At 42.7% G+C, this 72,089-nt stretch overlaps 1 protein-coding gene and 2 non-coding genes across 3 annotated transcripts; 2 read left to right on the top strand and 1 right to left on the bottom strand.

Moving 5' to 3' along the window:
• Nucleotides 1-11,452: 11,452 nt before the first annotated feature.
• Nucleotides 11,453-69,376, top strand: LOC124743676 (ankyrin-3-like). Its single transcript, XM_047248853.1, has 6 exons — nt 11,453-11,539; nt 23,516-23,650; nt 23,773-23,820; nt 42,630-43,191; nt 47,562-47,711; nt 68,714-69,376. Exons 2-6 carry the CDS (start codon nt 23,563-23,565, stop codon nt 69,219-69,221), a joined length of 1,356 nt encoding a protein of 451 aa, XP_047104809.1. The 5' UTR covers nt 11,453-11,539; nt 23,516-23,562; the 3' UTR covers nt 69,222-69,376.
• On the bottom strand, nt 32,998-33,072 carry Trnas-cga. Its single transcript has one exon. It is a non-coding gene; the product is annotated as a tRNA-Ser (tRNA).
• Nucleotides 33,407-33,481, top strand: Trnas-uga. Its single transcript has one exon. It is a non-coding gene; the product is annotated as a tRNA-Ser (tRNA).
• Nucleotides 69,377-72,089: the final 2,713 nt, after the last annotated feature.

Below are 72,089 nucleotides of genomic sequence, written 5' to 3'. Positions count from 1 at the left end.
CCTTGGCGCACCTGACAAGTGAAAATCATTAAAAAAAATTATTTTTTCTAGCTCGTGCAGTGTAACTACTTTAAATTTACGATGGCTGATGAGCAACCAAGGCAACTTAGACCGCGCGCGGGTGTAAACAAACCTGAATCTCGTAGTGAGGGAACAACACAGGACGAAGCGACACGTGAGCTGTCGGCGCCACAGACCGCGTCGCAGTCACGTGAATGCTCGCTGTCCGATATACTAAAATTGTTTGCTGATATGAAAACCAGTTTTGAAGCAAACATGGGTAATCTTGGAACGCAAATCAGTCAGTTAACAAACCAAAGTGATAATCTTGGAACGCAAATCAGTCAGTTAACAAACCAAAGTGACAATCTTGGAACGCAAATCAGTCAGTTAACAAACCAAAGTGACAATCTTGGAACGCAAATCAGTCAGTTAGCAAATCAAAGTGACAGCAGGTTCAGCAGTTTAGAATCAAGGATAGAGGACATCCAAGCACAAATCAAAAATTCGAATGACACCATGGAGGAAAAAATTAAAGCCATTACCACTGCTTACGCAAGCGAGCTAAACGCAAGCGTACACGCAAAAATTGATAGTGTTCTTTCGATGGTGGAATCCGCCGAGACCAATATTGGTAGCAAGTTCATAGATATGCAGGCCCAAATAGATGTGTGTAAATCAACTGCGAGTGACTCTTTGAAACATTACAGTGATGTTTCAAAGAGAGTAAGCCAACTGACAGACAGTGTCAACCACGTTGGCGAGCGAGTCGAAGACCTTGCTCAGCAAATATCCGATGTCAATATTGACAAAAAGATCGCAGATGTCAACACCGGTATAAGCAATACACTTAATAGGGAATTTGAAGAGTGGATGCAATCCAAAGAACAGTACATTGTCAGCAAGGTACACGCTGAACTAAAGGATACGGTTAAATCTGCTACAGCCGAAATCTTAACCGCTTCCGGTACTTCTGGTGACACTTTAACCAGTGAATTAGGTGAAATCAGACGAGCATTTAGCCACGATCTTCCGGAATGGAAACGTCAGCTAAGCAATGATATAGATCAACTAAAACGACAAGTTACGGAATTGCAAGGTGACAATCAAAGTGAGTATTCGCTACCGCCAGAACACGATAGTCGTCAATATCCCGCGTGTCAGGTACAATTCTCACCAACAGTAAATAATACGCGTGACGAAACTTCTACGTCACGTAGTCATGCCGATCAACTAACACTCGTTGAACTAATGCGAGACGAGAGTGTGCTAAAACACAGAGTTTTTCAGCCTTTTATACCTGAAAAACGAAATATACATCCAATGGTATTTCTAAAATCATTCACAGGCGCTTTTCCAGAATCATGGAACGACAGGCAGCGGATACAGTTCATCTTAGGCTATGTACACGGTGAAGGATCAATTTGGGGTACAGAAATAATAAACAAATGTCACACCTATGCAGATTTTGAAAAGCATTTTTTGAATAAATTCTGGAGTTCAGGTATACAACAAAGACTCCGAAAAGAGGTTTACAACGCCGAACCTTTCAACACCAAAGGAGGAGGTTTGAGACGTTATTTTGAAAAATATCTACGTAAAATTCAGTATTGGGACACGCCCATTTCAACCAAAGATGTAATCATGATCTTAAAGTCAAAACTTCCTGTGTCAATAAGAGAAAAATTAGTTAATGTGAGTGAAGAAGACCTAAAAGCCTTTCTTTCTGTTCTTGACAATTTGGATATGATCTGTGAGGATGTGCGTGCGAGCGCGCGGAATAATTATAATAACGGACCGCCCGCTCCGCAGCAGCACATAACAAATTGCGTCAATGGAATGTCGTACCAACATAACACGGGACAACCAAACGCTCAGCCTTACGGCAATCATAACAGTTTCAACCGCCGTAATGGAAAACAATATAACAAACATCCACACCAGAATAGATACAATCCGATTTATCAAAACACACAGCAACAATACGGTAATTCACCGATAAATCATAACGGTAATTACCAGTACCAGAACAACAAGACGAATAATGGAAATCGTCACAAGGGAAAGAAATGGAACAATTATAACAATCCACCACAGTACAGTCAGCCGAGTCACTTCACTCCCTCTCAGCAAATAAATTTTTCACAGCCGAAAAATGCGACATTTTCTCACCAACCCAACCAACAGTTCAGGAACAATAGTCAGGACAATTCGTCGGATGCTTTTCCTGACACCGCCGGTTATAATAGCCAAGGAAATCCGACTATTTTTTACACACAGGCGAACCAACCACCAAACGCGTTGTCAAATAACACACAATCAAGTGATGCACAGTTCGTATGGGATACGAACGCAAGTTTTCGGCCTAACATGACACAAAATATTAGTCAAGTAAAAATAACTGACATTTCAGCTCCATCCCAGTCGGAAAACTATTGGTAGCTTCTTTGTGCCTCCACGGGGAAGCTGCGGACCGAAATTACAACACCCTGAAGTAACATTAGACGACAAGTTAAGACAAGCTCTCATATCTTTAACAACTCATGCCAACCTAAGAAAAAAGGCGCATGACAAACACATTAGCAAAGTCTTATCGTATCGTATAAATGAACGAGTGCTATTAAAGACCCACTTCAAACCATCTTTGATTCATCATAAGAATCGCAAGTGGCAGCACTTGTATGAAGGACCATATATTATCTTAAGAAAGCCGCACATTGGTTGCTATCTATTAGCTGACCCTGTATCTGGACGAATAAAAGGATTGTTTCATCACGCAGACTTGAAGAAATACCGAGTCAACCATTGAAAATATATGTTAAGTTAAGCTGCTAAAATAAAACATACACACACACTATAAGTTGTCATACTATGTGTGAAGTACCAACGTATGTAAGAGTAGTGGACAAGACTAACACCCTGTCGACCTGCCACAACAAGATAAGTAATTTATATGAGCACCTTAAGTAAAACACATTTATTGTAGGAGAGCAAGATTTGCCTTAGATGTAAGTTAGTTTTAAGTTAATTGAGCCATGAACGGCCACAGCCGAAAGAGCTGACAAATAAATATTATAGTAGGGACGTGCTAAGTGCCACCTGCTACCACTAGTTTTAAGTATAGCAAAGCTCTCTCCTCTTGAATGAAATAAATTAAAATGATCATTCAGACCAGAATGATTGCTCGTAGGTAAAAAAAAAAAAATTAAAAAAAAATGAAAAAAAAATTATCAAGGTCGCTTACTCTAATGAGGTAAATGTTATGTTATGCATAAGGAGTGTGTGACAACAAATTTTATGAGACCACATATGAAACACTGCAGGCAAAAAGCAGCAGCTAAGCATATAAGAATCAAGTAAGTCAATAACGATCCAGGTAGCAGGAAAGAAGTGCGCAACTCAATTATTTTATTATAATACGGAGAAAACCGTATACGCTCATAACAATTTTACGGCACAGTGCAGCTGAAATACCTACAAAGATCATGTATAAATAAACTAATTTAGTACTTGAAATATCTATTTCAGGTCCTCGAGATACGATGATTTTTTTTTAGGAAACCAATTTTATGATACATGGAACAGAAGATACTTAACAGAAACAGTTCACTGCTAATGCATGGTTGAAGTAATTTTAGATATGCATAGAAAATTGTTTAGAGAGCTGGATCAGACGACACTGAAACTACTGTATCGATTTAATTATACTATTTGTCATGAAAAACTAAGGTGATAATAATTTATGTTAAGCTCATCATATCATACGTCATTAACACTGTGTCTTCAAATCTCTTCACTCCATAAAAGTCTTTTGTGTTTTTCTCTAACCAGTATCCTTACCATCCTACCTTATCCAGTAGAGAAGTGAATTTTACGAGCTGGTTGCATGATTGATACATACAGGCTATACGAATGGATAGTCGTGACACATTGGTTGTCGACGGGCTATGCTTATTCTTCGCAAATTGCGAGTTCAATTAAGATTTGTTATGTGCAATTGCACGACAGGGAACACCAAGCTTCCCAATTACCCTAATGGTAGTTTGAACACGAACTGTTCATCACGTAAACGAAGCCACATTGACTATGTCTTCAAACTAACGACGTAATAGAGAGAAAATAAAAAGAGCTGAACTTGAGAAAAAAGTAACCATTGTAAAAAGAAAAGAATAACAAGATTTCGAACAAAGTGTAAACCTAAAGTACCTTGGAAGTACAAACTACGAACAAGAGACACGCTTTTCGTCAGGCCTTGTAGTCACAGAGACTAAATATTTCTTTGGAAATAGTTTTTAGACATGATATGTATACTAAATGTTAACTGTACTTTGTAGTAATAATGCAGTCAGTAATAAATGGACACGTATGTGCTGCTGCGTGTGAACCGACTATAGACAAGTAATTAATGGACACGTATAAAAGTGGAGCGTGTGAACCTTAACATGACGACCAAATAAATGTGAACACGAATTAATAATAAAGTGTGAACTGAAAAGGTGATGACTCCAAGGGCACGTGTGAAATACCGCGTGTGAAGTAATGTTATAAGTACTCGTACCACGAAACCACGATGTAGAAAGCCGAAGATTGAAAGTGAATAAGTGTTGTACTTACCACAAACGGTACTGTACGCCTTTCCACGGACACATTCTTCGAAACAGCTGCGGGAGTCGCCGCATCTGGCTGCTTCCGTAATCCAGAGTCGATGAAAAACTGTGTAAAAACTCACACCACGGCTAGTAGACACCAAACGCTCTGCTTCTCGCAGAATACTGCTGCTAGCTTTGTGGAACTGTCAAGTTATTATCACGTGATTGTGACCAACGGACGTAACACTGTGTACCCTGAGCGCTCAACAATCAATTTTTCTTTGTACAACGAGCGCGGATGCCAAATGTGTTTGAAATGCATTCAAAATAAAATATGATAAAGCAATGAATTAAGCACTCATGTACCTTGTGAAATTATAAAGACACTAAACGGAAGAGTCTTAAGCTCGATTTTGACAATAGCTACCGAATTTACTGACCAGGCCGAGTAATGACGAAAACGTGTCGAACCTAGTAAAACCAGAAAAATAGATAAATATGAGAACTAAGCATTCCTAAGAGAATGAGACCTTATGTACATAAACAGTTGTTATCCTTACCTAATCCAATTTTCTTTTAGACTAAGTTATTAGTAAGTAAGCACATTCTAAACAGATTTTTTTTCTGTATTTTTCATGTACGAAAACATAAATGGAAGCACGGACAAGTGTCAAGTGAAATAGAGACCGCCACCATACGGCTCAACATGTTGCAGAACCAGTCTTCTAGTTCCTGACCCACGACGTATTTCCAACGCAACATCACACCCCGACAACTACTCCAACTTCCACAATGAAAGTGATGCCCTACTTTTCCTCCACTGTGAAAGTGTAATCAATTTCCCCACTCAAGTGCAGTGCTATCATTTATACCCGAAGTTCTACCACTCCCAGTGCAACTCATACCTACCGAAGTGTAGTGAAACTTTTTTTTTTTGCAGGTCATAAAAGCCACAAATAAGTAAAGTGCTACGTATTTACTGCAAGAAATCTTCGACGAAACAACGACAAAAATATTCCTGTAGTATGTCACTGTAAAACAAGAATGTCAATTTTTTGTAACATATTTTTCCCACGAGTGCACACAGCACCCAGACTTCCTGCGAAGTCAAGTAATTTATTTCTTTGTTTTTTTTATATTTATTATGCCATGTATAATGTATCTATGTATGTGTCTCTTTATCTTAATTTCAATATCTTTTACCGAGAAATGAACATTTGCTATCCTTGTACAATACATTAGAAAGGGCACAGTTCAAATGTCATGTAGTTACCCTATGGACAAATTACTATCAATTTCAGTCGTACGAATATACTTACCTGATACTCTGTATGTTAACCACTTTGCTTGATGTAATGCGTAAAATCTATTGTAAAGAATTTTTGCAAGTAATACTAACTTGTTTCACGAAAGCAATAATATCACGACTACGCGTGAGTCTCGATGATCCTGACGGAGTCATCGCTCCTCACGCGGGAAGCAATGTGATATTATTGGATTTCAGACATTTTGCATATGAGAAAAGGACAGCCACCAAGCTGTAGTTTGCAGTGATACTAAGCATGACAACACGAGAGTAAAAAAAAAAAAAAAAAGAAAAACGAAATCTGTTTATAACGTTCGCCTACACCAAGACGCGCGGCCAGCGTTTAAAAGGTACTTTTAAATACTATGACTCGCTGGGCGCAGATATTTAAAATCATTGCCGCAGCGCTTGATAGCAAGAAGCTGCGAAACAGAAGAAAGAACAATTTATCATTTGTTAGGAAAATTCTAGAGTCTTTGTAGTTGGTTGTACTTCTGGTCGCCGATATGTTAACATGTACTTCATTACCTTTGATGTTTGGTTGCCGACTTGTTAAGACGTGTTGTGTAGCACCGCTACAAGTTATATTTCATTTAGTGTGAAAAACCACGTTATCATCAAGAAAGAAAACGCTTTTGTAAACCTAGTGACGATAAAAAATACTTACGCGCACGCCAGGACATTTAATTTTTACAAAATATCACACATACAAAAGCAGCGATTGTTGGACTGCTCCATGTATGAGAAAAACATAAAAATGTAAGTTTTGTATTCATTGTAAATTTGGTAATGTTTATAGTTTAACGCCTTTCTTCTTTGAGAATATACTTTTCCTCCACTGTACAGAAAATCTATGCTTATTCTTTTCTTTAAATTAACCACAAATAATGTTTATGTTTAAATGAACTTTGTTACAGGTTCGCTCTTTATCGCGGTGTGTCGATTATATTTGGGAGACCATTAACGTGTTCAATTTACGATCTGACAACTTTTTTTTTTACCAAATTTCACTGTTTTGCATTCATTTCCAATTTTTTTTATTATTCAAATAGGTCCCTTAGGTAATTTCATTGAAGAGTCTGATTGCGTGAAAGCAATCCGGGTTAAGAGGTCATTTGAGAAATTATTTTCACGCAATCAATCCGTACGTCTCCCAAACACAATCGAGAACCGACGCATCATCGATCATTCATTAATTTTTCTCTTTTTCCAAGTCGTACCAAGAAACGGCCAAGGAGAACTGCCGTGAGTACGCAATCTAGTGTTAAAAGGTTGCATTCTTTATCTTGTCGGCAAACATTGCCATGAATTATCAACATCAATGTTATATTTGGTTAAATGTGAAAAGCCCAAAAAACCTTTTAACGCTAGACTGTACGTAGTGAAAGGTTATTCACATTAAGTACAGAAACAAGAAGTGTCGAAAATGGAGAGAGACAGGATTGAAAAGAATCGCCGCTTCTATTGAGTCTGTACGTGGAGCAAGCTTTGAAGTAAAATCAGGAGATATTTTGGAAGGTAATTAAAGTTCAGGGTAAAAAAATAAAAACATTTAAGTATGGTTACGACATCCTAATGTTATAAGGCTTGCGAAGGACTTGGAAGAGCACTTGGAATAAATGGATAGTGACTTGATGATATATTATAAGATGAACATCGAGATTAGTAATCAACGACAATTAAGTGTGGCAGAATTACATGAGGCAGTGCCATGGTAATTCGATTAGGAAATGAGACACTAAAAGTAATAGATGTCTTATACTGTTTGGAGAGCAAAATAACTGATGAAGACTGTAGTGCAGAGGATATTCAGTGTAGAGTGACAATAGCAAGGATAGCTATACTGAAGAAGAAGTGTTTGTTAAGGTGTAATATCAGTTTAAGTGTTAGGGAGTATGACATGTAGATATTTGTTTGGCAGTAAATCGTGGATGATTAGCAGATCAGACAAGAAGTGAATATAAGGTTTTACAGCATGGTTCTATTTTAAAAAATGTTGAAGGTACGATGGACTGAATAACAAATGAAGAAGATAGAAGAGACAGACAAAAATTTGTACCAAGGCAGGGATTTGAAATGAGGATCCTGCGCACTACGGAGAAGCAGTAACCACTGCGCCACGCTGGCACAATGGCTTTGCACAACTCCACAGACTATCCTAGAGCACCTCCCTCCCCAAACCAAATCCATATTCACACCTGAGGCCGTTTGGTAGGAATGGGAACTTTAATTGAACATTGAGGCATGCAAGGGTAGTGCACACTGTTCTGCAAACCCACTGTAGCAGGGTGCCGTACTAACCAGCACATCTGCCTAGTGTGCAGGCCAGGCAGGTTCAGATCACGGCCTTGGTATGAATTTTCATTTCTCGCTCCAGTCTACACACACACACACACATATATATATATATATATATATATATATATACATATATACATACATATATATATATATATATATATATATATATATATATATATATATATATATATATATTACACAGATGTTTCAGACTTGAAGAGATCTCTGGAACCATATACTTTCATTTGATTAGGTGACGAAGTACTTAACGGAATTGAGGGAAAGGAAATTTATGACGCAACTTGAGTAAAGGAAGAAGCTGGTTGATAGGAGACGTGTTGATACAATAATGAATTGTCGATTTCATTGTGGAAAGATACGTGGTCAATGGTGGTAAGAGTTGTGGAAGGAGACAGAGGCTTCAATAAAGTAAGTACGTTGAAATGGATATAGATTGCTGTAGTTATACAGAAATTAAAAGACTGACGACCTCATCAGAAACAATCAAGGGAAGTTGTATAATGAGGTAGGACTACAACTTGAATAAAGGTGGCTGATTTGAGTGTATACCAAAGCGGACTGCCCAACGTGTCTTAACGTTCACCTCCATGTAATGCGACGTGGGGACAGTGATCGTAAGAAGCAAGACGAGTGTCACACCTCGTTAATGACAGCAGGCATCAAACCTATTATTAATTGCTGCTGTCACTGTGTGTCTGGCCATTTCGACAAGTTTGCGAGTGAACTTTGCTAAGAGAACCGTATACAATGGACATTTAGCGCTAGTAGACAGCAGCACACGAGACTGCAGGTCTTCAGCTGTGTCAGACAGCACGGGAACAGGTCAGTGGCCGGCTGGAGGTGTGCCGTTTGGCCCGACGTATCACAGGTCTGCTCCCTCGTCAGATGACGCGAGGCCCTGAGTGCACCGAAGAAGCAACGAGGCGTTCTGCCCGGTACGTGTGGAGGCTGCAGTTCACGGTGGAAGCGGCTCAGTCAGCTTTTGCGGTGTTTCGCGTACCGTCACTCAGGCCCGTTCATTCAGGTTACCGTGAACGTGGACCACCGTGTGTACTTTCGTACAATCTCGGTGTCCAGGTGTTGCCGTTACTGAGCCGTGATTTCCTGCCTGCGATGCTCTTGTCAGGATAGTTTCCCTGTCGAAGTAACGCACTTTGCGGCGTCCAGGTTGGCCAGCGCCCTCTAATTAGGACGGCCGCGGCTCTGGAGGAGAGGCGGCAGCGACAGGGGGAAGGAGGCAGCGCGCGGGGCGCCGCGAGCAGTCGGCCGGCGCTCCGTGTACTGCGGGGACGCACCGCGCTGACACCCCGGCGCCTGGGTGTGGCGGCGAGCGCAACTGGAATGTAGAAGCAGCCACCGGCCAACACAGGCTCTGTTTGAGAGCTGGGTCTGTCTGGAATCCTGAGCAGAGCGCGGGAATTTACCTGGCGTGCAAGTTAACGGCGATCTCCTGGACTAACTTTAAATGGTGAGCCATTTGTTGTAGAACTTTAGAATGTCATTGCTCGGTGTAGCCTCTTTGATTTTCGCTAGTCATTCCTTAAACCACTTGGACGTGGGTTCGGGATATTAGGTACTGCAAGTCCATCTAACTGCCCTGGTTCCGTTGCCTTACGAGTGTGGCCGATAATTGACGATTCCTTGTTTTATTACGGTTGCTAATTCGTTAAGTGGTCAGTTTTATGAATCAAAGTTTATTGTCAGTATAAAACTTCAGCCACCAATTTAAGTCGGAATCGCCAACTTCCTTGTCGCTTTCAATTATAACAGTTTCAACTTTGCACCGTCAAACGACGCTTTGGTATTTAAGGTTGTGTGTGGATTGTCGGATCATTATCATCTTGAACTGGTTGTGGTTTGTAAATTTATCAAGTGAAATTTGACGTCAGTCGAGATTGTGTAATCAACTATTGCTTTAACAGTAACTGCAATTGACACACTACAACGTTTAACATCTCCTCCTGCGTTTGGAGCTATCCAGTGCTCGGCTGTTAGTTTTAGTATTTTGGTGAACAGTGTATTAATACTGGGCCTGTGTGTTCTAGAAGCCGTTTTTGGCGTGCGCAGGTCCTCCTGCGTGTCGTTCTCACTTGAGCTCTCGAGCACGGAATTCACACGCGCGGCCATCGAGAATGTGCTGATTGATGTGTAAATCTTTCAGGCTATCATAACATCCTATTCCAGAACGTTTCCCATAATAGTTAAATCACGTATTTATGAGACCTTGCTGTTTGAGTATTGTTCTTGAGACCAAATACCTTTTACAAATTGTAATTTTTCATATTCACAGGTCACTAGTGAACTCAGATCTGTAGTTATGATACGGTTATATTTGTGTAAAGTAATTTTTTATGAATTTAAAGTTATGGCCATGTGGTTGTTTCTCTTTAAAATTATGTTCTGAATTATTCTCATTGTTTTATACAATTGAATAAACGCTGTAGATCATCCCAATTTGCAAATCCTAATTAAACACTGTGTTGTTAACAGTGCTCTGTTTTAATTATCGTTTTGAAAATAAATTCTTGTGTCCACAAATGAGATCAGCATTCCACTCCAGAAGCCCATGTGCCCTGCGTAGTGTTGTACCACCTTACCACTTACTTCTGCACTTCCTGCTGACCGTGCTGTAGACACTCCCGTTTGGATAGATGCCAACAGCCACATTCACAGGACTGAATGGACACGTCCCCCTCTTGACAAACGCTCAGGAACGCGATCACATCTTAATAGCCCCACTAAATAAATGGATCTTAGTCCCATAAAAATGCGAGTCTGTGAGTTCCTGGGACAGCGTGTGATCGCAGCCCATCACCGACAACTAGCTCTAGAGATGTAATCATCATTTGGTGTATATCATACAAAATCCGTGAACTTCATTAGTCGCCGAATGGAGGCCACTGTCAAGGGCACACGCAATGTTGACGGTATTTGCATCCTCAGGGCGTGCCTCTCAGGGAATGGGCTGGAACGGGCTCTGATGTGAGCAGGTACCTGGTTAACACGGAGTCGTTTTGGAAGATGCCGCGAGGTCAGAATGAGCAGCAGAGCGGTTGCCATAGTTATCACGTGCCCTTGAGGTCAGTGCTGCGAGGCGTTGCGCAACAACGCTTCCAATGTCGGATGTCAGGAAAGTTTGACGACGCTTGAGGGGGAGGGGGGGTGAGAGGGGGAGGGGTTGTGGAGCAGAGGGCAGACTGCGGATACAGTAGGTGGGAGGTGTCAGCCGAGTCCAGCAGTGGCCAAGATAAGGATAAAAGGCTGTCTTCGCGACAGCCCACTACACTGGCTGCAGTGGCACAGAGCAGAACTCACACATCTGGTAAGTCTCTACGTGTTTCTTCCAGCACTGTGGCGGAGTGCTCAGCGTATCACTTTCCTCAACTTGACGGTCTCCTGCTCTCAATGGTACCCCCCTCAAAAACGGTACCTACGACCTATAGCGCAATAGCTCTTGATATGCATTCCGTCATCAGTTCACGTCATCTACGCATTTCAGCAGCTACTGATTCTTACGGCGTAGTCTACGTAATGGCGTCACTAGCCCCACTAATTATTGGTATATGTTGTATGCCGTCGAAACAGATTCACGAAAGCATTGTACTTTCGATACAAACTTGTCAGATCAGACAATAGAAGTAGTAGAGATCTGCTGGAATACGGCTGTACAGGCCTAATTTACAGGGTTATTCACGAAGATATGAAAATACTTTAATATGTTACGCTACGTTTAAAACTAAAGAAAAAAGTTCATAGGTCCGCTAATGTTTAGTTACGGAGTTACGGGTAGTAAAAGATTTTGCCTGAAATTTAGCAACTTCGCTAATATGAAGCCATCGCAAATATATAGATGGTTAAAGTAAAGCATGATTTAAATTTATTTTGTTGTTATTGGTCTGGCGAATCTAGCAAAACATGTCCCATATGCGTATCTACAGTAGTTTTCCAGAACATCCAGAGAAGCAAAGGCATAATTTCGTAAAATTTTGAATTTATTAACTACCTGGTCTAATTTGTTCTTTAAATTCAAGACAACTGCACAAAGTTTTCAACGGAAGTGTAGAGAATTTAATTTTGGAAAATTTATGGTAAAAGCGTTATCTGAAACCGTATGAATGTGTCACATAATCTGGTTTTATGTATACCACAGCACACGTGAATTCGTGTTAAACCGAAAAAAAAAGAAAGCTCACTGTTAAGAAACTTGTACAAGGTACATACAATTTCGCAATACAATCACAATCACAGTAAATGTTCAAAAACGTCTCCACCTAGTTCAGTGCATTTAGCTGCACGTGTACAGATTTTGTTGCTCGTTTCAGTTTCACAGGGTTGTTCTTAATTTCTTCTATTGCATTCATAATGCGACCGAGTCGTGCCTCACGTGTATTGATTTTGTCATTATAATCATTATCTTTCACCCATCCCCATACACAAAATCCGTTGGTGTTATATCGGGAAATCTGGGTGGCCACAGACGTGTAGCACCACCACCAATCCATCTCTGGGAAAAATGTTCATTTAATTGTGCAGTAACTCCGTTGGCGAAATGTGGAGGCACGCCGTCATGTTGAAAATACATTTGAATTTGCGTAGCAAGCAGAGTATCTTCGAGTAAGTGGGGCATTTCTTCTTGAAGGAATTGTAAGTACGACCCGCCAGTTAGACGTCCTGGGAAAATGAATGGTCCAATAAAGTGTTTATACCATCTCGAGTAAACTGTGCCTCATCAGAAAATAAAACGTATTTGTGTAACTGTCAATTAGTTTTTAACCAGTTGCACAACTCCAAGCGGAGGGCTGGATCTCCCGGATAACTGATGCACTTTTTGTTTATGGCAGAGACACACATTATTTTACTTCATTGTACACCATATCTTACATTGTGAAATGCCTAATAGTTGAGAGATACGCCGTGTACTGTACACAGGCTAAGTTGAACAGCATCCATAATATCCTCATAATCGTCTTGACGTATCGAGCTCTCGTACTGATTATGAAAGCTAGGTAGAGAACATGTCTCCCGTAACATCGAAATGCTCCACTAATGATTCGTCCATTTGAAAGCCATCGAGTTGAATAACGTACGCCATATTCGTTAATTTCAGCTGTATCATTGCCATAACATTTTCCATAAATGAACACCATAGTGGCGTATTCCTACGTCGTAAATTTGAAAGGCATTCCTATTTCATAAATAATCTACAAACTACAACAGTTACTATGTGGTTTTACTTAAATACACTGTTCTTATTGTGTTCTTTCACTGAACAGTACAGAAAACTAACTCGTTTCAAGGTTAGGGAACGTCTGCAACAACTCACTAAAGGTAGCCAACAATGACACACACGTTTCTACATTCTTAATGAAAAATAAACAAATTTACTTGTATTACAACCTTTCCTTCTCTGGACGATACACTGCAGATACACGTCTGGGACATGTTTTATTATATTCAGCACACCAGTAATAACAAAATAAGTCGAAATCGTGTTTTACTTTAACCTCTTAAAGTTGTGCGATATCTTCATAATATCGAAGTTGCTAAATTTCTGGTAAAACCTTTTATTACCCGTAACTCCTTAACTGAACAATTGCGGACCTATGTTTATAAGACCTTTTTTTCTATATTGTTCCATATAGAACGACATATTAAAATATTTACATATCTTCGTGAATCACCCTGTATGGAAGATGTATTTGCGATGTGGCCCAGCTTGAGACACTCAGTATTGATAACTGACCCAACATGCAAATTCTTGAGTTTTGTTTTCGAACGTCGGACGTCATTAAAGCTTGACAACGGTGCGGGAGGAGGCTTCATATCAAAGTCCCCGGGTATGTGCCACCAGTTTCTGACGTTGGACCTCTTCTCGCCAGGATACCTGCTGCATCTGAGGAAGGTTTTGCCCCCCGTAGATGCCTAATGGACTCGGGAGAGCGCACCAGACTTCTCTGCAAAGACGTTATGCACTGCAGTGAATGTGACACTCGCAATATTGAAGACATTCTGCTGTACAAAACGTAAAATGTGATTAAAAGTGTCTGGACACCTGGCTGAAAATAACATACAAGTTCGTGGCCTCTCCATCTGTAATGCTGGAATTCAATATGGTGCTGGCCCACCTTTAGCCTTGATGACAGCTAACCCTCCTGCAGACATACGTTGAATCAGGTGCTGGAAGGTTTCTTGGGAATGGCAGACAATTCTTCATGGAGTGATGCACTGAGGAGAGGTATCGATGTCGGTAGGTGAGGCCTGCCACGGCGTTCCAAAACATAGCTAAGGTGTTCTATAGGATTCAGGTCAGGAATCTGTGTAGGCCAGTTCGTTACAGGGATGTTATTGTCGTTTAATCTCTCCGCCACTGGCAGTGCATTATGAACAGGGGCTCGATCTTGCTGAAAGATGCAGTCGCCATTACCGAATTGCTCTTCAACAGCGAGAAGCAATGAGATGCTTAAAATATAAATATAGGCCTGTGCTGTGGTAGTGCCACGCAAAACAACAAGGGGTGCAGCCCCCTCTATGAAAAACAAGACCACACCATAACACCACCGCCTCAGAATTTTACTGTCGGCACTACACACGCCGGCAGATGACGTTCACTAGGAATTTGCCACACCCAGACCCTCACATCTGATCTCCACATTATCTACTTTGAGTGTCACTCCACACAACGTTTTTCCACTGTTCAATCTTCCAACGTTTACACACCTTACACCAAGCGAGGCGTCGTTAGACATTTACCGGTGTGATGTGTGGCTTATGAGCAGCCGCTCGACCACGAAACCCAAGTTTTCTCACCGCCCACCTAAGTCATAGTACTTGCAGTGGATCGTACTGCAGTTTGAAATTCCTGTATGAAGATCTGGGAAGATTTCTGTTTATTATACATTACGACCCTCTTCAACTCTACGCGCTCTCTGTCAGTCAACAGAAGAAATCGGCCTGTACGCTTTTGTGCTGTATCACATTGGAAACAGTGGACCTAGTGATATTTAGGATTGTGGACATCTTGCGTGCAGGCATATGACACATGTGACACCCAATGACCGGGCCACATTCGAAGTCTATGAGTTTCGCAGAGCGCCCATTCTGCTATCTCACGGTGACTAATGACTACAGAGGTCGGTCATATGGAGTTCCTGGCAGTAGGTAGCAGAACAATTTACATAATATGAAAAACATGTGTTTATGGGGGTGTCCCGATACCTTTGTTCACGTAGTGTATGTCTATGATCTCCCATTAAATCACTGGACCCATTTCACCGAAACATGGCAAACAAACAAACTACATGACTGTACGAGCATCATCACTGCTTGTCTTGTAGCCTTCCAGCTCGACAGGAGTGGGAATAGGGACAATATCGTATTTTGTCAGCCCATGCCATATTGGCTGAGCCGTATAATAGGCAAGTTGTGTTTAAGTAGTAGTGGCTGGCCTTAGGAACCTGCTTTACTGTGAAGCCTACTAACCGAGAGTACGAAATGGTTTGACAGTGGGTAGGCTGTACTGAACGATAGTGTGTTGGGTTCAAGTAGAACCGACCTGCTTTATCGATCTTCTTTGCATGACAACTTATTTGACAGGAGCAGTGATTGGTTTCAAGCCCCTGATGTGTAAGCTGCACTTCACAATACGTATGTGGTGGGAATATTATCAGCCTGCTTTATCGACATGTTTAGTGGGGGCTACATTTGTGAGTGGGCATGGCTGAGGAATGTTGAAGTAGATAGAGGAGGTGATAGACTGAGGTAGGGACCAGGAAATGATGGACAGGGTAAGTGGAGGCAGGGGGAGATGATAGGAGGTGATGGACCGAGAGAGGAGGGGCAATAGAAAACATAAAGGGAGATGGGTGTGGGAGGAAATGAACACTGATAGGCTGGGAGTAGAAGATGAATGAGGAGAGGGGACTACAGTAGATAGGTGGGAGAGATGGGCAGGAGGAGAGGAACAAAGATGGGGAAGAAGAGTTGGTTAAAAATGGCTCTAAGCAGTATGGGACTTAACATCTGAGGTCATCAGTCCCTTAGACATAGAACTACTTAAACCAAACTAACCTAAGGACATCATACACATCCATGACCAAGGCAGGATACGAACCTGCGACCGAAGCAGCCCTGTAGTTCCAGAATGGAGTGCCTAGAACCGCTCGGCCACAATGGTCAGCGAAGAAGAGATGGGTTTGGAGAAGAGGGAGATGAGGACAGAAAGGTAGAGAGGTGTAGGTGATGATGGAAAGAGAAATGGTGGCAGAAGGAGATGGATAAGAGAAAGAGGCCAGGAGGATATGGACAGGGAAGGATGGAAGATGCGAAGGGAGAGGGTGCAAGAGGAAATGGATATAGAGTGGGGGCTGATTTAAATGGAATAACAGACTGGGGGCAGGAAGAGATGGAGAGGGAGAGTGAGGAGAGGCTGTTGACAAAGTGGGGTGGTGGATATGTACAGTGAGAAAAGGGGAAGGAGAAAATGGAGAGAAGGGGTGGAGAATATGGACAGTGTGAGAGAGGGGAGGAGGAGATGTAGAGAGAGAAAATGGAGGAGATAATCAGAGATAGAGGGAGAATGAGATGGGGGGATGCAGGAGCCAAATGAATAGTGTAGATGAGTATTGGTAAGATGGAAAATGATGAGAGCATAGTATTAGATGGACAGACAGAGGGGTGAAGTGGAGATGGGTGAAGACAGTGAGTAGGCAGAGATGTATACAATATATGTGCCATACAGGTTCGCAAGTGAAACTGTGGGGACAGTGACATACAACTGGTCATCTAAACTGTACACATATATCACAGACATTATAGTCAGTATGATTTAGGAGCATACGGGCTGTTCCAACTTTATAAAGTACCTTGAATTATTGGCACATTGACAGCACTGACTCGGAAAATATCTTTCTTATGGAACGCTAGTGGATTTTTGTTCACACAAAGTAATTACTGCTATCGACAGAGGACCTGCAGTTGATTTCATAATTCTAGGCCTACCGATAACTATTGAAACAGTTGCTTACAACCAGCTTCTAATAAAATTACAATCCTATCTGCGACTGAACTCGTGATTTCACGCTATAAGGTTCTCATTATTCATCTCTTGGTGCTCCATCTCTCTTTCCATTCCTCTTTATCCCAATCCATCACCATCTGCCCTTGTCTCTAGCATCCCCTTTTCCATGTATTTCAACCTCCCCCGGCCATGCTCACCCAGACATGTAGCCCCTATTAAACGTGGCGACAAAACAAGCCGATAATACTCCCACAACACACCTATAATACTGGGTGGCTTGAAACCAATTAATTCGCTTGACATATATGTGGTTGTGCTCTGTATGGCGTCTGCAGGGTGAACCATCTAAAGCTTGGACTGCAAATATTATGGAAATGGAAAGTGCTATTGACGTGCAGTTTTCACAGAATGAATTCGAAGCCAGGGTCTAGTACTGTTATCCAATAAACAGATTGTAATAATACTTAGAAAGTGTATTTTCTGTACCTGCGATTTTCCTAATGAAAAAATCTTATTGCCAGTAACAAACTAAAAATAGGGTAAACTAGAATTTCGGTGCTGTTTGCTGCAGAAGTCTAGTGCAAGCCAGTTATGAAATACCACGTTGTGAGAAGTTTCCACACTGACACTTCTTTGTGCCATTCGACCTGCGTAGTTGTTAGATCGATGTTGTTATGTTCGTTTACAGTGTGCTTGTGTGTTCCTCGAGAGCACTGCTATCAGTTTTCTATGTGACAGTCTAAGCAGTAGCTCATGTGTATACAACGGGATTTATCAGTGCAGAAAAAGCTGACATGCTCATGGTGCATGGAGAGTGTAGGAAGAATGCAGTTTGTTCTTCTACAGTGCTTGCGGCAGGATCCCAATCTCGACCATCTTCTCAATCAGTTGTGTGAAAGTGATAGTGTAAGAACTAGGGAACGTAACAGAATGAAGCAAGTGATGACAGAAGAGCGGGAAATTAACGTTCTTCCTGTTGTTGCAGTTGATCAACACTTTACCTCCTGTGCAATCGCATGTGTAAGTGACATGGGTCAGGCAAGTGTCCTACACATTCCCCATCAGCCTAAATTCCATCCCCATTACATCTACCTCAATGAAGAGCTCCATGGATCAATTATAAGAATCGTGTTAACTTCTGTACATGGGAATTGCGACTAGTACTCCATATGTATTACGTACCTTGTCTAGTGGTGAAGCCAGGTAAACCACCAAAACGTATGCTATTGGTGTGTTGACAATCCCCATTGGCTTCCTCAGGTGGAACATCAGCGCCCATGGAGTGTAAACATTGCTGTGGGATAGTAAACCGTCAGATCATAGGCATGAGTTTCATAGATAGAACACTGAATGCGTACAACTATCACAGCCTCCTAACAAACCATCTCCCACAGATACTAGAAGGCTTTCCTCTGCACACAGAGAGGAACCTGTGTTACCAATATGACCGCTGTCCAGTACATAGTGCGTGGAGTATTACAGCATGTCTTCACAAATTGTTTCCAAAACGTTAGATTGGATGCAGAGGACCAGTACGTTAGGTGCCCCATTTTCCAGATTTGATGCCTGTTGACTTTTTCTGTGGGGAAAGCTGAAAGACGCTGCCTGCAAGGACATACCAACTACACCCAATGATACATAACGAAGCATAACTGCAGCCTGCTCGGAGATGTTCGACGAAACGCTAGCATGTGTGCAGCAGTCGCTCCATACCAGATAGGAAACGTGTTCTGCCACTGCTGGTGGTCATTTTGAACACAACCTGTGATGGACAGTTACCTCGTTACGGCCCAGAATGCACATAACTAGTGCATGCATTTGTGTTGTTCTTTGGTGTGTACTACTACAGGTATTGTACAAGTGACAGTGTGGCAACTTTCCAAAGTATTTATATTGTAAGCAGCTTGCACTAGAATCCTGCAACAAATCAACTAACATAATTTACGCTATTTTTAGTTTCTTAATGTCAATAAGAATTGTTCCATTCAAAAAGTGTACTTTTGCACAAAAAATACACTTTATAAATATTATTACAAACTGTTTATTGGCCAACAATAAACAGCCCCTGACTATCTGCACGTTCTGTGATAACTGCGCATCAACAGCACTTTCCATCTCCGCAATATTTTCGGTGCTAATTTTATTTTAGTCGCCCTGTATGTATACTTTAAATTTTCTTTTACACACATATCTGCAGCCAAGCTGCTGTCCTGGAAACTAGCATGAGGTTTTGCAGCGCCTATGTGACCAATCGGTACATCCGAACATTATGAAGCACCGAGAAGAAAAGGATTTATTGACACATAATCAGCACGGACTCTGAAAATATCATTATTTTAAAACACAACTAACTCTTTTTACTCACGAAGTAATAAGTGCTATCGACAGGGGATTCCTATTTTTAGATATCCAGAAGGCTTTCGACACCGTTCCTCACAAGCTTCTTCCAACCAAACTGCGTGCCTATGGAATATCGCCTGAGTTGTGCAACTGGATTCGCGATTTCCTGTCAGAAAGGTCACAGTTCGTAGTAACAGACGGAAAGACATCGAGTAACAGAGGTAATATCCGGCGTCCAACAAGGAAGTTTTATAGGCTCTCTAATGTTCCTGATCTATATTAACGACATAGGGAAAAAACTGAGTAGCCGTCTTAGGATCTTTGCAGATGATGCTGTCATTTATCGTCTTGTAATGTCATCAGATGACCAAACCGAATTGTAAACTGATTTAGATAAGATATCTGTGTGGTGTTGAAAATGGGAATCGACACTGAATAAAAAAAAACTGTAAATTTCGATTACGCGATGACTCACACAAATCAGAAGGCTGCAAATTCAAGTAAATAGTTAGGGATTACAGTTACAAATAACATAAATTGGAACGAGCACATAGATAAGGTTGTGCGTAGAGCAAACCATAGTCTGCGATTCGTTGGCAGAACACTTAGAAGGCGCAACAGGTCTTCTAAAGAGACTGCTTACACCACGCTTGTCCGCCCTATTCTGGAGTATTGCTGCGCGGTGTGGGATCCCCATCAGGTGGTACTGACAGATGACACCTGATAATTTCAAACAAGGGCTGCTCGTTTTATATTATCGCGAAATAGGGGAGATAGTGCCACAGAAATGATATGTGAATTGGAGTGGGAATCATTAAAACAAAAGTGTTTTTCGTCGCAATGGGATCTTCTTATGAAATTTCAATCATCAGCTTTTTCCTCCGATTACGAAAACATTCAGTTGGCTCCCACCTACATAGGGAGAAATGATCATCACTATAAAACAAGAGAAATTAGGGCTCACACAGAAAAATTTAAGTACTGGTTTTTCCTGCACACCGTTCGAGAGTGGAACGGTAGAGAGACATCTTGAAGGTGATTCATTGAACCCTCTGCCAGGCACTTTATTGTGAGTAGCTGAGTAATCACGTAGATGTAGATGTAGAACCCTGCATAGCATATGGGGCTCTATCTAGAAAAATCCGTTGACAGGGTACGATTTCATTCCTCTGCTGAATGTACCCCACAGCCATTTGGGAAGCTTGAGAAAGGGGTCACATGTTGCCACTGGGCGCGTCCTGTGGAGCAGAGGACACTCAAGTGTCGCCCTCTTGTGACGCAGTCGCCATGCAGAGCAGACGCTCCTGTATTTTCAGCCTTCTGTCGTAGCTGACCGCACTTTGCGGACTGTTCCCTTCTCTGCTCTCTGGTACCAGAAACCAGCTTTCTCTAAACGTGCGCTACCTTCTTCTCTCTTTCCTGCACCAGTACTTCACTAACAGACTGATGAACGACCCTCAAGTCCAGCCTGGACAAGACCTCGTGTACCAGAATGTTGGTTTCTCTGCCAGTGCTCTTCTCTCGCATTCTTGACACAGTGCACTTCCACAAGTGGTGCGATTTGTACAATTATTGTGAACTGGTTTTGACTTTACCACTATACAGGAAACTGGTAACATTCTGTGTAATGATGTGTAAATGCTTTGTTGTACATAAAGACAGTGAGTGAGTAATGTATGAGGGAGTGCCTGATTTTCTCTTAATATATGCGAGATGACTCATGTAAGATTTTGACCTTGAAAATACACAATGCGATCAAAAGTATTCAGACACCTGGCTGAAAATAACTTACAAGTTCGTGGCCTCTCCATCACTAATGCTGGAATATAATATGGTGTTGGCTCACCCTTTGCCTTGATGACAGCTTCCATACTCGCAGGCATACGTTCAATCAGGTGGTGGAAGGTTTCCTGGGGAATGGCAGCACATTCTTCATGGAGTGCTGCACTGAAGAGATATATCGATGTTCTTCGGTGATACCTGGCATGATGTCGGTGTTCCAAAGCATCCCAAAGGTGTTTCATAGGACTCATATCAGGACTCTGTGCAGTACAGTCCGTTACAGGGATATTATTGTCTTCTACAGACGCCTTAGACTCTGCATTATGAACAGGTGCTCGATCGTTTTAAAAGATGCAATAGCCATCCCCGAATTGCTCTACAACAGTGAGAAGCAATAAGATGCTTAAAATATCAGTGTAGGCCTCTGCTGTGATAGTACCACGCAAAAAAACAAGGGGTGCAAGCTCCCTCCATGAAAAACACGACCACACAATAACACCACCGCCTCCGAATTTTACTGTTTGCAGTACACGCGCTGGCAGATGACGTTCACTGGACATTCTCGATAACCACACCTGTCACCGGCTGGCCGCATTGTGTACCGTGATTCGTCACTCCACGCTACGTTTTTCCACTGTTCAGTCATCCAATGTTTACGCTCCTTACAGCAAGCGCGGCTTTGTTTGGCATTTACCTGCGTGATGTGTGGCTTACGAGCAGCCGCTCGACTGTGAAATCTAAGTTTTCTCACCTCCCGCCTAACTGTCATAGTAGTTACAGTGGATCCTGATGCAGTTCGGAATTCCTGTGTGTTCGTCTGGATAGATGTCTGCTTGTTACACATTACGACCTTCTCCAACTGTCGGCAGTCTCTGTCAGTCAACAGACGAGGTCGGCCTGTACGCTTTTGTGCTGTATTTGGTGCTTCACGTTTCCATCTCACCATTACATGTCAAATAGTGGACCTAGGGATGTGTAGGAGTGTGGAAATCTCGCATACAGACGTATTATAAAAGTGACGTCTAATCGCCAGACAATGTTCAAAGTCCGTGAGTTTTTGTGAATTTTTTGATTAATTTCAGCCAAAAATAACAGAGTTGCTCTGTGATATCCGCTGAAGATTGTGAGTATAGTTCTCCAATTACGTGCAGTGTAGCCATTCCGATTTTCGTCTGAAATCAGAAAGGATTTGAATTTACATTACTAACTTATTTTCTAAGAATATGAGCCTCAATGCAGGTGAAAATAATGAAAATTAAAAACTGTGCAGGCGTTGGAACAATTTACTGCGATTTTCACGTTTTTTTCTCCATTTAGGAGAAGAAAAATACCCGTGCAATCGTGACATCTCCTCATAAGTTGGTTCATATAATTAGTAATTTTATACACAATCATATTATCACATTTAATAATGATCGATTCAATACTTTTTGAGTTAGACTGGACGCAAATGTCAAAATAGTCACTTGGAGATGAACGCGTTTGAGAAATCAATTCTTGGAAACTGGAAGTTCAAGGAAGTCAACAATAATGTAAAATGCTTACCAATTGATCTGCGATTCCAGAGCCATATAGTAATCCTTCTTCTTTCCCAGAGGCTTCGTTTTGCGCCTGCAGCAGTGCTTTCCGAGCTATCCGACCTTCCTTCGTTTCAATGCGCTACGTCGATTCTGCCAGCATACGCGCTGGTTATCCATTTGTTCGGCATAACTGAAGCTTTACGTGTCTCCTAAAATTCCTGCCTCGTTCATGGCCATCAGAAGGGATGAATTTCCTTCATTGAATAAGCCAGCTGCTAAATACGACGCCAAATCAACCACTTTTAGTCCGGAGTGCAAGTGTTTGGGAGCTAATCACCAAATAGTGGAATTAAAAGTTTCATTAGCATTTTGTGTGTGGCCACCTACACATTTCTCCAGTAATTCATCCCCTGATAAATCTTATATGGGAAGAATTTCCTTCTGTACGAATGCGAATTTCGCTTTGAAATTTTGACAGAGTACTCTTGGATAGTTAGCTTAACGATTTCTCGAACCTCCTAGTGTGGTTTCCGCATTAACCATCGTAATCCAAATTAGGTTATTATATTAATTTAGATTTTCTATCCAGTTTGTTGAAAGTAAATGAATTGTGGAGATATATTTACTCATAAATTTACAGATTCTCCAGCAGTTGTGTATTTGGCCTGACAGCATTGTCCTTACATCATGTTCTGCAGAAGCGTTAGTTGGTTCATCTGCATTTTTGTCGCAGTTCTCACTGCTGCCGACTATAGCGACTCTCATCCCAGTACAGGTAAAGATTTTACTTGTATAAATTGACGTAAGTCTGTATATGATAATGAATAACCAGTTTTAGTAGGTAATGAAAAACATATTCAATATTTTCATTAAGTATTTTATATATTTGTTTTTCAGGATTAGATCCCGAAGTCACAGTCTACCACTTTGGAACTGACAATATGAGTAAGTGTCATAATTTTCCATTATTTCCAGAAACTTTTCATGGTTCAAGAAAATCATGCAGTGCAAACTTATCTCATTGGTAGGCGTATTTGATGATTTAATAATTGATTTGGGTCATTTGATTATTATGCATAAAATCTCTAAGTTCACTGAGTTTCTATATTATTACTTTTGTTTTTATAGTCGGTATGAGTTGGAATACAGTTTACATATGTGTTACATACGTGTTGGTAGACCTTGAGAGTGGTAATCATGGCCTTTTTCTAAATTATTTTCATAAAGGTTTAGTGGTCCCGTCTAGATCAATATAACACATGAATAGACGAAGCTAAACAGAATCTATTTCACATAAGTAGTCGTGATATACAGGTATTTGACATGTCTTCCAGGATTACAGTAGTACATTGTACACCGCCTTCCATAAATTTATATTGACTACAGAAAAACCTTCTCACGTTCACAATATTTATATAACCAATTAGAAACAGGAATCTGATAATGGTAATCATCTCAGGAGGTATCCATCAGAAATTGTAATGCTTGTGCTGACTACGTTATATCCCTGTTTCTTATCTGTTTAAATTCATTGAGATATGGGTTCAAAATTATGGTACGTTTGCTTACAACGTGTCCTTTCATAAGTGGCAGAGTTTTTAAATTAATAGTGGATGTCATCATTGTGGTTCAGCTGAAGATTTGCTTTCATGTAAAACATAGTTCCATAGAACCTTCACATGGACACAAACAGTAAATTTTGAAGGAGTGTTAAGTATTCCCATCTATATAGATAACTTGTAGCACTTACTCCGTCAGTTTATTTTGAACAACATACTAGTTTCTCTTTTCTTGGAAATAATGGTTATTTTAGGAAGACAGGTATGACCTTAAGAGCCAGTTACATGGCACATACTGCAACTATACCAGTAGCATTATGATTCTCTTGTTAGTAACATTAGCAAATCAATAATAAACCATGTTCCTCTTCACAGTGTGAGATATGTCATGTTCCCTATTATGATTGCTATCTGAGTGAATGTCCATCAAATTATTGCTATTTGCTTTCTGTAACAATACGTTACAGAAAGTAACTACAAGTTGGTCTACATTTTCGAAGCAGTATGTAGTTCAAAAATGGTTCAAATGGCTCTGAGCACTAAGGGACTTAACATCTGTGGTCATCAGTCCCCTACAACTTAGAACTACTTAAACCTGACTAGCCTAAGGACATCACACCCATCCATGCCCGAGGCAGGATTCGAACCTGCGACCGTAGCAGTGGTGCGGTTCCGGACTGAGCGCCTAGAACCGCGAGACCACCGCGGCCGGGAGTATGTAGTTGATACGTACACTGTTTCAAGGAACCACATGGTAAACAAAATGTCATTCTAGAATGGGACGTAATTGATGTCTGTAGATCATAAATTTGAAGTAACCACGTTGGTGTCGTCTGTAAGCATTAATTTAATTTCACACATAATTAACGCCTGCTGTGTGCAGATTGTTACCAGAAACTTGAAGCATAAGGGGACGCTAGGCTATACAAAAATGTAACTCCTTGTTCTGATGTCACAGAAACTTCCTGTGATGAGACAAGTTTTTAGCCGGTTAACTGATGAGTTACTGATTTTATAATTGCTAATAGCAGGCTGAACAGCACAAAGGCTTTAGTCAAATCACGCAAGCTATTTACAGAAGAACAATTTCTGTGTCAACGCTCTAAGGTATACAGAAATACAAAGATAGGAATATTCCTCTGAAAGCCAAATTATTTTTATTCCTAATTGCAAAGAATTCAATACATTTGATTGTATGAATTAATTATTTTAATAATTTGAGGTTCTCCACATTTGTAACATCCAATTAGAGTTCCCTGGAATTTTGTGTTGGGCACCTTTTTCTAAAGAGTTCATATGATGGTGTATTTCGTTTTGATAAGACAAATACTGTGGTGAAGTGTTGCATTAAAACATGAATGATATCTATGTATTCCATCTAGTTCCCCAGAGTAGGTTTTCAGCTGTTTACATGATGTACTGCCACATCATGTGATGTATATTTCTGGAAGGCAGGATGGTTTGGTTGAGTTACCCAGTGGTTACAGACAGGTGACTCATAACTTTCATGTAAAATATTGGGAGTTAGTTGTTGTAGGATATACACTGCAAGTCTAATGTCAGTGACATCTGAGCATCTCATGTACCTGTTCAGTTTGTGTCATTTACCTTCTGCCTAGTCTGATGCACTGTCGCAACTTCCACCCTGTGCCAACCTCTTACCTTCAGAGTAGAACTGGTTATCTCACGTTACATGTTGAAAATTCGTACCAGGACGTAAAATCTTAGAAATATTTTCCTTATGTTTGGTTGTAGTAGACACCTTCGACGGAGGAAAGCCATCTTTCCCTCTGCATGTCTGCCTCTGAAATCCGGCTTACTTTGTCCTTCATCTGTAATTTTGCTTTCAAGGAAGCAAAATTCCTTCATCTATTTTGTGATCCCAGACTTTGACGTTAAATTTAACGCTAATCTCGTTTCTGGTATTCCTCATTACGTTAATCGTTCATTTGTTCACACTAAGTATATATTTGCATTCATTTGACTCCCCATTCCACACAACAGACCTAATAATTCTTCCTGATCTTCACTGACAGTAATGTTTTCAGCGAATCTTCCCCATGGCACTTATAACCATGACTGTTAATCCATCTCCTACGTTTGTCTTTTATTTAATTACGGTTTCCTAAATGTACAGATTAGACAGTGGCGGAGAAACACCGTTCCATTAAGTTACACCCTCATTAAGCACATCTCTTTTCTCATAGTCTTCCGTTCTTATAGCTTCTTTTGTGTTCCTATATATATCATTGTATACCCAAATTTCCCGGTATTTCTAGTCATTTCACGCTGTAGAACGCTTTTCCTAGGTAGAAGAATTCTATACAAGTATCTAGATTCTTATTAACTCTTGAATACATTACGAAGTGCAATGCAGCACATGTGTTTTGGGTTCTGTCGTGTTTCCTATGCACTTACGCTACATCTGTTCTCCAGAACAGAGCTTTCTTTGTGGACCAAAGTCTCCTCCAGCCACTCACCCTCCCACGGATGCAAGACTCTTAAACTCAACATCGAGGTGATAGCATACAGGAGGATGGCACACTGTAATACTTGAGAATCGAGACAATCCTCTTGGCGGCCAGATCTGTCCTTTCATTCCTCACAATTCCGATGTGTTTTTGTACCCAGCAAAAAGACACCTAAATCCCCAGTCGTTGTAGATGGAGCAGAGACTAGCTTCCCTGCTGAGTACGAACGTCTCACAGGGTGAAGGGAACGTAGAAAATCGGATGAGACAAGAAATTTATCACTGGAAGAACGTCTCACCCACTCCAATGACCGCAAGATCGCATAAAATTCTGCATAAAAGACAGTAAACGCTTAAGGCAGTCTGATCTTGAGGACAAGATCTGTCAAAAAAACATAGCAACCAACAGGATCCCCCTGTAGCGATAAGTGCATAAAAACAGCTATATTGTTGTGGTGCCCAGGTAAAATGTCAGAAAATATGTCATTAAAAGCGGAAGCAGGAGTGTAATCTCTCTTGTAGCGCCCCAAATCTAAAATCACTCTGGGTCTCTCCAGTAACCATGGCAGCAGGCAGTTAAAACCCTGGATTTGGGGCAGTACTGGCTCCTCACTGAGGGACTCCAGCACATGGTGCACGTGGATCGCAAATGGCATTGTGGCTCTTCAACGGTAGGAAATAAGTGGGATGAGCAACGTTATAGAGTGTGGGTGAAGTTGGAGCTGTGAGGAACTTGCATGCCTGATGCAGTAGGTGGAGCTGCTGGTGACCCCCCCCCCCAGCCTCTGCACATAGGCTGGGTATGGGACTTGTCCTATAGCGACCTGTGGCCAACTGCAGACCCTCAAGGTGGACAGTGTCAATTCAAATCAAAAGGCCTCGTCAGTGCATAAACCATGCACCCATAGTCCAGCCATGAATGCATGAAAGCCGTATAAAACTTCAATGCTCAGATACACATTGCTGCGGCTCAATGCAAGTTCTTTAGCTGTCAGAATCTACATTCCTAAATCAATAGCTAGGGTCCGGGGTCTCTCCCAGGAAAGCTGGTCCCCATGTGCCACAATGCATCCCTTGTGCATCAGCTCTCATCTGTGACTAGATTTTAGCTCACTTTCCTGATGAAAACCTCCAATAGAATCTTCTGAACCTCAAAGATCCATTGCTCATCTCATGACTTCCTATCATTCGAGCTTCTGAGCAGGCTGCCACAGCAGCAGCTTTTATCGAAGACCCAATTCTGGTATTTGCCACATAACCCAAATTGGAAGAACATTGGTTGTAGCACAAGTCAGGGACAGTCCTCAATGCCATTTCCACAAGGTGAATTGTGTTACTAGGTGTTAGTGTGCCCACAAAGCTGAAATTTGCAACACCTCCACTTCTATGTCTGTGGACTGATGACTGGGCGACACCAAGGAATATTCTTCCCAACCATATTTTACAGAAGCGGCGCTGGTACCTATCTATACTCTTGCAGTCCACTCAGTTGCTGTCTATACAAGTCAAGTTGTAAAGCAAGCCAGTCACCTTCCAGACTAACACTGGGTCATCAGCTACAGTAATCGACTGGGCTACACAAGCCATTAAGTCTCCTCCAGGCACCCCTGCACAACAGAGTTATGTAGTTTTAGTAAAAACACCATTTCTGTTACAGGACATACCTGTTAGAGGACTTTTCCATAGCAAACGCTACTGTGGCGTTACAGTAACTCCAGCTTGGATTCTGATGGTTGTGGCCCCTCAGGTCTCTAACCTGTCCAGCATAGACTTATTCCATGCCTTGGGGCTTGAGTTCTGCGCCAATTCTCATGCAGTCCAAGCACTGGGCCTCTCCCTACACCACCTACATCTTGGTTAAATTAGGACCAGTGTTCTGCCAGTGAGCATCCTGGGGATCCAGTCGCATATATCCCTTACACCTACTGCAGCTCCAAACTCCAAAATTATTTAAGGTCCGTAGCGTCGAGTTTGCATACCAGGATAAGCCTCAACAGGACTTGCAACATCTTCAGGATGAGGGCGTCTTCATCCCAGTAACACACAGCCAAAGGGCCCTTCCTATTTGACTGTGGAGAAACCATCAGGCGCTGGCTGCATTGGTGGTGACTTCCAGGACACTGTGAATGCCCAATCTGTAGTCGTCAGATATACCACTCCCATGCTTCAGAACACTGTTTACATCTCGCTGGGTCTATGGTATTTGCCAAAAATGATCTTCATTATGCTTATTTGCCCAAAATGATCTTCATGATGCGTATCTACACCTCACACTGCGTAACGGCTCCCAGGAGACTGAAATCATAAACATCATAGCCACTCCTTTTGGATTGCTCCAATATACATAGCTTCCGTTTGGCATCGACAAAGTTACATCAATTTCTTGGAGGTACTATGTTGTTGGTGTGGTCTTCAGTCCTGAGACTGGTTTGATGCAGCTCTCCATGCTACTCTACCCTGTGCAAGCTTCTTCATCTCCCAGTACTTACTGCAACCTCCATCCTTCTGAATCTGCTTAGTGTATTCATCTGTTGGTCTCCCTCTACGATTTTTACCCTACACACTGCCCTCCAATGCTAAATTTATGATCCCCTGGTGTCACAGAACTAGTCCTATCAACCGCTCCCTTCTTCTTGTCAAGTTGTGCCACAAACTTCTCTTCTCCCCAATTCTATTCTATACTTCCTCATTAGTTATGTGATCTACCAATCTTCAGCATTCTTCTGTAGCATTACATTTCGAAAACTTCTGTTCTCTTCTTGTCCAAACTATTTATCGTTCATGTTTCAATTCCATACATGGCTACACTCCATACAAATTCTTTCAGAAACGACTTCCTGACGCTTATATCAATACTCAATGTTAACAAATTTCTCTTCTTCACAAACGCTTTCCTAGCCATTGCCAGTCTACATTTTATATCCCCTCTACTGAGACCATCATCAGTTATTTTGCTCACCAAATAGCAAAATTCTTTACTACTTTAAGTGTATCATTGCCTAATCTAATTTCCTCAGCATCACCCGACTTAATTCGACTACATTCCACTATACTCGTTTTGCTTTTGTTGTTTTTCATCTTATATCCTCCTTTCAAGACACTATCCATTCTGTTCAACTGCTCTTCCAAATCCTTTGCTGTCTCTGACCGAATTAGAATGTCATCGGTGAACCTCAAAGTTTCTATTTCTTCTCCATGTATTTTAATACCTACTTCGAATTTTTCTTTTGTTTCCTTTACTGCTTGCTCAATATACAGATTGAATAACATCGGGGAGAGGCTACAACCCTGTCTCACTCCCTTCCCACCAACTGATTCCCTTTCGTGCCCCTCAACTCTTATAACTGCCTTCCGGTTTCTGTACAAATTGTAAATAGCCTTTCACTCCCTGTATTTTACCCCTGCCACCTTTAGTATTTGATAGAGAGTATTCCAGTTAACATTGTCAAAAGGTTTCTCTAAGTCCACAAATTCTAGAAAAGTAGGTTTGCTTTTCTTCTAAGATAAGTCATGAGGTCAGTATGGCCTCATGTCTTCCAACATTTCTATAGAATCCAAACTCATCTTCCCTGAGGTCGGCTTCTACCAGTATTTCCATTCGCCTGTAAAGAATTCGTGTTAGTATTTTGCAGCTGTGACTTATTAAACTGATAGTTCGGTAATTTTCACATCTGTCAACAAGTGCATTCTTTGGGATTGGAATTACTATGTTCTTCTTTAAGTATGAGGGCATTTCGCCTGTCTCATACATCTTGCTCACCAGATGGCAGAGTTTTGTAAGGACTGGCTCTCCCAAGGCCGTCGGTAGTTCTAATGGAATGTTGGCTACTCCTGGGGCCTTGTTTCGACTCAGATCTTTCAGTGCTCTGTCAAACTCTTCACACAGTATCGTACCTCTCATTTCATCTTCATCTACATCCTCTTCCATTTCCATAATATTGTCCTCAAGTACATCGCCCTTGTATAGACCCTCTATATAGTCCTGCCACCTTTCTGCTTTCCCTTCTTTGCCTAGAACTGGATTTCCATCTGAGCTCTTGATATTCATACAAGTGGCTCTCTTTTCTCCAAAGGTCTCTTTAATTTTCCCGTAGGCAGTATCTATCTTACCCCTAGTGAGATAAGCCGCTACATCCTTACATTTGTCCTATAGCCATCCCTGCTTAGCAATTTTGCACTTCCTGTCGATCTCATTTTTGAGACCTTTGTATTCCTTTTTGCCTGCTTCATTTACTGCATTTTTATATTTTCTCCTTTCATCAATTAAATTCAATATGTCTTCTGTTACCCAAGGATTTCTACTAGCCCTCGTCTTTTTACCTACTTGATTCTCTGCTGGCTTCACTACTTCGTCCCTCAGAGCTACCCATTCTTCTTCTACTGTATTTCTTTCCCCCATTCCCGTCAATCCTTCCCTTATGCCGTCCCTGAAGCTCTGGAAAACCTCTGGTTTAGTCGGTTTATCCAGGTCCCATCTCCTTAAATTCCCACCTTTTTGCAGTTTCTTCAGTTTCAATCTACAGTTTATAACCTATGGATTGCGGTCAGAGTCCTTATCCGCTCCTGGAAATGTCTTACAATTTAAAACCTGGTTCCTAAATCTCTGTCTTGCCATTCTTCTTCTACTGTATTTCTTTCCCCCATTCCCGTCAATCCTTCCCTTATGCCGTCCCTGAAGCTCTGGAAAACCTCTGGTTTAGTCGGTTTATCCAGGTCCCATCTCCTTAAATTCCCACCTTTTTGCAGTTTCTTCAGTTTCAATCTACAGTTTATAACCTATGGATTGCGGTCAGAGTCCTTATCCGCTCCTGGAAATGTCTTACAATTTAAAACCTGGTTCCTAAATCTCTGTCTTGCCATTTTATAACCTATCTTATACCTCCTAGTATCTCCTGGATGATTCCATGTATATAACCTTCTTTTATGATTCTTGAACCAAGTGTTAGCTATGATTAAGTTATGATCTGTGCAAAATTCTACCAGACAGCTTCCTCTTTCTTTTCTAATCCCCAATCCATATTCACCTACTATGTTTCCTTCTCTCCCTTTTCCTATTCTCGAATTCCAGTCACCCATGACTATTAAATATTCGTCTCCCTCCACTACCTGAATAATTTCTTTTATCCCATCATACAGTTCATCAATTTCTCCATCATCTGCAGAGCTAGTGGGCATATAAACTTGTATTACTGTGGTAGTCATGGGTTGCATGTCTATCTTGGCCACAATAAGGCTTTCACTACGCTGTTTGTTGTAGCTTACGTGCACTCCTATTTCTTTATTCATTATTAAACCTACTCATGCATTACCCCTCTTTGATTTTGTATTTATAACCCTGTATTTACTTGACCAAAAGTCTTGATCCTCCTGCCACCGAACTTCACTAATTCCCACTATATCTAACTTTAACCTATCCATTTCCCTGTTTAAATTCTCTAATCTACCTGCCCATTTAAGGGATCTGACATTCCGCACTCCGATCTGTAGAACGCCAGTTTTCTTTCTTCTGATACCGACATCCTGTTGAGTAATCCCTGATCGGAGATCCGAATGGGGGACTATTTTACCACTGGAATATTTTACCCAAGAGGACGCCATCATCGTTAACCATACAGTAAAGCTGCATGCCCTCGGGCAAAATTACGGCTGTAGTTTCCCTTGCTTTCAGCTGTTCACGGTAACAGCACAGCAAGGCCGTTTTGGTTAGTGTTACAAGGCCAGATCAGTCAGTCATCCAGATTGTGGCCTCTGCAAGTACTGAAAAGGCAGCTGCCCCTCTTCAGGAACCACACATTTGTCTGGCCTCTCAACAGATACCCATCCATTGTGTTTGCACCTACGATATGGCCATCTGTATTGCTGAGTCACGCAAGCCTCCCCACCAACAGCAAGGTCCATGGTTCACGGGGGGGGGGGGGGGGGGGGGGGGCGATGAGCTACACTTAAAGGACGTCTCAGGGACCATGAGCTACCTTGACAATTTTCTGGTTGTAGGAAACTATACAGCTGATGTTGTTCTTCTCCCCATTCACAGAAGCTTACCTTTGTTGTAAACTTGGCATATGTTGAAACTTCCTGGCAGATCAAAACTGTGTGCCCGACCGAGACTCGAACTCGGGACCTTTGCCTTTCGCGGGCAAGTGCTCTACCAACTGAGCTACCGAAGCACGACTCACGCCTGGTACTCACAGCTTTACTTCTGCCAGTACCTCGTCTCCTACCTTCCAAACTTTACAGAAGCTCTCCTGCGAACCTTGCAGAACTAGCACTCCTGATAGAAAGGATATTGCGGAGACATGGCTTAGCCACAGCCTGGGGGATATTTCCAGAATGAGATTTTCACCCTGCAGCGGAGTGTGCGCTGATATGAAACTTCCTGGCAGATCAAAACTGTGTGCCCGACCGAGACTCGAACTCGGGATCTTTGCCTTTCGCAGGCAAGTGCTCTACCAACTGAGCTACCAAAGCACGACTCACAGCTGTGAGTACCAGGCGTGAGTCGTGCTTCGGTAGCTCAGTTGGTAGAGCACTTGCCCGTGAAAGGCAAAGGTCCCGAGTTCGAGTCTCGGTCGGGCACACAGTTTTGATCTGCCAGGAAGTTTCATATCAGCGCACACTCCGCTGCAGAGTGAAAATCTCATTTTGGCATATGTTATTTTTTCATCCACCAGATCGAATATTTAGGACACATCTTCACGACATCAGGCGTATGGCTCACACTACATTGTGTGCCTACCATCCAAAAATTACTAGCCTCGATAGATGCATTCCAGCCGAAGTCAGCCAAACTGTTATAGACCATTCGTGCCCCATGCTTCAGCGATGCTGGCACCACTCGCTCTGTAACAGAGTTCCCTGGAAGTGGCCATCCTAATATAATAAGGTGTTCCAAAACCTGAAGAAGGCCCTCTTCGACCTACCTGTCTCATGGCATACAATCCAACGAAACCATTGGTATTAGTGGCCGATGCTGACTGGCAGACTTTTGTCCCATATTGAGAATGGCGTGGAGCGACCCACTGCATTTGTATCCAAGATACTTACAGCAGGATAGCGGAACTACATAGAAAAGGAGGCTTTGGTCATCATCTTTGGCAGCAAACGCTTCCCTGCCTGCATCTATAGCCACCGTTTCACACTCATGACATATCATAAGCCTCTAATGCGTCTCTTAAGTATTCGGCAACTTGCTACTGTGGGCCCCGTTTCTCTCAGGATATGCCTATTGTATCCAATATCACCCTAATGCCGCCCATGCCAATGCCGATATCCTATCGCGATTTCATGTTAGTCACAACCCAGAATTTCATGAGGATCCAGAAGTCTGTTTTCATGAGGACAGTGAGACTGCCATCATCAAAGACCCATCTTCCAAGTGATGCACGCTTTGTGGGATATCACACAGTGACAGGCCATGTCCTCCAGGAGGATTTGCATTATACAACAGAAAGACAGCCTGCAGACAAAGTAATGTCTCATGTACCCAGACCTCCAAGCCTTCTGTAGCATGCAGCAAAAAAATGGTTCAAATGGCTCTGAGCACTATGGGACTTAACATCTTAGGTCATCAGTCCCCTAGAACTTAGAGCTACTTAAACCTAACTAACCTAAAGACATCACACACATCCATGCCCGAGGCAGGAGTCGAACCTGCGACCGTAGCTGTCCCACAGTTCCGGACTGCAGCGCCTAGAACCGCACGGCCACCGTGGCCGGCACGCAGCAAAAGTCTTTATCCTTGCATCACATTGCGCTGATAAAGGTCGCGATGGGCCATGCTCAGGTCCTCATTCCCAGAACCCTATGGCATTGGGAAGTCATTTTGACTCTCCTAGCAATACATCCACTGGAAGGGTATGGAGACATTTAATGCGAGAATGGTGAAAGGGTGCCTCACATGTCAAAACAAGCAAGCTGTGCCCTCCTGTCAGTATTTTCCATGGCCTCCTATGGTGACTCATTGGTCCTGTCTTCATTTGGACTTTGCTGGCCCATTGCTTGGATCTGTGTGGCGTCTGATTTTGATTGTGAGCAGTGGGTTCTGCTTTGTGTTTTTCATGCCATTCACAACCTCAGCGAAGACGATCCAGATTGTTGCATGGTTGTTCTCCCTTAAAGGCGTCACACAAGCCTTTGTCACTGACAATGGCCCCAATTATCATCAACAGAATTCTGATTCTTGCTATTCAATTTAATTTCATCAGTCCACATGGTCATCCTCACAAATCACCATTTTCCCTAGAATCAGAACAGCCACATACCTTCTTGTATCAATGGATTGTGTAGGTTTTCTTTGCAGGATCCAGTGCAGCTGTGGACACCCTCCATTTATTCTCCATTTGATTTGGCAGGCAATGTTTGAATTCCAGTTGCTGCAAAGAGGCTGTTGCTGCTGGCATATGTATGATGTATGGGCCCATCATGGATACAAACCACTAATGGGTGCACTCCAGATGCCTGTAATGCGACTCTCTTTGCGCCATCTACCATTTCCCCCAACCCAAGACCTCCTGTGGCCAGCCACAATTCGTCACGTTCTCATCCCATATGAATAGAAGTGGATCCAGTCCCCCCCCCCCCCCCCCCAGAATGGTGAATGCTCCAACACGGTCGAGGCCTCCAGGGACTGCTGTGGCCTAGATGCACTTTTGGGGGAGAATGGCGGGCAGTGGCAATATGAATTATGGTTGTACCATGTATGCCACAGAATGTAACACTCATGCAGTCCATAACAGCCACGCAAGATTTTCAGAAGGCGCACCAAGAACTACAGACCAATAGATATCTCGAAAGGCAAAAGTAAGAGGTCGCTGGCCTTATCGCAAACCGTGCCCGTATACGGTCACGAGTTAGAGTGGGACAGCACGGTTCTTCCTGAAGAATAACTATTTAAGGAAACCCAGGGATCACTGTGGACGGTTCCCATCGACGAGAGTTGGCCGATTCATGCTACTGTCTCTACGCTATCGATGACGACAACTTAGCGGCGAGAAGTAGGCTTCTGATTTGGAAAAGAGCTCTCACTGATTGTTGGTCATTTCAATGTTGAGTTCCGGCTCCAGGGATCTAGGTGGAGCCAAATCCACTGAATTGTATTTTGTTTGGAAACGCAGAGGAGGTATAGTCTGATTGTAATTATAAATTGTGACAGTTAATTTTCCTTTCGAACAGACAATAATGGAACTAAGAAATTTTTTTGCTTCAACTGGGATACTCAATAACGAAAAACAGATGGATTTTGCAGAAATTATGAGCTCCACACTGAGAATAAACAGCTAAATGGTAGTTCTGTTGTATGAATGCATAAGGCCCACAGGAATTCCCCCACATAGATGCAGCACAGTCACAGGCCTGTCCTCAGAAACATGCTTTATAATTGCACGGAAGTTACCCATGTACTTGTCATCTTGTTTATCAACTTCAGTAGGATCTAAGTCATTAAGGGGGCCTTAATGCAATCTCCTGACATCCACAGATAATCACCACATCGATGAAAGGGTCTAGCCCTTTTCTGTTTCCTTCCCACCTGCTCCACCAAGCCTTAGTCCTGGCGATGTTTCATATCTTTTGCCTTGTTCATCATCATGTGAACAAAATTTTGACAATGGATTAGAGTAGCTATATAGTAAGTACTGCACGCCTGGATGTTGAAATATTGAAGATCATGCTTCCACACCAGAAACCTGGAGTTTTCCAGGGCTTTAACATTTTGATTACTACCTTTACCAGACTCGCCATAGCGAAAAACAAACAGTACTTACAGAAGACACCGTCCTCTTTGGCAGAGTATACTAAATAAAGTTGAATGTACGATACTGGCAAATTTGCAAAGTGAGGGAAAATATATAAATTGCATTAGGCACAGAAAAGTTTTGGAATTGTTGTAGCTTCATGTGGTAATCAATTTTTTTTTATACTTACCGAACAAATACTTATCTCATAGTTACAGCCCGATCGTGTATTGTCTCCACGCAGCCAAACATAACCATTTCCAGCCAATGATCGTCTCAGTGGGACCAGAGGACCCAGTCCACTCCATGTAATCACAGTCCACACCAGTATGAAGCTAGCACCAGCTTACGCTGTGTCTTGTTGACAACTTGCGCCATGACTTCGTCGGGGTCTGCACCATCCTCGAACTCTACAATCAGATCTTACCAACTTTAATCGGGACTCATCCAATCAGACCACCGTCTTCCAGTCGTCTAGGGTCCAACCAGTGGGATCACGAGCACAGGAGAAGGGCTACAGGGGAAGTCCCGCCGTTATTCAAATGCACTCACGTTGTCCACCTGCTGTCATAGCCCATTTACGTAATTTCGCTGCACTGTCCTAACGGATACGTTTATCGTACGTATCACATTGATTTTTGCGGTTGTTTCGCGTAGTGTTCCTCGCCTCTCAGCACTGACAAACGCCGCTGCTCTCGGCCTCTAAATGAACGCCGTCGACCACTGCCTTGTTTGTGGACAGAGGTACTCTTGACGCCGTGGATCTCCAAATGTTGAATTGTCTAACGATTTCCGAAATGGAATGTCCCATTTGTCTACCTCCTCCTCCTAATCAGCGTTCAAAGTTTATTAATACCCGTAGTGCGGCTATAATCAAGCTGGAAACCTTTTCATGTGAATCACCTGAATACAATCGACAGCTCGGCCAATAAACTGCCGCTTCATACCTTTTGTAGGCTGGACTACCGCCATATGTGAAAGTGCATACCGCTATCCCATGATTTTGCCACCTCTGTGTGGCTGTAGCAGCTGGCATCTCTCGTAGTTTGATTCTCGAACTTCAACCGTGGACTTCCTCTGGTATTTTTCTGATGATATATATATATATATATATATATATATGTCCATTTCACCTAAACAGATAATCAACAAACCCCTTCTAGCCAGCATTATTTTATTGATTTCGTTATTTGTTATCTTATTAGTCCCTCTGACTTTTCACGGTGTGCCTTTAACAACACATTTCAAAAGTATTCCGTTTTTCAGTTCCTTACATCACAGAGTCCAGATCACACATTTACAAGATGCAACACAACAAACGCGCTTTTGGAAGCATTTTACTGGCGTGTTAGCAGTCAGTTTTAGAGGCTAACATCTTTTTTCTATGTTTTGTTCGGATTATCACTTTTTCCTCGCTTTTTACTCCTCCAGCGATTTAATTTCCTAAATCAGCAACAAAGTGTCGGAGTACGTGGCCATCCACGACAGGTACATGGACGCTGATTTGTCGCCGTTTTGTCACAAACCATTAGTAATACAGTTTCGTCATGACTTTGTCCACTTCATTGAAGGTGGAATCTAAGATGTGCTGGATCAAATGGTGTCGTTAAGGATATGTGGGTATTCACGTGACTTATTATTTTGACACAGGAAGAATGTCGTATTGTTGTACAGACTTGTGAAGAACAATATTTCTACTAGGAGTACTATGTGGGTCATTTTTGACCCACAATGGATTTTCGAGGCCGTTACCCGCCTCTCTAATCATCGCACGACGAAACGCTCCCGTGACTTTTCATCATTTATGGGGTTGTACAACTTACCAAAATTTCATCCCCCCTAGCTCACACACCTGGAAGTATGAAAAATTTATCTGTTATACCAGTAGTACAATGTGGGTCATTTTTGACCCATACCTATTTAACGCACAGTTTGATATGAGGTAACACCGGTTTGCTGTCACTAAATATGATCAGGGCACGCCTCGACGTTATTCACGAGCTGTTAGAGTATATTGTACTTCGGGCCAAAAAGAACATTAAATACGAAGTATTCGGTTCTCGAATGATACATTATGTCAGCGAGGCTTTCCGTTTTCTATGGACTGGCGACATGCAGAACTACGCGGAGTAACATTGCAAAACTACAGAATAACATATGACATATTATACTTCATTACTTTCATCGTGGCAGCGACAGTATAACAGAGGTAGTGGCGGAGGACATACGTTGCCATATGTAATTTTATTTATGTTCGAAACAGGCTTATGTGTCTTGAAACTATTTTATTTGTCTTGACACAGCTGCTGGTCTAAGACATTATTCATTTATTTGTGTGTATGAGTTTTGAAGACGGCTATATTATTATACCAGAAACCTTGGTCTAGATTTAAAATAAACAAAATTTAGAGCAACTGTGGGCTGTTTTTCATTCGAGACAACATATTATACAGTGCAGAATCCCACCACCCCCCCCCCCTCCCTACACTACTGTCTGGAGCACTGCTAACAGTTCTCTTACACTACAGCAGATGTCAGTCGCGTCGCCCTTATGGAACGTCACGACTGACAGCTTCTTCACCTAAATTAAACAGGCAGATGAGCGCTGAAGTGGAGACGACACACTGTATGCAACACACTCACAAGTCAGGCGACCATCTCCTCACAGATTACGATGGGAAAACGGAAAATATATCCGTATCCTGAGTAACATGCATGCTGGATGTCAGAAGACTGAGAATACTGAGAAGTAACTTCCAGAAACAGTGAAGTTTTATAATGACACTAAGGATGGAGTAGATGTTTTTGACCAAATCGCTAGATACTACAGTCTCAGAGTTGTTACCCAACGATGCCCTGTAAGTAAGTGTCTTTTCTTTGACCTCGCCATGATTAACGCTCGCACAATTTTTAAGTTACGTACCTCTAAGATTAGATTACATCATGGTCAGACAGAGATTCCGAAATCAGATACTGGATTGTAAGGCGTACCCAGGAGCAGATATAGGCTGAAATTCAAGACTTTAGTCAGGAAGAATCAATACGCAAAGACGTGGGATACGGAAGTACTAAGGAATGACGAGATACGTTTGAAGTTCTCTAACGATATAGATACAGCAATAAGGAATAGAACAGTAGGCAGTACAGTTGAAGAGGAATGGACATCTCTAAAAAGGGCCATCATAGAAGTTGGGAAGGAAAACATAGGTACAAAGAAGGTACCTGCGAGGAAACCATGGGTAACAGAAGATATACTTCAGTTGATTGATGAAAGGAAAATCAGGAATACAGAAATACAAGTAGCTGCGGAATGAAATAAATAGGAAGTGCAGGGAAGCTAAGACGAAATGGCTGCAGGAAAAATGTGAAGACATCGAAAAAGATATGATTGTCGGAAGGACAGACTCAGCATACAGGAAAGTCAAAACAACCTTTGGTGACATTAAAAGCAACGGTGGTAACATTAAGAGTGCAACGGGAATTCCACTGTTAAATGCAGAGGAGAGAGCAGATAGGTGGAAAGAATACATAGAGAGCCTCTATGAGGGTGAAGATTTGTCTGATGTGATAGAAGAAGAAACAGGAGTCGATTTAGAAGAGATAGGGGATCCAGTATTAGAATCGGAATTTAAAAGAGCTTCGGAGGACTTACAGTCAAATAAGACAGAAGGGATAGATAACATTCCATCAGAATTTCTAAAATCATTGGGGGAAGTGGCAACAAAACGACTATTCACGTTGGTGTTTAGAATATATGAGTCTGGCGATATACCATCTGACTTTCGGAAAAGCATCATCCACACAATTCCGAAGACGGCAAGAGCTGACAAGTGCGAGAATTATCGCACAATCAGCTTAACAGCTCATGCATCGAAGCTGATTACAAGAATAATATACAGAAGAATGGAAAAGAAAATGGAGAACGCGCTAGGTGACGATCAGTTTGGCTTTAGGAAAAGTAATGGGACGAGAGAGGCAATTCTGACGTTACGGCTAATAATGGAAACAAAGCTAAAGAAAAATCAAGACACTGTCATAGGATTTGTCGACCTGGAAAATGCGTTCGACAATATAAAATGGTGCAAGCTGTTAGAGATTCTGAAAAAAGTAGGGGTAAGCTATAGGGAGAGACGGGTCATATACAATATGTACAACAACCAAGAGGGAATAATAAGAGTGGACGATCAAGAACGAAGTGCTCGTATTAAGAAGGGTGTAAGAAAAGGCTGTAGCCTTTCGCCCCTACTCTTCAATCTGGTCATCGAGGAAGCAATGATGGAGATAAAAGAAAGGTTCAGGAGTGGAATTAAAATACAAGGTGAAACGATATCAATGATACTATTCGCTGATGACATTGCTGTCCTGAGTAAAAGTGAAGAAGTATTAAATGATCTGCTGAACGGAATGAACAGTCTAATGAGTACACAGTATGGTTTGAGAGTAAATCGGAGAAAGACGAAGGTAATGAGAAGTAGTAGAAATGAGAAAAGCGAGAAACTTAACATCAGAACTGATGGTCACGAAGCCAACGAAGTTCAGGAATTCTGCTACCTAGGCAGTAAAATAACCAATGACGGACAGAGCAAGGAGAACATCAAAAGCAGACTCGCTATGGCAAAAAAGGCATTTCTGGCCAAGAGAATTCTACTAATATCCAATACCGTCTTTAATTTGAGGAAGAAATGTCTGAGGATGTACGTCTGCAGTACAGCATTGTATGGTAGTGAAACATGGACTGTGGGAAAACCGGAACAGAATAGAATCGAAGCATTTGAGATGTGGTGCTATAGACGAATGTTGAAAATTAGGTGGACTGATAAGGTAAGGAATGAGGAGGTTCTACGCAGAATCGGAGAGGAAAGGAATATGTGGAAAACACTGATAAGGAGAAGGGACAGGATGATAGGACATCTGCTAAGACATGAGAGAATGACTTCCATGGTACTAGAGGGAGCTGTAGAGGGCAAAAACTGTAGAGGAAGACAGAGATTGGAATACGTCAAGCAAATAATTGAGGACGTAGGTTGCAAGTGCTTCTCTGAGATGAAGAGTTTAGCACAGGAAAGGTATTCGTGGCGGGCCGCATCAAACCAGTCAGTAGACTAATGACCAAAAAAAAACCTCTAATAAGATTTCACGGCGGGACCTTATCCTCAGAGTAGCAGATGACCTCGCTGCCTCTTACACACTTCAGACAAAACTCAGTCTCCCCGTACAGGCACTCCATACTGGCATTGGCCAATAAGGAGTTCGAAGTTCTTCTCAAATTCAGGTTTCCTGCAGATAACAAAACTACAAAGGGAAATAAAACGTCAAGTGCAACAAGTATGTGTGCAAAAGATGCCGAACAAAAACTGTTGTCGGCTTTCTGAATCCCAGAGTAGGCAATTCTGTCACGTCCTTTTTCTTAAATATACTTAAATATTTATAATTATAGTCTGAAGTAATTTGTTCTTATGTTTTTTTTCCTTCATTGCAATAACTACAAAAAATGCAGAGCATTTTAGTCACCTACTGCTTTTTAGAATGTTTCACTAATATTTGGTGCTTATCTTATTCTTCTATAAAAGGAAAAATACTATTAATACTCACATAAACAATATGTTTTGACTCAGTTTCAATCTTTTTATAAAGAAAAACATTACAACATTGCTTTACCAAATTTACGAAATATTGTGGAATTTCTTCTGTAACATTTAAAATAAAATAAAAATGTTTACTTAGAGAAAATTCATATTTGACCGTGTACTGTTCATTTTAGAGACGTATTGTCAACATGAAGACACTCATAACACCACCCAGATACGAACAAAATTGTGGTTTTCTACTGCGGGTAAAAATGACCCACATGGTATTACCAGGGGTACGGCGAGGTCTAGTTCATTTAGTGTTAGGAAGTGATGGTTGACGCAGATCCACTTGTGGCTCAGGCATGTTCTCACATGGAGGGTGCTGTGCAAGGGGAAGGGTCTACTCAGTGACGCTGTGTTTCAGAATCGCCCACAGCAGGACAGGTCCAGGAGGGGAAAGAGGCTCCCACTGTGGACCTGGGCACCCTGCTGGACGCTGGAGGCAGCGCCGTGGTGACTCTGGTGGCGGGCGACACCCGTCTGGCAGCGCACAGGGCCGTCCTGGCCGCCAGGAGTCCCGTGTTCGCCTCTATTTTCAGCCACGGCACGCTGGAGGCCACAGTCCCAGACGTGGGGGGCCAGTTGCTGCGCCACCTCGTGGCCTACATGTATACCCTGCAGGCCCCGCAGCTGGCCAGAATGGCCCCCCAGCTGCTGGTCGTGGCTGATAAGTACGGCTTGTCAGGCCTGAAGGCACAGTGCGAGCAGCAGTTGGCCTCACAGCTGTCTGTTGAGACTGCGGTGGCCACAGCTGTGCTCGCTATTCGGAACTCCTGTAGCAGCCTTAAGAAGGCCGCCGCCGCCTTCATAAAGACTCATATTTTACACGTGATGGCCACGAAGGGCTGGACAGATGCGCTACATTGTCAGCCTGAAGATCTGATTGAAGTGCTCAAGCTGCTGTCTGAGCCAGCAGCAGAAACCAGGTATGCACAAGACAAGCTACATGCCTACGTTGTCCAGTCCTGTGAAGTTCTGTTTGTGTGCGTGTATTTCCAGCCCCTGAGTATCTTTACGTGTATGTGTGCTGCAAAATACACCATCACTGACAGACATTTTCTGATATCTTGCGATGCTTTCATTGATTTCTCATGTTAGATTAATGTTGTTGTTGTGGTCTTCAGTCCACAGACTGGTTCGAAGGAGCTCTCTATGCTACTCTATCGTGTGCAAGTTATTTCATCTCCCAGTACCTACTGCAACCAACATCTTACTGAACCAGCTTAATATATTTATGTCTGGGTCTCCCTCTACAGTTTTAACCCCCCCCCCCCCCACGCTGCCCTGCAATACTGAATCAGTGATCCCTTGATGCCTCAGAATATGTCCAACCAACGGATCCCTTCCTTTAGTCAAGTGCTACAAATTCCTCTTCCCCCAATTCTATTCAATACATCCTCATTAGTTATGTGATCTACCAATCTAATCTCCAGCATTTTTCTGTAGCACCACATTTCGAAAGCTTCTATTCTTTTCTTGTCTAAACTATTTATCATCCATCTTTCACTTCCATACATGGCTACACTCCATACAAATACTTTCAGAAAAGGGTTCCTGACGCTTGAACCTATACTCGATGTTAACAAATATCTCTTCTTCAGAAACGCTATCCTTGCCACTGCTGGTCTACATTTTATATCCCCTCTACTTCGACTATCTTCAGTTACTTTGCTCCCCAAATAGCAAAACTCATCAACTACTTTAAGTTTGTCATTTCCTAATCTAATTCCCTCAGCATCACCTGATTTAATTCAACTAAATTCCATTATCCGCCTTTTGCTTTTGTTGATGTCCGTCTTATATACTCCTTTCAAGACACTGTCCATTTCTTTCAACTGCTCTTCCAGGTCATTTGCTGTCTGTGACAGAATTGCAGTGTTGTCGCCAAACCTCAGAGTCTTTATTTCATCTCCATGGATTTTAATTCCTACTCCTAATTTTTCTTTTTTTCCCTTTACTGCTTGCTCAATATGTAGATTGAATAACATCAGGGATAGGCTACAGCTCTGTCTCAGTCCCTTCCCAAACACTGCTTCCCTGTCATGCCTGTCAATTGTTATAGCTGCCATCTGGTTTCTGTGCTAATTGTAAATAGCCTTTCGCTCCCTGTATTTGACCCCTGCCACCTTCAAAATTTGAAAAAGAGTATTCCTCTCAACATTCTCAAAAGCTTTCTCTATGTCCCCAAATCTTACAAACGTAGGTTTACCTACCGTTAATCTATCTTATAAGTCGTAGGGTCAGTATTGCCTCACGTCTTGCAACATTTCTATTGAATCCAAACTGGTCTTCCCGTGCTCGCTTTCTACCATTTCCATTCGTCTGTAAAGAATTCGTGTTTAATATTATGCAGCCTTGACTTGTTAAACTGTAATATTCACACCTGTTTGATTTAGAGAAGTACTAGATCCAACTGGGTTTATTAACGGATAGGTTAGGTTAAAAAAGTCATCTTAGAACTAAATTATTCGTTGATTTATAAGTGGTTTTAACATTATTTGCGGTCATTACTTGTACTGAACTGCATATGTGGAACAGCCTTATAGGTTCTGGTGTAAAGTATCTGAATAAGTGGTAAATTTGCCATTTCAGTGGTGGACACAGTGATGTGCTGCTCACAGCAGATGTACCGTGGACAACAAGATGTGTAGAACGAGCAGCCAGGGTAGCGAGCCTACAGGCTTTATTCTGTGTGCTGTGCAATTCACTATAAATCTCTTTACTCACTATTACATATATTGTTCTCTGCTGTCTCTGCTGGTGTTCACAATGAGATACTTACAAGTGACATATGCTGCATAAAGGAAAGATGACGTTGATCAACAAGCGTGTAGTCCGACATTAACACCAGGAACTCTGCAGCGCAGTTCAAAGAGATCAGAAAAGAATTTAAAACTTTCCATCTCTGATGTTGTCATGACATAAATATTAAACCCTGGGAAAAAATAGGTGCTGTACAGAAAACGGTCAGACTGATCGCTATTTCCACATTACTACTGCAGTTTGATTTCTATGTTTCTCCTTCACTTTCTATGTTCATTTCTGAAATATACCTACGGTTACAGAACAAACTTTGTTTATTCTCCCCAAGTAGTACAGTGTTATAAGATACACGTCTTAAGATGTGTGTTAGGTTCCAAGAAGAAGGGTGCGGGGTGAATAGAATCATGAGGAAGACTTCCGTTGCAGGAGGTGACACAAGAACGTCTGCAGGAAGCTGTAGGTACTTACTCCTCAAACAGCCTGCGGCCACTTCAGGAGACAACAGACCAGTCTCTACAACTCAGAAAGATCCACAAAATGCGCAGATCCACACAATGCTTCCCATTTCCTTTTGCATTTTGTTCAGTTGTTCCAAAGGATATATGCTGTAATTTGGACATTCCCATTCTCTAGCACATTAGGAGAGGTGGTTTTATTAGTCAAAACGCTGTATGTGCTTCTTGGTGGAACATCTGTCAGTTGTCTAGCAACCTGCCGGCCTTGCTTGTACTTCTCCATGCTGTTTCTAAAGGCTGCCCAAAGAACTTCACAGTGTTAGGACCTTCCCTAGCCCATACATTGCAGTTACAGATACATCTCCCACAATATGAGTATTCATAAGACCTTTTGTCTCATTATCATTTTTATATGCTATATCACTTAACAAATGCACCATTAAATCCTAACGCCCAATAGTTTTCAATTATATATATATATATATATATATATATATATATATATATATATATATATGTGTGTGTGTGTGTGTGTGTGTGTGTGTGTGTGTGTGTGTGTGTGTGTTCAGAAATTTCCTTTAGAGACTTATATGATTTGTAGAGGGGAGTGAGAACTGGAATCCATGTCCAGAAACATACCGTTTCCCTCCTATGACGGTCTCAGTTCAGATGTTTAACTCATCCAGTTCTGCTTGAGCAGCTGAGTTGGGCGTGATGCAGTACAGTTATTAGATAAAAATTCGAAAGAAACACAGCGAAAGATCCCTTTATCAGCTAAGCCTCTTGTTTGTATTATCACTTAAATATTGTGTGTTCACATTACCCCAAAACAAAAAATCAACCTAGCATACTGTACATGCAGAAGGTAATGTTTAAGTTTTAATGAAAACAAATGTGCGGAACTGATAAATGGATGCTTCGTTATGTTTACTTTCGGACTGTTACCTAATAACTGTACTACATCATGCCTAATTCACTTCCTGAAGCAGAATTGCATGATTTAAACATGTGAACTCAAACTGTCGTAGAATGCATACAGTACGTTTCCAGACGGGGTTCCTGTACAAAATATTACGTACTCTCTCCCCTTTAAAAGTCCTAGTAGTTTGTAAAGAGAATTTCCAAACACCCTATGTATGCTTCCATCACTGATAGAGTTTCCACTTATCAATCTGTATCTTCTCCTCACTTGTAGCAACCACAGTTTACTTTAGTCACATGTAATGACTAATAATGATTTAATGCGTCTTTACACAACTTTACATTGTCTCCTGTGTTATGTAACCCATGTCTCCTTAATTTAAATCCAACTCTTTCCTTCGTTCTACAGCAAATCTCCTTATCACAGTCTCATAGAACTGTATATGTAGAATATAAGAATTAAACAGAATTTCTATTTTCATTCGAATAACAACTTACGATTACATATCTTGCATAAGTGTATGTATAGAGTACTTTGCCTTTTTTTATCTTAATGCTCAATGTTTGCTAGTTTATTGAGAATGCTCGTTGGCCAATGTGAAACAAATATATTTACTTGCCTATTTTGGTGACAGTTAAACGTATTAAGGGAATAGCTGCTCAGTATCACACATTCTGTAACCCTTGCTTCTCTAAATTTCTTTTGGTGCACAGTTCAGAATCTACTCTTCTGTAGTTTACCAACTGTGCATCCTACAGCCAAGCCGCTAACAGCTACCGATACTATCTGATGATAATGGTACAAGTTGAACATGTAAAGATTATTTCCATTTTTATTTCTGTGGGAATGTTGTTTTTATGTATTTAAACTACGCTGATGACTAGTTGTCATATCAGTTCTACCTAAATGTTGACCTTACCATGTATCTTTTATTTGTACTTTAATTTATTCAGCCTGTTGTTTGCTAAGCGATGCTACTAGTGTGGGACCTAAACCGATTAGCACAGGGGTAAGTGTCTCAAAGGACCCACTACTGATGTTGAAAGTGTGTGTTCTATTAGTTGTGTCTGGACAAATTCTCAGCAGCGTTGTCTGCAGTAGGCTGCCCTCTGTCCTCTGTGTGCACTGCGTGACCACACCCTGTGTCTCTGCACAGCACTCCAGCCACTGGAGACAGCGAGGTCACCCCGACCAGTCAGCTGCACATGGGCCACAAAAACTGCAGCAGGGCTCCTGTTCCAGATGCAAAGCACACAGCTACCTGCCCCACTCCCACATTTGATGATGCTTCCGTCTCTTTCCTGAGGTGAGTACTGTCGCTATACATGCACGATTTCCACATTCACTATACCACTTATGAGGGCGTTAGCCAAGTGATCATATCCAAACACAGAATTTCACTTTATTGTATTTTTCGATAAAATATAAGTTATAATTGTCAAGGATCGGAATTTTATTTGTTAATTTTTGATGTTTGTGTAAGCATGTATCATAGTGTTTCTCGAGATATTTTTGTGAGAACAGAGTGTGAATTACAACCTGTTCAGACCACAATTGGTCCACTCATGCAGTTATTTGACAAAGGTACCATAAACAACTTTTACTCTCCAAATGTAGTGAATGAATAGGTGTGTCGGGTGAAAGCTATCATTTCAGTGGTGGTTTCCCATCTCCTAAAGTAAATTTGTATCAAATTGGTGTTACAGCTACATCTTTGCATTGTAACTAAAATATTACTTTAATGTGAATAAATAATTATGTACAAGTTCGTTATGGTCGTCAAAAGGAAATGATGATATGTCATTATGAAGGAAAAGATGTAAAAATAATATCCATCAGGAGAATAAGGTTATGGAATGTTGTAGAGTGAAGTTTAATTTTTATGTGATTTCCTGCACTTTTTCTTCAAATTAGTTTTTGACGTTTCAGTATTTAGTAACAGCTGAAAACTTGCGCCATACTGGGTGTACAATACTTGTTTAACATTTGCAACAAGCAGCCTTAACTAGTAGGCCATCCTATCAAACGACCTCACTTATTTCCATGTTCATTTTGCAGACACTCTAATTACGTTTCACGGGATGAGCCGGAATAGCACCATTGAATGAATGACGTCTGTAAGAGACGGAGGTTCAGTCTGCCACGAGAGCTGAATATGAGGTCGTCTAGCAGTAGTTGTTGGAAATCATTTGTTGGAACATCAGCCTCAACGAAACTGGGAGTCACACGTGCAGTCGTGTGGCGAGGCAGCCTAGTAGTAAAGGCGACTGCTTGTGATGAGCGAGAAATACGTATTCGACATCCAGTATGGGACAAATTTTCGGTGGTCACTACATAATGGTCAAGATGGCTGCTCATGTTAATCCGGCAATCCAGCTGCGCGTGTGGTCAGGTCGAGTCGTGTGTAGTGGCGTACGACGTCTTCTGTAAACAAATCCCTGCAATTGACAGTGTGTCACAGGTGTTGTGGGTACAGATCTTGACTCAGCATGGGGAAATTTCTGCGTAAATGGATCCTGATATCGACTTATATTAATGCAAATCGATTGTCGATGGTAGCAGATAATGGTAGATGACTTTACGAAAAACTGTGAGTGCACATTGCATTACATTTGTTACATATTTAAAGACCTGCTACCTGACATTTTAAAAAGCATGTCGTGCATTATGCAATTTTACATATAATACTGCATTGTTCTACATCACTAGTAAAATTAGTTTTGAACTATAAAAGGAGGGTAATAACAATGAATTACAAAGTAAATTAAATTAGTTGTAGGAAATAGAGTATTAATAAATGATATTAATTAGAACAGAAAATAGAAACATGGGAAAGGAATGATCTCCAAATATTATTTTACTGTTAAAACAAAATATAACATATAAATTATGATTTGTGTGGTTGCCATTCCATGTGGGAGGGCCTTGGCAGAAACCTTACTAAATGAAATACATCACGAGTGACTGCGAGTGTATTTGTTTATACTGTCTATGGAGTAGTGACACTAATTAGATCTTATCTAGGGCATACTATTGCACTATTTGTGTTGCCATGGCTAGATGTAGTTACCCATATACATGTCGTATGTGTGCTGTTATCTTGTATGTCTCTGAGCATGATGTTTTTATCTTTAAGCAATGTCATAGGCTGGAGTGGAACCACAGTACCTAAAGATTCGCCTCACCAAATAGCATATTCCTTAGATGTAATGAGTGTCTCAGTTCTTCAATTAGTCGCGTTCCTTCCCATTTTTAACTGTTGCATTGAAAATGCATATCAGGTAAATGAAAAAATCACATGCGATGCCTCCTTTCTTATAGTTATCTTTTTTTGTCTGTTTTAGGTATTGAACCTCTTATGAGTCTTTGTCTGATGTTGTTGCTGTGCTTGTGTCATTTTCTGTTCCCGCATTTACGTCAATGTCTGTGGTGTGTCTGAGTTTGTGTCCTCCCAAGGATCGTGTTGTTGTGGTTGTTATGTGCTTGTCTGAGATCTGCCTTATGAGTTTCCTCGTCTGTAGATTTCGTGCAGTGTTCTTGAAACATTAACAGTTACGTTGCTTAGAGCACACTATTTGTCTGGGTCTCGTAGCATTTCTTTGATGTCGTTATGCTCTGTTACAGATCTTACATGTGTGAGGGTGTTGAATGTAATGTCACATGTTCAGGAGACCCATATTCCCCACATGTGCGTGTAGTACTTTAGCTAAGGCCCACTCCGTTCAAGCCCAGTCGCAATGTGAACAACGGCACGGCTTGGATCCGTATGCTTCTGATGAAGCTGTACCTGTAAATTGTGGAAGAAGGAGAAAACACGATGGCCTTTGTCGGTCATCTCCCAGTCCATTTTTCAGGTCTCAAGGTGGCTGTTATTTAATTGACTCGTGTCTGCAAAGTTTTCCCCTGTTATTACTGGAATCTTGTAGTGTGTACCCCTCATGACCCAGCACACCGCCGCTCTGTGGTGGATAATGACGTCAATGCGGCAAGACCCCAGATCCACACACAAGGCTTCTACTGACGTGGTGCCAAAAGCACGCAGCATTCTGAGTAGCATGCTCCTCTGTCCTAGCCTCACTGTGCTTCCATAGGCCACTGGACACAGGCAGTGTGTTTATGCACCTGCTGCGAAGCATAGTAAGGCTCCCAAGAGAGCTGTATTACATGTTTGTAGTGAATGCACAGGACCATATAGTGATTTCATTGCTAATGCACTTACTGTTAAAGTCAAATACTATGTATTTTGCATGTGAACAATGCGTATACATGCCCTCAATTAGCAACAATGACAGTATTCAACATGCTTTCTTAATATAATTAAGGCGTAATAAAATAAGCTATTGTGTGACATACGAATTTCTTTATTATTCAAGGGGATATATGGGAGGGAAAGAAGAATTGTAAAGTTTATATTTTGGTACAAAGTCCATACGTGAATTTAAGGAAACACAACGCCTGCTCCACAGAGATTCCAGTACTTCGTGCTTTGGTGAACCAGGACAGTCAGCCATGGGCATGCATAAACTGTAGATTCAATTTACATTTAAAAGCCTCGTACGCCATAGGTGGACAATACAATTCACACACAATGATACATAATCATGGAAGACAGAACACTTATTCTGAAGTTATATCACGAACTGGTAACTGACAAGCATTTGCCAAATGTCGTGCATAAAAGTAATGCAGGTGATGTAACACAAGAAGAGGTGCATGCTAACAGCCAACGAGAAGAAAGTATACAAAAAAATTATTAAAGAGACAGACCACAGCGGGACTCTGTAGAAATGCCAGGTACCTCTCTGCTTGAGGTGACAAGTAAACATGCACACCGCAAAACATACAACATCGTTAAGCACAGTGTACATACTGTTGAGGAAAAAGTTTAAAATATATTGTATGTAGTATATTCAAAATTAGTGAATCTCAGTAAAGTACGTGACAGAAAAGGAATTATACCAATTTATAGAGTTACGAAAACCTGAGGGACGCAATCCTAATAAAATATCAAAAAGCGATGAGGGAACTACTGGAGAAGGAAATAAATGTTAGAACAGAACACAAAACAAACTACGACAGTATTTAAAAGACTGGTCGAGAATTGTGTTAGTAAGGATAACAAGAAGAGAGCAGAACGTGTGTCGAGAAAGACTTTTGTTATGCATGGTTCCAATAAGCACATCGATGTACAGGTAGAAGAAAGTTAAGACCTTCCTCGCTGACGGCTGTGCGAAGGCGTAAAGCAACTTACATAAAAGATCACAAGTTATGAAAGACTAAGTGCCTACGAATGATAGCCTCAGAAACAGAGAGGCTTCGAACGTGCCAGTGTCGTCGGCATCTAGAGAAAGTGGCTGGAGACCAGTAAAACCACGAGCAGACAGTGATGTGTTGAGCGCCCACATCCCATCTCAGAACACTGAGGTCAGAGTTTTGTACAGCAGGGCAGGTGGTGGTCTGGCGGCACAGTAGAATTCTGGTGCCAGCACAAGTGGTTCACAGCAAAAACCTGGCACACGTTGTTGAATGTGAATATGCATACTGCATGATCTGATACAAGTTTGCATGTGGACAGATTAAATCATCATTGTTGGATCTTGCCCACTCGTCTCGTATAGGGTGCCTAATGGATGCTGCATTCTCAGAATTCTACACAATAACTTAAGCTTAAAACGTTAGTAGTTTTATTTCTATAAAGCAGATTGACAATACTTAACTTTAATGTAAAAAGGTGTCACAAGCGATGGGCGACATGCAATATAAAGTAGTCTAGTGCAATATGCAATGTTCAAGAAAGTCTGTCTCTCAGTTTGTGGATCACAACTATCAGTTCTCGTAGCACTCTCTGCTAGGCCATGCTAATGCTGTCCACTAATGTCTGGCCGCGGCTGGCAGGAGCGGCGCCTATATTCATTTCTCGCAGGTGTCAATCCAGTCATGGTGCGGTCCTAATCAGTGCACCATTGGCCCATGTCGTTTCACTGCCTTCTCTGGTCTTGCGTTCTTCGTCTTGGTTAAAGGGGTCTTGTATTGAGTGCGACCATGGTGGGGGATGAATGAGTGTAGGCGCAACGATGGGCCGAAAGCTGTGGCTGCAGGGGACATCAAGCTTCCAGCCGTACCCCGCCATCCGGCCTGTGCTCTGGCAAACATGGCCCCCCTGGATACCACCAGAAGGGTATGCGTCCACCTCCTGGTGTAGAACATGTAGAAGGCGGCGACTGTTGTGTTGTGGGCGGATCCAGCTCTATAGGTAGGACGAGAGGGGACGGAGGAGGCGAAGGCTCCACCTCAATGGGGTCGTCCTGCAGTGTCTTGATGTGCTGTGGCCACTTTGCTCTCTGGACCCGTGAATCAGGGGGAAGAGACACTCAAAAATCGTTGTGTACAGGACAGTGGCGAAGTTGATTTTGATGGCGGCACTGCAAAGCATCTGGAACTTAAAAAAGATACATGCAAGCGCCAAGTCGATGGACCATCCCATCCTTGTCGCCCACTGTTGGGTCTTGCCCACTCGCCTCGTATAGGTTGCTGCCTTCTCGGAATTCTATATAACAATTCAAGTTAATAACTTTAATAGTTTCACTTCGTTAAAGCAGATTGACAATGCATAATTTTAATGTACAAAGGTGTCGCAAACGATGAGGGACACGCAATATAAATCAGAGTCTTGTGTAACATGCAGTGTTTAGGCAAGTCTGTCACAAAGTTTGTGGATCACAACTATCAGTTCTCGTAGCACTCTCTGCTATGCCATGCTAATTCTGTCCACAAATGTCCAGGCGAGGCTGTCAGGAGCGGCGCTTATATACACTTCTTGCAGGTATGGTGCGGCCCTAATCAGTGCACCATTGGCCCATGTCGTTTCACTGCCTTCTCTGGCCTTGAGTTCTTTTTCTTCGTTCTGGCGCTCGTGGTTATGCCAGAACCGTCACTACCACTGTAGTGGCAGCAGGCTCATCGAGACTGGACAGTGGATCACTGGAAACGTATGTTCTAGTAGGATGAATCATGTTCTTTTGGTTACATTATGCTGATGGCCATGTCCAGACATGCCACCGTCCAGGTGGACAGTTACCCAAAAGATGCACAGGTCCATATGTGCTGCACAGTGAGAGCCGAAGTATGTGGTGGGTGTTATCACCTGGGCTTACATGACATCTGTCACCGATGCCACCATGACAGCTGAGGATTACCTGTACACTAATGCGGATAACCTGTACATTTTCATGCTTTATGTCTTCCTCAACGACTATGACCCTGTCACGAAGACAGGATTGTGGTACAGTGACTGGAGGAGAATGATACTGAACTCCTCTTGTCTCGTCCACATAATTTGCAGCGTGTGAACCTGATGGAACACATTTAGCTCGCTATCAGACGTCACCTCCACGAATACAAAGCAGTAGTCCATATTTTTCGAGAGCACAGTGTTGTGTAAATGTAGAGATAACACACACATAAATTTAATCAGAATTATGAACAGAAAGGCTAAATAAGGGTGACAGCTACACTGAATCTGATTCTTTGGCATTACACATTGCACACTACAAGCAAAGCAAAGTAGGTGCCAACAGAACAGTTAGTGGCCGAGGACGGAACGCAACAGCAGGCATAGTAAGGAATTACACAACATGTCCCCACTGTCCTCTTTCATCCCCCTCACCATAGAGGATTTCTCTGCATCTACTATCCAGCATGGTAGCCATCCATCTTGGGCAGCTGTCAGGTACCCTCTTGGTCCTAGCCCCCTAACAACACAGGGATCGCACTGCTGATGTCTGAGCTGCAAACTCCCCACATTTGCCAAGCAGTACATGCCCATCTTCTTGTGGAATCAGGACTCCTGGTCACAGCCATCATGCCAGGTGGCCTTTGCTGTGGCTGGGTGGCGCCTGTGGAGAGACCCTCTGATCAGAGTGCGTGGCATCAGGGCGCACGACCTGCAATAAAGTGCACCAAGTCATCTCTTGTTGGTGACTGGCGCCAGCAATCTCTAAGAAGGGCAGGGTAAACTACAATGTTGACAGATATGATCCTGAATTGTTCTCCTCCGTAGTTACACCATGAAACGAAGAAAGGAGTATGGAAAAGAGAGAACATCGTTCGCCAAGTTATTTAGTCTGCAGCAGAATAGATGGGCACTGCTTTCTGGCTATAAAGCCTCTATTTTCTTTATCAAGAACCTGGAGGACGAGTTTGACGAAGTGGCTGTATTATCGAAAATGAGAAATGCGGCAGTCCTAAACTAGACAGTATCCTGAGCCCAGCCCTGGGCGTTGCTCGCCTGTGACCTGCTCAGTCATATTCCTCTTCCTGTCATCCCCCATCAACATGGTCCCCCACAACATGGTCGAGGGGATTATTTTCCACCAGGACCTTCTCTTGCAATCTGACGACAAGCACCACACCAATTTAGAACAGTGGGGTGTTCACCTCATTCGGCATATCTATACGGGACTGAAAAACAATATGGTTGCTACTGGTGCCTACATCTTGCCCTTTGAAGTTGGTTCATTTCCCAAAAAATCAAGGTGATGGTATATCGATGTGATGTAAAACCATACGTCCTACCCCCTATATGGTGCTTGAACTGCTGGTAATTTGGGAATATGTTTTCCCACAGCAATTCCAGCACCACATGTTGAGACTTGCAAACCGTTACAACATTCTCCTTTCAAGGCAACAATTTCTACCCGTAATGAAATGGCAAACTTTTGCATGGTAAGAAAACACACTCATAACCAACTAACTGTATAAAACACGTAAGCACGTTGAGTAAAAGCCTTAAAAGGTACTGAATAGAAAAAACACACAACAGTTCTTGCTGGCTATAAACAATATAAAATAATCCACTACGGCATACATTAACAACCTTGCTTGATTATAGCCATATATACATAAACACAAATTTACGTAAGTTAGAGCTTCCAGATGAGCAGGAATTCCTTATGCAATTGACTAGTTCTTACTACGAGGAAAAAGGAATTTTTTCTTCTTTCTTGGAGTACCTTTTACATGTGAGTCTAGTAATACCAGTTATGGTAGGCGAGAGAATGGATCACTCTTAGTGCCTTGCATTTTAAACAGTACAACCATTGGTGCCTTAGACTTTCACAGACATAGCAGAGGCTAACAGTCGAATAAACCTGTAGGTGGCCGGCCACGGTGGCCGAGCGGTTCTAGCCGCTTCAGTCCAGAACCGCGCGACTGCTACAGTCGCAGGTTTGAATCCTGCCTCGGGCATGGATGTGTGATGTCCTTAGGTTAGTTAGGTTTAAGTAGTTATATGTTCTAGGGGCCTGATAACCTGATGTTAAGTCTCATAGTGCTCAGAGCCATTTGAACCAAACCCGTAGGTAAGCTGGGAGAGGAAAGAAGCAATCCGAACCACAGATTTACTCTGACTCGCCCCCCTTTGGTCCTCAAAAGGGGACAAACGGACCACCCTTTCTAATATTACCACCTTCCCGCAGGTGGGCAGACGAGAATGAATGGCGGGAAACCCCCAAAATATACGGTTGATATAATTAACATGAATAAGTACATTGAATTCAATTAAACTTCAGAAAATCTGTAACAATCAATACTCAACTTCTGGTGCGTTACGACTCCCAGGCTGAACCAACGCAACACCTCTGCCGAGCCGCCCGCTGCCAGGCATTTCAACGGACGCAGGAAGGCGCGCCGATTTTCAGAACCTCCTCGCCGGTCGACAGCATACGGCCGAACTGCAAATTAGGCCCCTCGCAGACCCACGCTCAGGAAGACTCCTTTCGCGACGAGCAGTTAATGCCGCATACCATGGAGCCGCTGTTCGCGTCGCTTACGCTGATGCCGCGGTCTGCGCGCTGTCCCTCTGGCACCAGCAGAGAAGTCGCTTCTTCATGCCGCAACTGCAAACTCTCCACAAGAGCCCACACAGCCAAATCATAAACCCACGCGAACAGCCCACTTTTCCCCTTTCCCTCTAGAGGGAGACACCGAAGCCTTCAATTGCGACAACAGCACCACCGTCAGAGAAAGGAGGCCGACTGCTTCACGCTACGTGCTGTGGCGCGCTTTTCAAAGCTAACTTTACTATGCCTCACCAGTGGTCCCAACACCACCAGTCCCTAGCAGTTCCAGGTCTGAGGACGAGGTGGAGATCGTAGAATCCCTCAAGGTCCTAGATCTTGCTGACGCTTCAGACGCAACAGTCCTGGATACCAGCACTCATGGCGACACTGAGGCATAAACTTTCTCCTTGATCCCTTCATGCATTCCCAAATGACTGACTACCTATTGCTCCAGTGGAACTGCGGCGGTTTTTTGTCCCACCTCGCTGAATTATCACAACTTTTGAGCATTACATTTGCGTTTTGCATTGCTTTTCAGGAAACGTGGTTTCCTGTGATGTCGACCCCAGCCCTTTCTGCCTGACATGGGTACTACAAAAAATGTACTGACTGTGACAGACTGCAAGGTGGAGTCTGCATCTATCTATGTCTGTAGCGAACCTATGCTCTTTGAAACACTTTTGGGAGCTGTGAGGACAATGCAGGAAATTACCATCAGCAATATATACGTCCCTCCAGACGATGAAGTTTTGCACCATGTATTAGCTGCCCTAATTTCTCAAGTCCCAACCCCACTCCCACTTTTCCTACTTCTGGGTGATTTTAATGCCCCTAACTTTGTTTGGGGTGGAACCAAGATTGCTGCTGTGGTAAGGTTTTCAATGATCTACTAACTCACCTCAGTTTTTGCCTCCTCATTACAGGTGCCCCCATTCACTTTAGTGTGGCATATGACACATACTGAGCCGTTGATCCCTTGGTTTGCAGTCCTGGTCTGCTCCTTTATATCCACTGGAGATCTCACGACGAATTGTGTGGTAGTGACCACTTTCCACTCTTTCTGTCCCTACCCCACCATCGCCTGGACACTTGCCCATATGGGCTCTTACCAAGGCTGAATGGGATGCTTTCAAGTGCACTACAACTGTAGAATCTCCTTTTTATAGGACCACCATTACTACCATTGTTGCCCAAGCTGAATCTTGAATCTCTAGTTCCTCAGGTTGCCCCAGTGGAAATCAGTGCCTTGGTGGTCACTCAAAATCGCTGTGGCCATTAGAGACTGTAGGTGGGCCCTTCAACATCATAAGCACCATGGATTTCTAGAGCACGTCATTGCCTTCAAACAGCATCGTGTCCAGGTATGTCAGCTCATTGCATGATGGTAGTATTGGGGACGATACAACTCCACCATTGGCACAAGAACCTCTCCTTCCCAGGTCTGGACCAAGTTCAGATGCCTTTACGGATATGAGACTCATGCAGGTATACATGGAATTTCGAGATGGAGCTGTATATGCCGATCCACACATAATTGGAGAATGTCTCGTGGATCATTATCTTCGCACCTCAGCATCTGAGAATTAAACAGTGATGAAACGACAATTCCTATCTCTCGCTCCACACCAATCCGAGACATATGGTGCTCCCTTCAGTGAGTGGGAATTGCTCAGTGCCCTTGCCAATTCTCCTGACTCAACCCCTGGGGCAGACCACATCAATTCCCAAAAGCTTAAACGTCTGTCAGTGGATTATCAGTGCCACATCCTTGTCATCATCAACTGAATCTTGAGCGATGGCGACTCCCCATCGCAGTGCCAGGAGAGTATGATCATCCCAGTGCTAAAGCCTGGTAAGAACTTGCTAGATTTGGACTATTATCGTCCTATCAGCCTCACCAACGTTCTGGGCAAGCTGCTTGAATGTATGGTGAGCTGGCCGTTGTGTTGGCTCCTCAAGTCTCAGGGCGGTTTTTGGCGAGTTCGCTCTACCACTGACAACTTACTCTACCCGGAGACTGCGATCTGAATGGTCTTTTCCCGGCGTCAGCACCTCATTTCCACCTTTTTTGGTCTGACGAAAGCCTACAATATCACTTGGCGACACCACATCTTCTCTACTCTGCATGAGTGGTGTCTTTGGGGCCCGCTCCCGATTTTTATACGGAACTTTTTGTCGCTACGCATTTCAGAGCTCGAGCTGGTGCCTCACACTGTTCGCCTCACATCCAAGGGAATGGGGTCCCTCACGGCTCTGTCCTGAGCGTTCCAATCTTTTTAATCATCGTTAATGGTCCTCAATATCTCCTTACCTATATGCTGATGATTTTTGTATTTCCCTTTGCTCCTCTTCTGTTGGTGTGGCTGAACGTCGACTGCTGGAAGTTATACAAAAGGTGCAGCAGTGGGTCCTCACTCACAGTTTCAGTGTTCAGCTGCCAAGACTTGTCATGCCCTTCTGTTTTTGTTGTACTGCCATCTCCATCTGTAACTTTACCTTGATGACCAACTACTTAATGTAGTGGAGACATTCTGCTTTTTGGGACTGGTCTTTGATACTTGCTTAACTTGGCTTCCCCATCTTCGTCAGCTTAAGGAAATGTGCTGGCAGCATGTTAATGTTATTCAGTGCCTGCACCACAACGAATGGGGTGCTAATCGCCCTACACTGCTGCAGCTGTGCAAAGCACTTTGCAGTCCCTTCTTTCCTATAGATGCCTGGTGTGTGGTTCTGCTTTGCCATCAGCATTCCAGCTGCTGGACTCTATACACCACTGTGCGACAGGAGCTTCCCAAACCAGCGTCCTTGTAAAGGCTGGTGTTTCTCCATTGCGAATTAGGTGACAGCAGTTGCTTGCAAATTATACTTCCCATATTCATTATTCGCCTTACCATTCAAATTATGATCTCCTTTCCCTAATATGGCTAACCATCCCTGACAAGCCGGCCGCGGTGGTCTAGCGGTTCTGGCGCTGTAGTCCGGAACCGCGGCACTGCTACGGTCGCAGGTTCGAATCCTGCCTCGGGCATGGGTGTGTGTGATGTCCTTAGGTTAGTTAGGTTTAAGTAGTTCTAAGTTCTAGGGGACTTATGACCTAAGATGTTGAGTCCCATAGTGCTCAGAGCCATTTGAACCATCCCTGACAACAGCAGCGCACATTGTGGATGCCAATTGCAATTTGTGTTTGCTTCTTACTGATCTCGACACTTTCCTTCTATCACTTTTCTATGTACAAAATTGTTAAGGCTTTCGTGGCCACTTGTTGACAAACTGCCTATTGGCTTCTGTCTCGGGTTCTTCGGCCGACGTTCATCTAATGATTTTTCTGGAGTTTCGCCAGCACGAGTGACTGGCATTGTCAAAGCTTCACCCTCCATTGCCGGTGGTGAACTGGAGGCGAGCTCGCGGCCGCAGACTATATGTAAACACGGCGTAAAGACGATTTTCAAACCGACAAGGAAGATCAAAGAGTGTCTTAGATCGGCGAAGGAGAAAAGAGACCCACTTGCAATGTCGGGAATATACCGTATTCCATGCACATGCGGAAAAGTTTATGTCGGAATGACTGGACGATCAATTAACACCAGGATCAAAGAGCATAAGCGACATTGCAGGTTGGGGCAGGTGGAGAAATCGGCCGTGGCAGAGCATGCACTGAATGAGACCGACCACGTAATAAAATTCTCCGACACGCAAGTTCTGGCTGTAGAGAAGCACTATCACACGCGCTTGTTCAGAGTAGCTGTAGAAATACAAAAACACGCTAATAGTTTCAACAAGAAAGAGGAAAGCCTTAAGGTAAACGGATCCTGGCTGCCCATACTGCAGCGAACGACCGTCGCAGGTAGCAAGAGGAGAACCGCACCGGAAATGACCGCGGAGAAGCCCTCGGACGTTGGCGCGCCAGGTACATATAGTCTGCGGCCAGAGCTCGGCCCCAGTTCACCACCGGCAATGGAGGGTGAAGCTTTGACAATGCCAGCCACTCGTGCTGGCGAAACGTCAGAAAAATCATTAGATGAACGTCGGCCGAAGAACCCGAGACAGAAGCCAATAGGCAGTTTGTCAACAAGTGACCACCAAAGCCTTAACAATTTTGTATTATGCCTCTACGGGGAGGAGATTTGCAGATTGTACCAACGCCTTGAGTACGACGGAAGAAGAAAGCGCGACTGATGTCCTCTCTCGCCTTTCTGTCACGGTGCCGAGATGAATGTGCTACACCGAAGTTCTTGAGATGCAAGCGCCTATTCACCACCGCCCAAGCACATCGTATCTACGACAGAATGGAACGAGCTTTTCTTCGTGAGCGAATACATACAACACGGAGAGACTTGGCAAGAACGGATCGGGAACTTCTGAACATTTTCTATCAACTAAGTAGCAGAATGCATCGAGACGACTGGGACAAGATCGACAGCATCACTCACAGGAGCATGCAGAACGAACTCGAGCGCTGCACTGAGCGGCAAAAGAAAAAGTTTGAAAGATGCCGGAAGCAGACCGACAAGGCGATTCCTGACATGTCACACACAGTGGTCAACCTCACTGAACGACAATTGACCGAAGAGGAAGTGTCTGTTCTTCAAAAAGGAGGGAATTTCGCTATCATCCCGAGAACTATACCTATGGAGGACATCATTGCCAACACCGAAGCAGCCATTCGGACCCTTCCTTGTGAAAGGGCAGAGGAAATACGCACTGTAACAGCCAGGATACTGCGCCGAGCAAAACCACCAGCTTGCAACATGAAGAAAGAAGAGGTACAAGCCATTAAGAATCTCAACGCCGACAAGAGTGTATTGGTACTGCTTGCCGATAAGGGGAATGCGACCGTCGTAATGAAGACCGAAAATTATGAGCAAAAGATCCGAGACCTATTAGATCCGACGACGTACCGAAAACTAAGCGCAGATCCAACGCAGCGTATCACTCGGAATACGAATCGATTAATCAAGGCGTCTTCTCTGCCGGCGGACATACAGAGAAACCTGCGCAACACAGAAGCCCTACCGCCTCGGCTGTATGGATTACCCAAGATCCATAAGAACAACGTTCCACTGAGACCGATCGTTAGCGCTCCTGGCTCACCAACGTATAAACTGGCGAAACACTTGGCCTCTCTGCTCCAGCCACACGTGGGGAAGACCGACACATACATTAAGGACTCAGGACATTTCATTGAGAAGCTGAAGGAACTGAAACTTGCACCAAACGACATAATGGTCAGCTTCGATGTTGTTTCGTTATTTACGAAAGTACTACTCAGTGACGCTCTGGAGCACATCGGTTCCATGTTCCCGCAAGACATCGAAAAGCTCTTCCATGCATGTCTCACCACGAGCTATTTCACGTGGAATGGCGATTTCTACGAACAGCTGGAAGGTGTCGCCATGGGTAGTCCTCTCAGTCCAGTGGTGGCCAACTTCTTCATGGAACAATTCGAAGCACAGGCACTGGACTCGGCGACTTGCAAACCTAAGGTGTGGTACAGGTACGTCGATGATACTTTCGTGGTGTGGAAACCACTCGGTGAATTCCTAAGACACTTGAACAGCCTCCATGCCAACATAACATTTACCATGGAAGTAGAAAAGGACAAGAAACTGCCATTTCTAGATGTGCTGGTCACAAGGGATGGCGAAAACCTGGGACACAGCGTGTATCGGAAACCGACACACACGGACCGATACCTGCTCAATCTGTCAAACCACCACCCCAGCCAGAGAAGAGGCATGATTAGTACGCTCGTAACGAGAACAGGACGAATATGTGAACCTCAACACCTCCAACGAGAAATGCAACACCTGGAAACTGCTCTGCGGAGCAATGGGTACTCCACAAATTACATTAGCAGTGTAACAGAGCCAAACACTCGGCGAAGTAAGGAACCAGAAAAAGAAATGTCGGGCACGGCCTTTCTGCCATACATTCCCAGAGTGACGGACAGAATCGGCCGTATATTGCGCAAACACGGCGTAAAGACGATTTTCAAACCGACAAGGAAGATCAAAGAGTGTCTTAGATCGGCGAAGGAGAAAAGAGACCCACTTGCAATGTCGGGAATATACCGTATACCATGCACATGCGGAAAAGTTTATGTCGGAATGACTGGACGATCAATTAACACCAGGATCAAAGAGCATAAGCGACATTGCAGGTTGGGGCAGGTGGAGAAATCGACCATGGCAGAGCATGCACTGAATGAGACCGACCACGTAATAAAATTCGCCGACACGCAAGTTCTGGCTGTAGAGAAGCACTACCACACGCGCTTGTTTAGAGAAGCTGTAGAAATACAAAAACACGCTGATAGTTTCAACAAGAAAGAGGAAAGCCTTAAGGTAAACGGATCCTGGCTGCCCGTACTGCAGCGAACGACCGTCGCAGGTAGCAAGAGGAGAACCGCACCGGAAATGACGGCGGAGAAGCCCTGGGACGTTGGCGCGCCATGTACATATAGTCTGCGGCCGCGAGCTCGGCTCCAGTTCACCACCGGCAATGGAGGGTGAAGCTTTGACAATGCCAGCCACTCGCGCTGGCGGAACGTCAGAAAAATCACTTTTCTATGTGTTCACTTTGTGGTCCATACCACAGCCACTGGTTCGTCTGGACCTATCGCAAAGCCCAAAAGGCTCAGTTCTACCTGTGGCCTCCACTGGCAGTTTTTCTCTATTGTTGGTGAGTTTCAGGACTCAGAAACAGTCTACACAGATGGCTCAATGGCTCTTGTTGGCTTCACTTACGCTCACGTTGGAGATGCTGAACAGAGCTCCTAGCTGGATTGCGTCAGTGTTTTCACTGCACAGTTGGTAGCTATCTCGCGCACTCTTCAGCATATCCATTCCTGCACAGATGAGTCCTTCGTCATCTCTAGTGACTGTTTAAGTAGCGTACAAGCTCTCTATCAGTGGTTCCCTCACCACCCTTTGCTGTTAACTATCCAGCAGTCTCTTTGTGCCCTCGGCGACAGCGGACATTCGGTGACCTACATTAGGACCCCAGGACATGCTGGGATCCTGGGCAATGAACTTGCTGGCAGGCTGACCAAACATGCTACCAGTAAACCAACTCTGGAAATCTTTGCACTGGAGACTGATCTCCAGTTGGTCTTATGCTGTAAAGTTTTCAGGATCTGGGATGCTTAATGACACACGTTCAGTACACCAAATAAACTATGTGTTGTCAAGGAGAATACAAATCTGTGATAATTATCCATGCAAGCCACTCGCAGGGAGTCTGTTGTCCTTTGCTAACCCCACATCAGCCGCACCTGGCTGACACATAGACACCTCCTCCGTCGCTAGGACGTACCTCAGTGTTGCTGTAGGTCCCACTTGACTGTCGTCCTCATCTTACTGGACTGCCCTAGTTTAGTTGCTCTGCAGTGGACTTTTAACCTACCCATCACACTGTTAACGGTGTTGGGAGTCAATGTCTTAACAGTTGACATCGTTTTACGTTTTATTTGTGAGGGGAATTTTTATCACACAATCTAATGGTGAGCATCTGGCTTTTTCTATCTTTATTTTAACTCTTCCTCACTCTTTCTTTGCTGTTTTTTAGCCTTAGTGTTCGTATTTTCCCTGTCCAAGTTCGTCTAGCCTTGTCTTTAAGGCTGGAGGTTTTAGTGTGTTGCAGAGTGGCTCGCTCATCCTTTATTCCTGTCGTGATCACCCAGTCCTGGCCATCTGCTGCATTGTTCTGATACCATCCACTGTTTTTTCTTTTAGTTTACGTTTTCCACTTTTGTTAGCCTTTTTTGTTTTCTTCTTCAGTGTGGTTTCCAGTCAGTCTTTCGCCTTTTACTTTCCCGAAATCGTTTTGGTAATGTTTTTAACCTGAGAGCTGTTTGAATGTTGGGTAATGGACAGATGACAGCGTAGTTTGATCCCTTTACTCACCACACCAACCAACCAATTAAAACTGCTTCTCATAAAGAATCGAGCTCAATGCAGTTTTCGTAGTACTATAGCTAGGAACATGTCAGATCTATTGCCAGAATGTACAAATATATTTTATATCAGACCTCAGCTTGTAAATCACATCCAGCGAGAATGATAGTTGGGTTTGACAATGCATATGACTGAGTGAAAAACAATTTTTAGTATGACTGTGAGCAAAATGCGATTTAACGGATGAGTGACTAACATGATATACAGTGTTATAATTAACGAGGCATCCACAGTCATCGTTAGTCAGCATCTTATGACAACACTATACCCAGATTAGTATGGGATGGCTGCTGCCAGCAACATCACATGCTTCTGATTTTAAATCACATCTCGTAATATGACAAGGACTTCAGGTTTCCAAGATGAAGAAGATATGTAAGGAAAATGCTCATAAATCAGTTTGCAGTTCAACAGGAACTAAAATTTGCAGAAAACTGCACACGTTTGAACAGCGAGACCAGTAATTGACTACGAAACAGTTCCAGCTCATAAAACTAGCCTAAATATCATCTCCATAAATGCTTGCGGATCTTATGTATTTTCCCACAATTTACAATATGGTTTGAGTTAGTTAGGAACATAACCGTATGTCAGTGCTTCAAAGGCTAGACGGCTGTGACACAAAAATTACTTATAAGATACAAGTGGTAACTTTCATGAAGACTTATACCATTGGTAAAAGCATTTAGCAGTAGTATTTCCACTGTTCACAACATTTCCAAACAGAACACAGGCAGTGGTGAATTCCTTCATGTGTAATGACAGCACCTTCAAGACCATCTTTAGTGTCACAATGCTACAGGACTTGCAGATGTTGGATCTCAAGCCACGGAACTGAACGTCACGAAAGACAAGAAATTACTGCTATGTCCAAATGCATTCTCATTCCATATGAAGCATCTAGCAGATACACTTCGATCAATGTAGATCTAATAAATCACAAGCTAAATTATGTTTCCGAGTATTAGTTGGACACAGTTTTTTTTTCAGGGAATAATCTAAATAATCCCTTGCTGACCACAAAACTCAGAACCAGCAGGTAGGAGGTAATTTGTGATAATGTTCCCATCACAGATAAATTATACAGTTTCCTATCCCTCCAAGTTTACTTTGCCTGCAATTCTGAATAGTAGACAAACGATGAATGGAGCTGCATGGTGGAAAAAACATGTTCACCAACAGAGCTACTTACAAACACACGGAATTCAAGTGCATTCCTAAACCGAAATATACTGATCACCAATGCACTAAATCACTATTTTAAAGAAAAGAAATCATATTAACTGTCTCTCAAAGTGAAAGATTAAAAAATCTGTTAAAGTCCTTGTTCATGCTAAGCAGGAAATCTAACTTGCGGTTGTGATGTGAAACAAAATTTAAACTGTCACTAATGTTCATTACATTACTTTGCAAATTCAACTTTTCTGAGTGGTTTTCCAGGGTATCATTTCACTTCAGTGCATGTTCCTTGTTTTCAGTGTGATTGGCTTCTTCTTTCTTAGTGCATTAGATTAATTTCACTTCAATTATTGTTTATGGCACATACTGTCTCTCAAATGGTTCAAATGGCTCTGAGCACTATGGGACTTAACTTCTAAGGTCATCAGTTCCCTAGAACTTAGAACTACTTAGACCGATCTAACCTAAGGACATCACACATATCCATGCCCATGGCAGGATTCGAACCTGCGAACGTAGCGGTCGCGCGGTTCCAGTCTGTAGCGCCTAGAACCGCTCGGCCACCCTGGCCGGGGGCCTCTCAAAACATCTTATTATAAGTGAATTATATTTTTATAGTAGGTTTGTGTTCCTGCTACTTTCATGAGGTGAAACATTATTTTTCATCACTAGAGAGGAAAAATTGTGCGCCAAAATTATAAATGAAAAACACTGTTTTGAGAATCATTCGGCTAAAAGTCCGTTAAGTATAACAAATATTTTATAAAGTCATTCTTACATTTCAGAGTGAATCATAAGTTACCCCATTTCCTGTTAGTATTTTACGTACAGTAATCCATATGCAGAGAGCGAACTTTTAATTTATGGGAGCACAGTCAGTCCCATGGTTTGAGATCCTACATCTGCATGTACTGTAGCATTGTGACACTAAAGGCAGTCTTGAAGATGCTGTCATTACATAGAAAGTGACACACCACTGGCTGTGTTCTGTTAGGAAATTTTTTGGGCAGTGGAAGGACTGCTGCTAAATACTGAAAGAATTGGGAGTGACTCATTATTACTAACAAAGTTTATATGTATGTAATATTTGTCAAAAATATGGGAGAAAATGCTAGGAAAGCTTATGGCGTGTAGTTTTCATTTTCATGCATGCAATTTTGGGCATGGTTTGCAGGTCTCCACCAAATCCATTGTACATCAGTGCTAGAAACACCACTCAATAAATTGCCTGCTACACCACACCCCATCAGAGATCACTCGTGTACAGAAGGTGGCTATCATCGGTTCACAGTTGAGGCACGCCCATGCTGGGTGGTACCAATACCAGCCCCAATAACCACACATATGAAAGGCAAAGACTCATCGCTCTGTAGAAATTGTGTGTGGCTGCTTCAGCAACAGATTTAGAGTACAGAGTAGCGGATCATTTTTTAACAGCGATAAACTTTGTGGCGCAGAAGCCCACATACGACTGATCTAACAGAATATAGACTTGCAGCATCTTGTCCACCCAGAAAATCTGTTGGGTTGGAGGAGAGGGGATCATGCACTGGGTGTACTCACGAGCCAACGAGCTGTAATTAAAGTGGGGATTCCACAAAATATTCAGTCGTAATGAGAAACCGTAGTAGATCAAGTGTCTTAAATTGTCACTGATTCTGGTCAGGTTATAAATGATTACCATTAAAGTACCAGTAATGATAGTTTAACGCCTGTTTGTGAAGCAGCTTCCATAGCTCCGTATTAAATTGCCCAAACAGCTCAGAGACTGGCTCTCATCTGTAGGAGTTTTTTGAATCTGCAGATGTGACTTTGACTCTGTCAGTGATCTGTGCATTTAAAAACTAAGTAGCACTACTTCAAACATTCAGTGTCACACCGTGGGTACACCTTCACCAGACTACACACACACACACACAAAACACACACGCACAAAACACACATACACTCAAACATATGTGCCAGGCAAACATAAATACACTGCCTTCACCGGGACCACACCAAGTGAAACACTGTGGGAGTCAAAAGGGCTTCAGAGCTGTTGGTTCCTGTACAGTCATTCAGGATTCACGTTTGTTTCTCTCTATATAGAAAAGAACCATTATTATCTCATGCAGTTATCATAACTATAAAATGAGTTTTGAGTATGTCAGCTGTATGATTTTCAATAGAATCAGCAACATTTGCAAATCTGTCTGCCAAAATATTTCTAGAAAAAGGAATTATATATTTTATCGATCAGCGGATATTGGATTCATTAATTTAATACGTCATTTACCATTACTTCTTAATTGACTTTAGTTTCAGAAAATGTTACTAAATTCTTCTCCTGAACACATGTCGCACAGTGTGTTGTATCAGCATGTAGGTATTTTCGTTTAGAACCATCCTAGCGAGATTGTCGCATGTAAATTACATACTGCAGCACTTTCCATGAAACAAGATTTACTTTCCAACGGTTGTCATATCGAGACAAGTACATTAAACTTTAATTTACTCTCATGATCTCGCTGTCGCCTTAAGGCGCATCACGGCCAGAGGAATATAAGACGAAAGTTTCTCTTTCTCTCTATCTATCTCTCTCTCTCTCTCTCTCTCTCTCTCTCTCTCTCTCTCTTTCTCTATGTGTATGTTTCTGTGCGTGTGTGTGTGTGTGTGTGTGTGTGTGTGTGTGTGTTTGTTTGTTTGTTTGTTTGTGTTAGTTCTTGTGTGTATGTTCATCTGTCAATGAGTGTGATTGTGTGTAGGGGTAGAGGAGTCCAGTTTGGTATCATTGCTGTACCCTAAACGTCACTACTAAATGGTTTCCTGGTTAACAGTAGCTTTCTCTGTTTGACGAGTTTGTGTCAAGAAACTTGTTGATAATTGGGTTTACTTTTGCTCCTGTAATAACAGAAACTTATCTTTAAATAGCAGGAGACGTCATTAGCATTATTTGTCACATTTGCAAGTGTCAGAGAGGACTGCTGCACACAGAGATGTAGTAATGGCTGAACGAAGTGGAAGGAAACAACTTCTATAAGGACAGAATTCTAAGGTCAAAAAACTAACGATCACGAATTAAAGTGACCAAATGTGATAACTTTGTATCTTGAGAGTTGGAGTGTAGGAATTTTTTGTGGAGAGTGCATGAAGAATTTGAGAGAATGACGTAACTGTGCATCTGTACGTTAATATAAAACAACTTTCTCAGTGTTCTGTATCACAGATGGGAGATTTATCAGTTGTCAGAGAGATGAGTTTTAGAATTGGTTACAGTTGTACCACTCCGATACGCTTCTTCATCGGAAGTGTGTGTCTGAAGGAAAGTATGAGAGTTTCTGTGTTTTGTGTAGGGCCCTCTCTGCAGCGGAGAAAGGCAGGAGGCTGATCAAGGCAGCTAACGATGGGACAGTGCAAGAGCTGCAAATGCTGCTGGCAGCTGGGGCTGATGTGGGTGCGACGGATGGGAACAAAAACACTGCGCTGCACTGGGCAGCCTGGGAGGGTCACGTGGAAGCGGCGAGCTGTCTGGTGGGGGCTGGCGCGGAGGTGGGGGCCGGGAACTGGGTCCAGAACACGCCGCTGCACTGGGCTGCATGGGGCGGCCGGCCGGCCGTGGTGCGGCTGCTGGCGGCGTTCTCTGCAGACCCCAATGCCAGGAACGTGGACGGGGACACGCCGCTGCACTTCGCGGCTGAGCATGGCCGCACGGAGGAGGCGACTGCACTACTCGATGCAGGGGCTGACAGCGGGGCCAGGAATCACAAGGGGAAAACCCCAGTGGACCGCGCCAGGCAGTTCAACCACCAACACTGGATAGACAGGATAACACGCGACTGGCACTACAATACACGCCTCTGAAGTAAATAGAACACTGCTCTAGTAAAATCACCACAGTAGCGACAATGTGAGATTCATATACACTAATGTGTGTAGCAAGAAGCGAGTTTCCTTCCATGAAAACTCAACAATAATTGAAACGTATATCATTAATAATAAACATTTTTTTAACTAAATTCATTAGTGTAAAGTAATTGGTAAAAATATGCTATTACACATAACACCACAGCCAGTGTGGTAGTAAGGCGCTGTACTGTTGCGGTAAGTTGCTGGACTACAGTAACAATAAATCTTCAATTTAATCAACAACAATTTATTTATTCAGCCAACTGCACAGTTTGCAAACACTGCCAGTGAGTGTCCGTCAAGTATGACTTTAAGTAAACAGTTATGATGAAAGTCCAAAGACAGTCGTCTGAACAGAAAAAGAGCACGTTGTATTGAGCAGGAACATCAGTCATCCCCAAGGAAACCATAGAGGCTTAGTTTGTGTCTCAGAATACTGTGATACAGTATCACATTAGCTGTGGAAAAAATAACAATGATTACTAAAACAAACCATTCCTCTTACAATACCATAAAGATATTACAGCACTTCTTAAAAACATCAAGAATTTTCTTACTTGCCAAGGACAGGCATTTACAAGAGAAACACACTCACTAATTATGTCCATGTCTTGCGGAGATGCAAATGTGTTCACAATGCAACAATTTCCAAAATTTATGATAAGGCATACACCCACAGAAATTTTCATTGAAGGAGTCCACATACATGAAAATAAATCATCTTTGGTAAAACAATTACTGACTGGTTCTTCCGTGTAGTATGCTGCACAAAGTGGAAACCGTAAGATAACGACAACTTAAAGAAATAAAAGGTAAAATATTATTAATCTGGCCTTAAGAGTCAATGTAACAATCTATCAAACAATGCTCATAGCTGTATCTCATCTAGAGCAATTTAAGATTATGTTTACATGTTATTCTAAGTCAATTACATACATGAAAAACAGTTTTGCATCACCCCAGTTCCCAGAACTCCTGAAAATAGATGTTGACTTTGGCTACTGTATCACGGAAACAGTCTATTTTACTGTTCAGAGTTGTCTATACCCACCCAAAGATGTAAATAACCATGTATGAGCAGCGCCTATTAGACGGAGGGAGTCCGACAGCTGATCAGTTCCAGTCATTCCACCAAGAAGGAGGTGCATGGCTAGTGTTGTCTGTAGTTCAACCCTGCCTAGACGGTCAGTACTACGGTCTGATTGCGTTCGCATTGTTTGTGTCAGGAAGGGCTCTCAAGAAGGGAAGTGTCCTGGCGTCTCAGAGTGAATCAAAGTGATGTTGTTCAGACATGGAGGAGATAAAGAGTGAGAGGAACTGTAGATGACATCCCTCGCTCAGGCTGCCCAAGGGCCAGTAATGCAGTGGATGATTGCTTCCCACGGATTATGGCTCGGAGTAACCCTGACAGCAACGCCACCATGTTGCATAATACTTTTTGTGCAGCCACAGGACATCGTGTTACAACATAAACTGTGTGGAATAGGCTGCATGATGCACAACCTCACTCCAGATGTCGATGGTGAGGTCCATCTTTGCAACCACAACACCATGCAGTGTGGTACAGGTGGGCCCAACAATATGTGAATGCATCCCTCAGGACTGGCATCAAGTTCTCTTCACCGATAACAGTCGTATATGCCTTCAGTCAGACAACTGTCAGAGATGTGTTTGGAGGTGACCCAGTCAGGATGAACGCATTAGATACACTGCCCAGCGAGTGCAGCAAGATGGAAGTTCCCTGCTCTTTTGGGGTGGCATTATGTGGGGCCGACGTACGCCACTGGTGGTCATGGAAGGGGCCATTATGGCAGCACGATACGTGAATTCCATCCTCCGAACAATAGTGCAACTATATTGGCAGCGTATTAGCGAGGCATTCGTCTTCATGGACCATATTTTGCGCTCCCATCGTGCACATCTTGTAACGATTTCCTTCAGCATAACGACATCGCTTGACTAGAGTGGCCAGCATGTTCTCCAGATATGAACCCAATCGCTCATGCCTGGGATAGGTAGTGCGGTTTATGGACGACGTGACCCTTGAACCACTCTGAGGTATCTACGCCGAATCGCCATTGAGGAGTGGGACAATCTGGAGCAACAGTGCCTTGATGAACTTGTGGGTAGTGTGCCACGACGAATACAGGCACGCATCAATGCAAGAGGACGTGCTACTGGGGATGAGAGGTACCGGTGTGTACAGCAATCTGGATCACCATCTCTGAACGTCTCGCTCTGTGGTGGTTCAACATGCAGTGTGTAGTTTTTATGGGCAATAAAAAGGGAGGAAATGATGTTTATGTTGAGCTCTCTTCCAGATTCTGTACATATTGCGAAACTCTCCGAACCGAGTTGATGCAAAACTTTTCTTGATGTGTGCGTTTTAGCTGGTCAAGAGGCATCAGATAAGGCGCTCTTGCTTAACTTCTCTCTGTAAATAAATGAATGTATGAAAAGGAACTTCATATATGTCGGTCAAATGTGACCATACATATAATTTGGCATAAACTTCTACCTATTGTGTGAAACTAGTAGATAAAAAGAAGACGAAAATGAACTTAAGTAACCAATTGCTCTAACTGGAACGACTTAGCAGAAGTCTTGTTGGGCAGAGTAGTGCCCAACAGCCAACAGCGTTCCACAGGTTACAAACAGAGTAAAGTTAACACTACGCTGGATACCTGTAGGAGGCTCACGAGGAAGAGTAAATAAGCTTACCTTGCAATTAATACACACTGGCCTACGGTTACTATTAAAGGAAACGTAACATATCCAAATACCTCAATAAACGATACGAACGAAGAATGAGTGACGATGGAT

Source organism: Schistocerca piceifrons, unplaced genomic scaffold, assembly GCF_021461385.2.
Source record: "Schistocerca piceifrons isolate TAMUIC-IGC-003096 unplaced genomic scaffold, iqSchPice1.1 HiC_scaffold_2510, whole genome shotgun sequence".
Classification (NCBI taxonomy): domain Eukaryota; kingdom Metazoa; phylum Arthropoda; class Insecta; order Orthoptera; family Acrididae; genus Schistocerca; species Schistocerca piceifrons.
The sequence above is the reverse complement of the archived record's forward strand: the minus strand, read 5'-3'. Positions and strand labels throughout refer to the sequence as shown.

What these genes read in the sequence shown, in the direction of transcription:
- LOC124743676 (XM_047248853.1), top strand. Translation starts at nt 23,563, where the DNA reads ATGTTCTGCAGAAGCGTTAGTTGGTTCATCTGCATTTTTGTCGCAGTT. An exon ending in CTTTGGAACTGACAATATGA is followed by an intron (nt 23,821 to 42,629) that starts GTAAGTGTCATA and finishes GCTGTGTTTCAG; the next exon opens with AATCGCCCACAGCAGGACAG. An exon ending in GCTTCCGTCTCTTTCCTGAG is followed by an intron (nt 47,712 to 68,713) that starts GTGAGTACTGTC and finishes TGTTTTGTGTAG; the next exon opens with GGCCCTCTCTGCAGCGGAGA.